At 42.7% G+C, this 72,089-nt stretch overlaps 1 protein-coding gene and 1 pseudogene across 1 annotated transcript in view; both read left to right on the top strand.

Annotated features, from left to right (window-relative positions):
* Positions 1–11,726: 11,726 nt before the first annotated feature.
* On the top strand, positions 11,727–65,240 carry LOC115102990 (phosphatase and actin regulator 1-like; annotated as a pseudogene).
* Positions 65,241–68,183: 2,943 nt separating this feature from the next.
* LOC115102989 (PH domain leucine-rich repeat protein phosphatase 1-like) overlaps positions 68,184–72,089 on the top strand; it is a 101,201-nt gene continuing 97,295 nt past the window's right edge. The window contains 1 exon segment of the mRNA XM_029623505.2: positions 68,184–70,069. Coding sequence (XP_029479365.2) covers positions 68,488–70,069 — 1,582 coding nt within the window. The 5' untranslated portion in view covers positions 68,184–68,487.

Raw genomic sequence — 72,089 nt, 5'->3', positions numbered from 1 at the left:
CACTTATCAAGAGAACATCCCCGGTCATTCCTACTGCTTTGATCTGGGAGACTCACTAAGCACATGTTTTGTTTGTAAATTATGATGGAGTGTGCCCTTGGTTACCCATAAACAAAAAATGATGTAATATAATGAATTTGAAATGATTTATACTTGTTTTTTACTTTCGATACTTATGTATATTTAAAACCAAATACTTTTAGACTTTTATTCAAGTAGTAGTTCATCCACCTCTGGCCTGCTCGCCTCCCTACCACTGAGGAAGTACAGTTATTTCAAAACTGTTCGCTGCTCTGGCCCCCAATGGTGGAACAAACTCCCTCACTTTCAATCACCACCTTCCGGAGACACCTGAAACCCCACCTCTTTAAGGAATACCTAGGATAGGATAAAGTAATCCCTCTCACCCCCCCTCCCCCTGAAAAGATTTAGATGCACTACTGTTCCACTGGAGGTCATAAGGTGAATGCACCAATTTGTAAGTCGCTCTGGATAAGAGCGTCTGCTAAATGACTTAAATGTAAATGTAAATGTAGTATTTTACTGGGTGACTTTCACTTTTACTTGAGTCATTTTCTATTTAAGGTATCTTTACTTTTACTCAAGTATGACAATTGGGTACTTTTTCCGCCATTGCACACACATGGTTACCATGTGTTTATTACCATTCCATTTATTCCATTCCAGAAGTCTATATGAACCGTCCTCCCTTCACCAGCCTTCTTTGGTACGTAGTATTATTGTTTAAAAGAAAGAAAAATACAAATGTATGATGTCCTGGGACAACAAATGGGTATGGTGTCCCTGGGACAGCATATATGGTGTACTAGACACAATGTAAAGGTATGAAATATATATTATGACACTCCTAAAACTGAATGAGTTGTGTGACGCGAGTTATGTGAATTGACTGACCACTAGATGGTAGCAGGAAGCCACACATGGAAATTCATCTTTACCACCTTTCCACTGTAGCACTTTCATATAATAGACACAAGGTGGAACACTTTCCAAATCACATCAAATCACATTTTATTGGTCACATACACATATTTAGCAGATGTTATTGCGGGTGTAGGGAAATGCTTGTGTTCCTAGCTTCAACAGTGCAGTAATTTCTAACACTACACAGAAATCTAAAAGTAAAATAATGGAATGAAGAAATAAATAGAAATGTTAGAATGAGCAATGTCGGAGTCCCGAGTATAAATATACAGTGCATTTGGAAAGTATTCAGACCTCTTGACTTTTTTCACATTTTGTTACGTTACAGCCTTATTCTAAAGTTCATTCAATATTTTTTTCCCCCTTATCAATATACACACAATACTCCATAATGACAAAGAAAAAATAGGTTTTTAGAAATGTTTGAAAATGTATTAAAAATGAAAGTATTACATTTACATTTACATTTAAGTCATTTAGCAGACGCTCTTATCCAGAGCGACTTACAAATTGGTGCATTCACCTTATGACCTCCAGTGGAACAGTAGTGCATCTATTACATTTACATAAGTATTCAGACCATTTACTCAGTACTTTGTTGACGACACCTTTGGCAGTGATTACAGCCTTGAGTCTTTTTGGGTATGACCCTACAAGCTTGGCACACCTGCATTTGGGGAGTTTCTCTTATTCCTCCCTGCAGATCCCCTCAAGCTCTGTCAGGTTGGATGGGGAGTGTTGCTATACAGCTATTTTCAGGTCTCTCCGGAGATGTTCAATCGGATTCAAGTCTGGGCTCTGGCTGGAACACTCAAGGACATTGTGACTTGTCCTGAAGCCACTCCTGCATTATCTTGGCTGTGTGCTTAGGGTCCGTCGCACCCAGTCTGAGTTCCTGACCGCTCTGGAGCTGCCCCCACCATGCTTCACCGTAAGGATGGTGCAAGGTTTCCTCCAGACGTGACGCTTGGCATTCAGGCCAAAGAGTTCAATCTTGGTTTCATCAGACCAAAGAATCTTGTTTGTCATGGTCTGAGATTCTTTAGGTGGCGTTTGGCAAACTCCAAGTGGGCTGTCGTGCATTTTACTTAGGAGTTTCTGCCGTCTGGCCACTCTACATAAAGACCTGATTGGTGGAGTGCTGCAGAGATGGTTGTCCTTCTAGAAGGTTCTCTCATCTCCACAGAAGAACTCTAGAGCTCTGTCAGAGTGACCATCGGGTTCTTGGTAACTTGACCAAGGCTCTTCTCCCCCAATTCTTAGTTTGTCCGGGTGGCCAGCTCCAGGATGAGTCTTGGTGGTTCCAAACTTCTTCCACTGTATTCTTAGGGATCTTCAATGCTGCAGACATTTTTTGGTACACTTCCCCAGATCTGTGCCTCGACTCAACCCTGTCTCAGCTCTGCAGACAATGCCTTTAACCTTATGGCTTGGTTTTTGCTCTGACATGCACTGTCAACTGTAGAACCTTAAACACAGGTATGTGCCTTTCCAAATCTCATCCAATCAATTGAATTTACCACAATACTCCAATCAAGTTGTGGAAATATCTCAGGGATGATCAATGGAAACAGGATGCACCTGAGCTAAATTTCTTGTCACTCAGCAAAGAGTCTTAATACTTACGTAAATTAAGTATTTCTGTTTTATTTTCAATACCTTTGCATACATTCTAAAAGCCTGGTTTTGCTATGTCATTATAGGGTATTGTGTGTAGATTGAGTATTTAATTCATTTTAGAATAAGGCTGTGACGTAACAAAATGTGTAAAAGGTCAAAGGGCCTGAATTCTTTCCAAACGCACTGTACAGTTTACACAGCACCAGTCCAAAGGTTGGACAAACCTGCTTATTCCAGTGTTTTTTCTTTATGTTTACTGTTTATACATTGTAGAATAATTGTGAAGACATCAGAACTATGAAATAAGACATGGGATCGCGTAGTAACCAAAAAAAGTTATATATTTTTTAATTAAATTATTAAATTATATATTTTATATAAAGAAGCCACCCTTTGCCTTGATGACATCTTTGCACAGTGTTGGCATTCTCTCAACCAACTTCACCTGGAATTATTTTCCAACAGTCTTGAAGGAGTTATGCTGAGCACTTATTGGCTGCTTTTCCTTCACTCTGCGGTCCAACTCATCCCAAACCATCTCAATTGGGTTGAGATCAGGTGATTGTAGAGGCAGGTCATCTGATGCCGCACTCCATCACTCTCCTTCTTGGTCAAATAGCCCTTAAACAGCCTCAAGATGTGTTGGGTCATTGTCCTGTTGAAAAAATGAATGATTGTGGTACTAAGTGCAAACCAGATGGGATGGCGTATTGCTGCAGAATGCTGTTGTAGCCGTGCTGATTAAGTGTGCCTTGAATTCGAAATAAATCCCTGACGGTGTCACCGTCAATATAAAATTTATATTTTGATTTGTTTAACACTTTTTTGGTTACTAGATGATCCCATATGTGTTATTTCATAGTTTTGATGTCTTCACCATTATTCTACAATGTAGAAAATAGTGAAAATAAAGAAAAACCCTTGAATGAGTAGGTGTGTCCAAACTTTTGGTTTGGGTTGAGTTGGACAGCAGAGTGAAGGATAAGCGTGTGTGTGTGTGTGTGTGTGTGTGTGTGTGTGTGGATGGGATTGGATGTACATACACTACATATTCTATCCATATACTGTCCATAATGTATCTGTAGAATATATAATGATAGAATAGTATATGTACAGCAATAGTTGAAAGGGGGGAAGGGGGATACCTAGTCAGTTGTACAACTGAAATGTGTTTTCGGCATTTAACCCAACCCCTCTGAATCAGAGAGGTGCGGGAGGCTGCCTTAATCGACATCCACATCTTTGGTGCCTGGGGTACAGTGGGTTAACTGCCTTGCTCAGGGGCAGAATGACAGATTATTACCTTGTCAGCTCTGGGATTTGATCCAGCAACCTTTCGGTTACTGGCCCAACGCTCTGACCACCTGCCGCCAAAAAAAAGGGAAGGGGTTGAATAGGATAGGCCTCGACTAGAATACAGTAGTATACATATGAAATGTGTAAAACAGTACATAAACATTTATTAAAGTGACCAGTATTCCATTATTAAAGTGGCCAGTGTTCCATGTCGATATACATAGGGCAGCAGCCTCTAAGGTGCAGGGTTGAGTAACCGGGTGGTAGCCAGCTAGTGACAGTGACTAAGTTCAGGGCAGGGTACTGGGTGGAGGCTGGCTAGCGACGGCTTTTTAACAGTCTGATGGGCTTGAGATAGAAGCTGTTTTTCAGTCTCTCGGTCCCAGCTTTGATGCACCCGTACTAGAGGTCAACCGATTATGATTTTTCAACGCAGATACCTATTCCGATTATTGGAGGACCTAAAAAAGCCGGTACCAAATAATCGGCCGATTTTTATATATATATATTTGTAATAATGACAATTACAGCAATACTGAATGAACAATGAACACTTTTTTGATTAACTTAATATAATACATAAATAAAATATATTTAGTCTCAAATAAATAATGAAACATGTTCAATTTGGTTTAAACAATGTAAAAACAGTGTTGGAGAAGTAAAAGTGTAATATGTGCTATGTAAAAAAAGCTAACGTTTAAGTTTCTTGCTCAGAACATGAGACCATATGAAAGCTGGTGGTTCAATATTCCCAGTTCTTCAATATTCCCAGTTTAAGAAGTTTTAGGTTGTAGCTATTATAGGAATTATGACACGTTGACTATTTTTCTCTATACCATTTGTATTACATATAACTTTGACTATTGGATGTTCTTATAGGCACTTTAGTATTGCCAGCCTAATCTCGGGAGTTGATAGGCTTGAAGTCATAAAAGGCACCTGTGTTTCAAGCACTGCTAACAGCTGCTGGCATACGCAGTAAAGTGCTGTTTGACTGAATGCTTACGAGCCTGCTGCTGCCTACCACCGCTCAGTTAGACTGCTCTATCAAATATCAAATCATAGACATAATTAGAATATAAAAAACACAGAAATACGAGCCTTTGGTCATTCATATGGTCAAATACAGAAAGTATCATTTTAAAAACAAAACGTTTATTCTTTCAGTGAAATACAGAACCGTTACATATATTATCGAACGGGTGGCAACCCTAAGTCTAAATATTGCTGTTACATTGCACAACCTTCAATGTTATGTCATAATTATGTAAAATTCTGGCATATTAGTTCACAGTTCGCAACGAGCCAGGCGGCCCAAACTGCTTGCACTGAACGCAAGAGAAGTGACACAATTTCCCTTGTTAATATTTCCTGCTAACATGAATTTATTTTAACTGAATAGGCATGTTTAAAAATATATACTTCTGTGTATTGATTTTAAGAAAGGCATTGATGTTTATGGTTAGGTACATTTGTGCAAAGATTGCGCTTTTTGTTAAATGAAGTAGGCTGTGATTAAATGATAAATTAACAGGCACCACATTGATTATATGCAACGCAGGACAAGCTAGTTAACTACACATGGTTGATATTACTAGGTTAACTAGTGATTATGTTAAGATTGATTGTTTTTATAAGATAAGTTTAATGCTAGCCAGCAACTTACCTTGGCTCCTTGCAGCTCCTTGCAGCCTCAAGGTCCTTTGGACACTGCCCTCGCGTAACAGGTGCTCAGCCTGCCACACAGTTTCCTCATGGATTGCAATGTAATCGGCCATAATCGGCGTCCAAAAAAAGCCAATTACCGATTGTTATGAAAACTTGAAATTGGCCCTAATTAATCGGCCATGCCGGTCGACCTCTAACCTGTACTGCCCTCGCCTTCTGGATGATAGCGGGGTGAACAGACCATGGCTCGGGTGGCTGAGGCCCTTGATGATCTTCTTGGCCTTTCTGTAGGTGTCCTAGAGGGCAGGCAGTGTGCCCCAGGTGATGCATTGGGCTGACCGGACCACCCTCTGGAGAGCCCTGCGGTTGCAGACGGTGCAGTTGCTGTACCAGGCGGTGATACAGCCAGACAGGATGCTCTCAATGGTGCATCTGTAAAACTTTGTGAGGGTCACAGTGGCCAACCCAAATGTCTTCAGGCTTCTGAGGTTGAAGAGGTACTGTTGCGCCTTGTTCAACACACTGTCTGTGTATGTGGACCATTTCAGATTGTCAGTGATGTGTATGCCGAGGAACTTTAAGCTTTTCAGCTTCTCCACTTCCCTGTTGATGTGGATGGGAGTGTGCTGCTTCTGCTGTCTCAATGTTCATACTGTATAATTTAAATGAAAGTTTACACCAGATGGATTAAATTATAAAATGTATTTCAGACATAGTAGTTAATTGTATGTGAGCAGTGTACTCTCCTGGAATATGGAATTGTGTCTCCGTTGGCTATCAATTATTTCATGTTTCTCTCTTGGGATGGGATTTATAGCTGCAATGTAGCCAAGGTGCTCCCCTACAGCACCAAACGGGTAGTTTGTTTCCATAGCTAGTGATGCAGTCTAATAGTTCTCTCCTGGAATGTGGCAGGTTACCTCTGTTGTGATGCTCTTTCAGTTCTCCCCTGTACTCTGACTCTGTGCTAATTGAATAACCACCTCACGCTGGCTACTTACTCTTCACACCCTGATTCCAATCCATAACACTGTGCAGGTACTATAGCTATAATTAGGTCTATTCTGAGACACTTTGCTGTCCCTGAAAATTTGGTGTGTGTGTGTGTGCCTTAAGTGGCCTCATTTACTGTTTTCTTTCATATTTTTCAGACTTTACATAAGCGATTACATTACGTTCTGTGTCTTGTCAAGTGGAAGATTGAGTTTAGTTTCAGGGTGGAGCCAATAACTGTGTAACTAAATGGAGGAAGATTAGGTTCCTCCCAGATTAGAATTGCATAACGATTCAACACTGCCATTGGGAAAGTGAAAGGAGAGACAAAAAAAAGCAACCCTGCTTTTATCATGTACTTTTAATTCCCTTTCAAGTTTATGGGGAGGGAATATAGTAGATGTGCGTGACCTTTGAGAGAGAGAGAGAGAGAGAGAGAGAGAGAGAGAGAGAGAGAGAGAGAGAGAGGACCTCCTCCTCTTTAGTGGTTCATGTGCTTCTCTGTCTGGATGAGTGACTTTCCAATCCACTGGGACAAACTGACTGTACAGAACACTAGGTTTTCTAATACCGTTTTTTTGGTGTAACGTGCTGACAGAAAAGATCGACAGTAATCGGTTTAGGGAAACTAAGGTGGCTGGCTAGACACTGCAGGGAGTGAATAAGCTTTGAAATTACATTTTAAAAATAATACAAATGATGTGAGGCATGTATGAAACAGGAACAATATGTGTAATACTCTACCATGCTGTACATGTTCAAATCTATCCAACAAGATAAATAATCAAACATAGACAAACATGATGAATACTGTACTTTTTGAACATAGGTTTAAATGCTGGTGGCTTACTGCTAGCTGAATGTGAACAAAGCCTGGAGCCGAGGATATAGAGGGAATGGGATTTATAGCTTCCCCTGTAGAGGGAATGAGTGACCAAATACATTTCCACTCTGGTGAAAGAAAGGTATGGCCTGTGTCTACAGCCTTTTACATCTAAAGTATAAAGTTAACTCACTTTTAAAAAATCACTTAAAAAATGTCCATCTAAAATATTTTTTTTCCCTTCAAGAAATGCTACTGTAGCTAAAAACAACTAACCTTGCTCGGAGCCTAAAATAAATAAAACATACTTGGCTTGTTTCCCCATGAATGAGCCCAAGTAATGTGCTTGGGCCCTATCCACAGCCTGTAGTTACATAAGAACGCTGCCACACATCACGTGAGCCAACAGCTAACACTGGAGCGGCACACACTGATAGGGTCTGGCATGCAGCTTTGAACATGTGCTGCTTAGAGGAGTCATCGAAGGGAGATGCCAGCCGTCGCATAGAGAGCTGAAGTACGCAAACACACAGGCCTACACACAATACATACAGTAGAAGGTAGTGAATCTGAGGTTTAAGATTGATCCCTTGTGAGCTAAATTAGCCCTGTCAGTTTATGGATGTCTTATGGACAATACCTTATCCTTACACACACACACACACAGCTGGAACTCCATCAATATGACCTGACAATAATTGTTTAAGTCTTCATTTATTACTGGTCAAGTGTGGGAGTGTAGATAACCTTACTGTCCATCTTCCGGGCAGTTGGTGTGAATAGCACATGGTCATATTCTGTAATCAAAAAAGTGGCCAAGGGCACCGACTCCACCGTATCGCACTGTGGCGGCAGTTGGAAAATCAGGCGCTTCTGTCCCTCATTTCGGATAGGGGCTTTGATGTCACTGGAATAAACCGCAGCTCATTGAAAGGAACATCAAAGGCACCACACATACACACGCACAAACCAAAAATATATTCTGTCTGAAACATGATTGAAAATACCATGGGGACCTTTTAGATTTCTTCCCTATGTTCCCGCAGCCTTATTACTGGCTCATTTAACTTCTGGAGTTGAACTTTGTGAGGATCGAGAGTCGGGGTGGCTTGCCGCTGGGTTAGTGGTTGGCCATTATGCACAATAGGCTGTACCCAACCTGCGTGTTGCCAGTCTAGATAGATCTGTTCCTTTGATTTATCAATCTTATCCTTCAATTAGGATTTGAAGCCCTGGTCGGTAGTTGGGCTGAAGACGCAGTAACTCAATCTGCCAGGCTCCAGACATGCAATTCTCCAAGTCCAAATGATAAAGATGCTACGGCCGCCGTCAGCATAAAACGGCATGACGCACTGATATAGAGCAGTTGTTATGATTGTTAACATGACTGCGCAACCTCCCCCCTTCCTTCCCTACCGTGACTATGCATCATGATTTCCATCCACATATTCACATATTTCTTTGGACAGCGAAGCTGAAACTTTCAATTTGGCTCTATACTCCAGCATTTTGGATTTGAGATCAAATGTTTCATGAGGCGACAGTACAGAATGTCACCTTTTATTTGAGGGTATTTTTTAAAAATACATATCTGTTTTACCGTTTAGGAATGAAAGCACTTTATGTATCTAGTCCCCACATTTCAAGGTGTTTTCAGTATTTGGCCAAATTCACTTTTAGTATATTAAAGAAGTCAAAAGTTTAGTATTTGGTTTCATATTTCTAGCATCCAACACGTTAGTAGAGTCACAATATTGTAGTCATTGCATGCTAGGAATATGAGACCAAATACTGAACTTATTAGTACTTTAATACACATATTACTGAATTTGTCCACATACTTATGACACCTTCAAATGACATTCTGTACCGTCCCCTCATATGAAATATTTGATCTCAAATCCAAAATGCTGGAATATAGAGCCAAATTAAAAGTTAGCTTCACTGTCCAAAAAAATACATGGCGAAGTATACTTATTTCACTTGGTCCTTTTGGACCCATTGCGGGCATAGAGCGTCCACCATTACTGTACACCTCACTTTCCTCTGAGGGCTTTTGCCTCTTGTCAGGAGCCTCATGATTGCATCCTGTACTTTACTAGAAAAGTACAAGAACAAGTACAAGAACATGTGTGATGGAGCCAAAACCCAGGAAAAGCAGTAGCTAGTGACTAGTTTATTGATAAAGAGGATGATCTATAGGCCTATTGAATATTCTGTTAGGCACAGTAGGGTTAATGACTCCCTTTATACACATTTGAAGGATAGTTGGTACAATGGCAGATACATTAATTAAAGTTAGCAGACTAATGATTGATTTTCCTCTAAAATGCCAAGATAATTTTGCTTCATGCACAAAAATGGTGTGTGTTTAGCAATAAAGGCTAGTTTTATTTTACCTTCCCTTGGGATTAATATTTCACACTATCATAACAAGAGCAGAAGTTAATTGCATTCAAAGTGTAATTCTTCAATTTTTTCAGTGAATTGGGTTCAATTGGTGTATAATTGCCTTTCTAATCAAGTAGGAACAAGCTCTCTATCCAAACTGCACTATATATACAGAAGTATATACCCCTTCAAATTAGAGGATTCAGCTATTTCAGCCATACCCGTTGCTGACAGGTCTATGCAATCTCCATAGACAAACATTAGCAGTAGAATGGCCTTACTGAAGAGCTCAGTGACTTTCAACGTGGCACCATCATAGGATCCAACAAGTCAGTGGAAACGTCTAGGAGCAACAACGGCTCAGCCGTGAAGTGGTAGGCCACCAGTGGTGGAAAAAGTATCCAATTGTGATACTTGAGCAAAAGTATAGTTACCTTAATAGAAAGTTTCTCAAGTAAAAGTTAGTCACCCAGTGAAATTCTTATTGAGTAAAAGTCTAAAAGTATTTGGTTCTAAATATACTTAAGTATCAAAAAGAAAAATGTAATTGCTAAAATATACTTAAGTATCCTTATATTAAACAAAGCAGACGTCAACATTTTCTTGTTTTTATGTATGGATAGCCAACGGCACACTCAGACATAATTTACAAATGATACATTTGTGTTTTTTGAGTCCACAAAATCCGAGGCAGTAGGGATGACAATGTGTTGTCTTGATAAGTGCATGAATTGGAACATTTACCTGTCCTGCTAAGCATTGAAAATGTAACAAGTACTTTTGGGTGTCAGGGAAAATGTATGTAATAAAAAGTACATTATTTTATATAGTAATGTAGTAAAGTCAAAGTTGTCAAAAAATGTATAGTAAAGTACAGATACCCCCCCAAAAGTACTTTAAAGTATTTCTACATACTTTACACCACTGTAGGCCACACAAGTTCACAGAACGGGACAGCAGAGTACTTTAGTGCGTAACGCATATATATCGCCTATCCTCGGTTGCAACACTCACTACCGAGTTCCAAACTGCCTCTAGAAACAACGTCAGCACAAGAACTGTTCGTCAGGTGCTTCATGAAAATGGGTTTCCATGGCCGAGCTGCTGCACACAAGCCTAAGATCACTATGCGCAATGCCAAGCGTTGGCTGGAGTGGTGTAAAGCTCGCCACCATTGGACACTGGAGCAGTGGAAACGCGTTCTCTGGAGTGATGAATCACACTTCACCATCTGGCAGTCCAATGGAAGAATCTGGGTTTGGCGGATGCCAGGAGAACGCTACCTGCCCCAATGCATAGTGCCAACTGTAACGTTTGGTGGATGAGGAATAATGGTCTGGGGCTGTTTTTCCATGGTTTCGGGCTAGGCCCCTTAGTTCCAGTGAAGGGACATCTTAACGCTACAGCATACAATGACATTCTAGATGATTCTGTGCAACCAACTTTGTGGCAACAGTTTGGGGAAGGCCTTTTCCTGTTTCATCATGACAATGCCCGCATGCACAAAGCGAGGTCCATACAGAAATGATTTGTAGAGATCGGTGTGGAAGAACTTGACTGGCCTGCACAGAGCCCTGATCTCAACTCCATTGAACACTTTTGGAATTAATTGGAACTCCGACTGTGAGCCAGGTCTAACATTAGTGCCCGATCTTGTGCTTGTGGCTGAATGGAAGCAAGTCCCTGCAGATGTTCTATCATTTAGTGGAAAGCCTTCCCAGAAGAGTGGATGGAGGCTGTTATATCAGCAAAGGAGGTACCAACTCCATATTAATTCCATTATTTTGGAATGAGATGTTCCGAGCAGGTGTCCACATACTTTCGGTCATATAGTGTATCATGTAGCTGGAGCCTATAATCATTCTTGTCATTATCAAGTCTTGGGATTTGATGTTAAACCTTTACTTTCTGTCTGTAGACTAATATAACTGCAGGAGTGAACACTGGGTAGCCAATTATGCTTGCCGTGAGCGGATTATTTTTGCAGACGAGGATGGGGACCGAGGGAGAGGCAGAGGCACTGCAATTCACACACTCGATATGTCTTCTAGCGGCACTGGTCCATCATCATAGTATAGTTGCATCCGTGGTTTTGACTTCTGCCCTTGGTATTGCGGAGGCAGGCGGGTGTGAGTGCACTAGATCGGAACCTCAGGTGCAGGTGTGGAAATTACAATATTCTATCTGACGTCGTTGATAGAAGAGAAAGGGGTTCTGCAAACGCGCGGAGCGAAACCCTCGTGATTGGTTGAAGGGGTGAGGTCAGGTAGGAGTCGAGGCGCCGTTTGTTTAAAAACCCCTCCCGGTATGCCGTGCATTTAGACGCGAATCAATTTTCGTGTCTTTATGTTCAATACGGCCAACTACCCGATGGCTGCGGATCCCGGGCCCACCATCATGCATGGGAGTTGGTTCAACAATACGGGCTTCAGGGAAAACAATACGCCTGTGGCGGTTGAAAACCGAAGAAGAAGGCATTTTACCTGGTCAGAATGATGTCTCTCAACAACAATAAGAAAGAGCAACAAACCAACCATCAGCATCACCAGAATAACAATATGCCCTTCATGATCCACTGTCACATCGGGAAAGAGATCAAGCACATTTGCAGCAACTGCAGCCGCGCGAACGATACCCAGGACGGTGAGTAGCCTAGCCTATAGCGGCATATGGATGCGTTGTGGTACGGTCTCCCTTCAGCTCTGCTGGCTATCAAACAGAGTGGTTTCATTGAACACGCTCAATAGGGGGGGTAACATGCGCAGTTCTTGTTTGCCCTTTACGCGATTATATATGTCCTAGAGTTATGAGATTAAAATTGCTTGATGTATTTAATCCTGGTAACCTTCATCATAGACACAATGTACTTTTCCAGCGGAGCCTTGACTCCATTGCTATGTGTAATCCTGTACTTGCTTTATGGTCATACTATTCTTTACACTGCCATTCTGTTGCATTCTGGGATAAATGTAACATCACTTAGTTTGACACAATGCGTAGTGGGCCACACATGTATCAAGACAAATTGGCAGCTATAATGCATTATTTCTAGGAAAGAGTGGCATGCAACAGCAGCTACAGTGTAGCTAAATGGCATTAGACTTGGAGAAATGAAATTATGAATTGTTGAACGGATATTTTTCTTTTTGAGCAGGTTACTGGTGTGGGTGTAAAATTGGCCTTATTCTAACACCACAAAGAGCCTGCTCCACAATATGCATTGTGGTTTACTACTCATAGACCTAATACTCAGACGGATCCTCTTGATGACCCCCTCCATCCCAGGCTCCACTACCCCCCTCCTCATCCTGATTAGCACCTAAAGTGGTCATTCTCAGTCCCCTACTGATTCTACTCCACCCCACCCAAACATGAAGGAGAATGTCACTCACTCAGCCAAGATGATTGAGGACCAAGATACATTTTGGTTCCTGGACTAGGCATAATCTGGTTCTGGGAAACTGGCCAGAGGAGTATAGATGTGTGTATCAGAGAATACATGCTTGTAAAGAAACACTAGGGCTGTGGTAGCCTACAGTCTAAAGCCTCTTTTAGTCTTTGTAGCATTCTCTTGAGTTTTTGTTGTGTTGCAAGAAGTGTGTAACTTTTGACTGCAAAGTACTTTTTATTTGTTGGCTGCTGCTCATATGACATGGTGGATGTCTTGAGGATGTTTGGTGTGGGCTACTATGGGAGTAGTTTTCACCAAACGCAGCCAGGAAAATAAACCATGTCGCTATCAATTTGCATCCCTGTCAACAAATCTAGGAAGTGTGTGGCTGGCTATCTTTTTGTTGTTGTCTGAAATGCATAGGTGACAAATGAACAATGTTTTTATGAATATTTCTGAGCTCAGGTCTTAACCCCCCTGATCTTTCTCTTTCTTTTTGGACTCCATTTGAAGCACCACTGGATTCAATTAGCATTGAGTCAATCTATTTATAGACATATGTGGCAGGATTCCTAAGATGGTTGGCTGTGAGGCTGAGGCCGTGAGCGGCATCAGGCACTGCATTTAGGTAATCGTCTGTTTCACTGCATTCATGTCCACCTTGGTTCACATGATTTATCATGCTATACCCCCGGTGGAGCGGCTGCCTTCCCTACCTGTGAAGTGACACTCCCATGTTGTCGCTTGTCACCCATCATGGTGATTTGATTTAATTATGTACGCTGTGGTCAGTGGCGGTGTCTGTCTGCACATGGCAGGGGTGGTGTGACACTGACACTGTCGCCCTGTCCCTGAGCTAGTGATGACTGAGGTGGCAGATTGCATGGCTGTCATCAGGGCAGACCTTGCCTATATTATTACTCAAGTATATAACTCACTATTGACTGTTATATGGCGACAACTCTCTCTCTGTCTGTGTCTGTGTCTGTGTCTGTGTCTGTGTCTGTGTCTGTGTCTGTGTCTGTGTGTCTGTGTGTGTGTGTGTGTGTGTGTGTGTGTGTGTGTGTGTGTGTGTGTGTGTGTGTGTGTGTGTGATACATCAAACTGTGAAAGAGGTTTTCTTACAAGCCAGAAATAAGTTCCATTTGAACTTACTCTACTGGTTGTCCATGCAGTTGGTCCTAATGTCCAAATAATATCCACAGGAAACTATTACTAAATAGACTTTGCAAAACCCTGGCACATGCGCAATACCATATAAAATGGGTATTATCAATGAGATTCAGCTGCTGGCATATTTTTATTTAAATATTCTCTTGAGTGGAAGGTCAGGTAACATAATCACAAATAATTTGTAGACTTAAAATGGACCACAAGAAGCCAAAAACGATATATTTGACAAAAATAATTTCAAACCTTGTGGTTACATTTGTATACGATCACATATCTCTATTATGCGTGGGACTACTTTGGATCATATTTCCAAAATCACTTGTAAATACTTTTGCTCAACTGTGGGAGGGGCAAATAAAATCACCCGCGGGTCAATTTTGGCCAGTTGGGGAACTCTGCTGTAAACCCTTCCAAGACGCCTTGTGTATATGCCTCAGGTGATGAACAAACCAATGTTGAGAGCCACACACACACCCTTGTTTTGAAGTCTGATCGATAATACGTTCCTGTGGATATTGTCAAGTAAGTACGAAATCAGCGAACGGGTAGAGTAGGTTTAAATTAAGTTTATTCAACATTCTGACTACTTATTCTGATGTATTTTGTTTTACTGGGGCTGGGAATTGCCAAGGACCTCACAATACGAAACGTAGGTGCCAATATGTTTTGCTATTTTGATATTCCAAAACCAGAAAGCGCACGTGTTTGGACAATGTATCAAATTGCGTGAGGATTATGTAGTTTGGAGAGTGTTGGTACACTGGGAAGATGTTGGTGAGACCTCGGACCGACATGAACGATGTAGAATCTAAATACATTTGAAAGACGTCTTGCCAATGCGTAAACGCGATCTACACGGCATCTTCCCGCTGTATCCTGTATTGGGGATGGGCCTTTGGCAATTTTTGCCTGTTCTAGTACTCGTACATTTTTATTTATAAAAAATAAAAATAAATTTAAAAAAATTCACTTGAATGAAGAAAACAACATTTTTATAACACAAGGCTCACACTGGAAAAATTGGTGCATTTATTTATATGGCAACAATGCCTAATTTATCATAACCATTACAGATAACAAATCCTAATTGCTAAATTGGCGCATATACACTATATTCAGTCAATTGTTAAAAGAAAGTGTCATTTTTAAGATTAGTATATTGAAACTGTAATATCAACTGGTTATATTTTGAAACACTGTCTTCAAAAAGACAGTTACCTCAGCAGGGGCGTTTGCTTGTAGAAGCACAGCCAGGTTTAGTAAAAAACATTTTTTTTCCTGTCAAGACACCTATTTTATATGAAATAAAAACATGATGTAATATAACAGAATAAAATCGAAAATAATATTTTTCAAAATGGGAAAAGTTGCTATTGTGAAGTGATGTGCATGGAATGGTTATTCTCATTTTTATTTTCAAATGGGCCTCACTTTGGAGACTGAAAAGATTTGGCATGGGTCCTCAGATCTTCAAAAGGTTTTACAGCTGCACCATCGAGAGCATCCTAACTGGTTGCATCACTGCCTGGTATGGCGACTGCTCGGCCTCTGACCTCAAGGCACTACAGAGGGTAGTGCGTATGGCCCAATACATCACTGGGGCCAAGCTGCCTGCCATCCAGGACCTCTATACGAGGTGGTGTCAGAGGAAGGCCCTAAAAATGATCAAAGACTCCAGCCACCCAAGTCATAGACTGTTCTCTCTGCTACCGCACGGCAAGCAGTACCGGAGCACCAGATCTAGGTCCTAGAGGCTTCTAAACAGCTTCTACCCCCAAGCCATGAGACTCCTGACCATCTAATCAAAGTGCTACCCAGACTATTTGCATTGCCCCCCTCTCTCTTTTATGCTGCTGCTACTCTGTTTATTATCTATGCGTAGTCACTTTAATAACTCTACCTGCATGTACATATTTCTTCGACTAACCGGTGCCCCTGCACATTGACTCTGTACAGGTACCCCCTGTATATAGCCTCACTATTGTTATTTTACTGCTGCTCTTTAATTATTTGTTACTTTTATTTATTTTCTGTATTTTTCTTAACTGTATTGTTGGCTAAGGGCTTGTAAGTAAGCATTTCACTGTACCTGTTGTATTCGCTGCATGTGACAAATACAAAAATGTTTTCAAATCAAAATTGTAAGTAAAAAAAAAAAAAAGAAGATAAATCCTTGAGTTCCAATTTGTATTTCACACTGTTGCTTGTAGGTGCACTTGATTTAGCAGCCCTAGCGCCAGGAATGTTTTTAATAATTTCATGTGTCTGAAGGTAGAACTCCGACCAACTCGGCAGGCCCAGAAAGCGAATCAAGTGCACCTAATAGGCCTACCGCTGGCCAATCATATGGTTCAGATCACTGCATCTGCACAGTTGCCTTGTGCCATAGACTGTAAAAAAGAAGCCTCGAACGCACAGCAAAGTTGATCATGTGAGATTTCCAAACATTTAAAACCATGCCTAGAGACTCAACGATACAGCAGAGATTATATATTTTTTTAACGAGTGAGTTCATGTTTAAGTTCTGATTCAGCATCAATGTTCTTCCTACTTCCACTCACACTACAACCAGCACTGCAGCTGCAACGAATGAGTACAGCAAAGTGTTTCAATAAGCTAACTTTCTTATTTGCGGCTGGTCTTTAAATTTTTTTTTTTTGAATATTTCCCATTCTTTGGTCATAAGAGTAACTATGAATTGGTGCATGAGGCAGAAATAATGCAGTCCCACTTAAGTTTCGCCATCAGCTGGAAGACTGTTCACATTCTTCAGCAAAGGGAGGGATGAGGGACAGTGAGTCGGGTGAGGGGCAGCCAGTAAAAAAATAAGCTAATATTGTTCACTCAGCTTTGCCTCACAAGTCATGCAACAAATGATCTATTACCAGTGTGATCATATACCTACATGGTCTGAGGAGAAGATTGGCAGGGCAATTCAAGCAATAGGGCAATAGGCTTCTACAAGCAAGCGCCTCTGCTGAGATTACTGCCTTCTTGATAACGTATTTGGGATATAGCTTACTGCACAAACCTCATTGCTACAGTTCTGTTTTTAATTGGCTAATGTTGCTTAGGCTTATGTTTTTTAAGTTGTTTAAAAAAGATATATATAATAATCTGAGGTAGTAGTTTTGGAATTGTTAGCTAGATTACTTGTTGGTTATTACTGCATTGTCGGAACTAGAAGCACAAGCATTTCGCTACACTCGCACTAACATCTGCTAACCATGTGTATGTGACAAATAAAATTTGATTTGATCGTTAGTTCTCAGCTTGCATTTTCACGCTGTGATCTCAACTCCGAAAAGGTTTCTGACCGCTGGCCTAGGCTTACCAATTCTATATGGCACTAGCAGCTAAGTAGCATAAGCGGAAAATCGATGGGACGTAATTATTACAAAACTGCAGCTCGTTGTTGGAACACACATATTTTCCTACTTTAATCAACCAGTCAATTTTGAATTTGTGACAACTGTCATTTGGCAAGGAATGTAGCTCGTGTATCCCATCAGTTAGATATGTTTTTATAGGCATTCCTTTTTTCAGGCCTAACGTGTGTGTGTGTGTGTGTGTGTGTGTGTGTGTAAGCATTTGAGTGAATAAGACTCAGAGGGGAAAGGGAATTTAGGGAGAAGGAACTGTGATGCTTAGTTTCTTTTTGGTTGTGCCCTGCAAATACACATGTACAAATGGAACACAAGAGTCCAAGCAAATTTAACATTCGGGCAGCCACAAAGCACATTCCACCAAATAGTTTTACAGTATATTAAAATAAATGGTACACTTAACTTGTTACAGACCAAGTGTGCTATGTTATCTCATGAGAAGCTAACAAATTGCAAGTTTTAAGCACAAGTTTTGTAAGTATAGACCGCCAGAGACTAGTCCTGTTCAGTGTAGAGGTGATGCGTATGTGGATTACGACTGTAGCATAGGCCAACGCACTGCTTTTATCAGGACAAGTCTGGGAGAGTCTGTCGTTTCAATATGGATGCCTTATCACTTATTCTGTTTCTATTAGCTTGAGCACGTTTTCTCTTCAATTACTCCTCTTGGTGATATCAAAAACTACATCAAAGGAGGACAAACGCTCTAGTGACTATAAGGAGCTAGTAGGCTAAACACGATTATTTCTCCCTGGTCTGTTTTTTTGGCAAGCTAGTGCGGACTAATCCGCAGCATGCAGCTTCCTGCTGTTCAGATTCTGAATATATCCTGCATTATGCTGTCTGATAATACACAGGTCTGTTTACTCTCGCCAGGTTCACTTATTATTCTCATATCAAGCAGTAGACTACTGCAACACCGTTTCCCCTGCCATAGCCCCTCACATTAGTACCACAAACTGCCATGAACAAATGTGCAATTTGGAGTACACAAGCATTATTTAATCTGCAATTATTATTCTTTCATTTATCCTGTAATGTATATATTTTTTTTAGCTAAGTATTATCATTCAAACTTTATGTAGGTACATCCCTGGCTGTCCGATAACCTGTCCTGGTGGTATTCAATCATCAAGATTGAAGACGACACAACAGTATTAGGCCTGATTACCAACAATGACGGGGACAGCCTACAGGGAGGAGGTGAGGGACCTGGCGGCGTGATGCCAGGGAAATAACTTCTCCCTCAACGTCAACAAAACTAAGGAGCTGACCGTGGACTTCAGGAAACAGCAGAGGGAGCACGACCCTATCCACATCAACGGGACCGCAGCTGAGAAGGTGGCAAGCTTCAAGTTGTTTGGTGTACACATCACGGACAATCTGAAATGGTCCGCCCACACAGATAGTGTGGCGAAGGTGCAACATCTTTTGAGAGCATCCTATTGGGCTGTATCACCGCCTGGTATGGTAAATGCACCACTCGCAGCCACAGGGCTCTCCAGTGGGTGGCGCAGTCTGCCCAACAGATCACGTGGTGCACATCGCCTGCCCTCCAGGACACCTACAGCACCCGATGTCACAGGAAGGCCAAAAAGATCATCAAGGACATAAACTACCCGAGCCACTGCCTGTTCATCCAGAAGGCAAGGTCCATACATGTTCATCAAAGCCTGACTGAAAGAGACTGAAAAAACGCTTCTATCTCAAGGCCATCCCTGTTAAATCACCATCACTAGCCAGCCTCCACCCAGTACCCTGCCCTGAACCTTAGTCATTGTCACTACCTGGCTACCACACAGTTATTCAACTGTGCACCTTAGAGGCTGCTGCCCTATTGTACATAGACATGGAACACTGGCCACTTTAATAATGGAACACTAGTCACTGCACCCGCAACTAGTCACTTTTATAGTGTTTACATACTGCTTTACTTATCTTATATGTATTTAACTCTATTTTAGTCAATGCCATTCTGACATTTCCATCCTAATATTTATATATTTCTTAACTCCATTCTTTTACTTTTAGTTTTGTGTATTGTTGTGAATTGTTAGATATTACTGCACTGTTGGTGCTAGGAACACAAGCATTTCACTACACCCGCAATAACATCTGCTAAATATGTGTGTGTGACCAATACAATTTTTGATTTACCAAGAGTGCACTGAGTAAATGTTTAAAAAAGATCTTGGTTCCTTTCTAAACATAGCAAGTGATTGCAAAGAGGACTTGGACCACAACAATCTTGAAATGAACTGGCAAGAGAGCCAAGTCCTCGTTTTAAAGCCAAGGGTAGTGTGAATCCAGAGAGAATGGAGTTCTTTGGATTTTTTTTTTTTTGCTTCACCCCAGAGTTCACTGAAATCTGTTCTTTTTAAAGAGGACTATAATGTGAAAACACCCTAATCAGCCCCTTTTCTCCTGTGTCCCTACAGCAGAGGAGGTCGAGAGGCTGGCCGCAATGCGCTCTGAGTCCCTGGTCCCTGGCACGCACACCCCACCCATCCGCCGCCGCAGCAAGTTTGCCACTCTGGGCCGTCTCCTCAAGCCCTGGAAGTGGAGGAAGAAGAAGAGTGAGAAGTTCAGGCAGACCTCTGCAGGTAAGGGCCCAAGATGTGAGCGCTTCTTAGCTATTCTGCACACGGCCTTGGTTTGCCGCTAGCCTTGGTGTGAACTCCCCTGACAATCTGACCTCTTCCCCTGTCAATTTTACTGCCCTCGCCTGACTATCCACTGGACATGAAAAGATTGCAAGATGTCTTGGTGTTCTGAATCAGCTCCCTCACTCAGACTTTCCATTAGGTCAGTGAGGTGGAGAGCTCAACTCCTCTATATTTGGGTTCTTGCTCCTCCAGGCGCTACTGAAGGTTTTGATGTTATCCCGCTTCTCTGTTCCCAAGAGTTTTCTTCCCTGAAGCTGTGCTGGGTAGAACTGGATTTAATGGTGCTTTCTTTAGTGTTCACATTTCCTATTCATGCAGTTGATCATTCATCAGTCAGTGATTTTATTGAGATTGGCAATGATGTGATATGCACTTCTTTTTTTTTCTTTTTTTTCGTTCACTTAAGGTGTTGAGGGCTTCTCTACTGTGACTGTCACCTTCTTGCTCTTAGCTTTGAGTCTGGTTCGTATTGCTGACCCAACACTTTACTCTAGACTCGGGAACTCTGAGAGTCCAATGGCTCTGAGTGAAAAGCTAACACCTTGACTTCACGACTCTTCGCTCTCTTTCAACTTTGTATGCATGGTGTCGACTGAATGTTTAAGCCCAGATTATTTTTTTTCTTTCTCCCTCTCCTGAGTGAAATGGAGCAGCAAACTTTAACACAATTTCTTGTTGTGTTAAATCAACGATAAAGCCCAATGAACAAGACTTCTCTCTCTATGTAGTATCTTTAAAAAAAAAAATTTTTTTAGTCTGTATAATCTAGTGGCCTTTATTTTTCCTACTGATTACACTACCAGCATATTGAGACCTACTAGCTTTTTCCATTGTACTGGCTCTTGTAAGAGCTTTTCACTTCAGGCCCTTTCTACACTGTCCGGATGTTTGTTTTCAAACACTGGAGAGGACGTTGTAGGTGGCTGTTTTTTAGACTCATTTGCAACAAACAATATTTATTTAATGCTAGGATGGAGCTCTGTTTGACAAATCCGAACCAGGGTAGGCTATATGGAGACTGCTGAGCTCGTGGTTTACAGCAGTGGTCTCTGTTGTCCACTGACATTGACCACGTTTACATGCCAACCAACATCCTGTTCATTATTTGGGATACTCGAGTGTTGTGTTTTTGAGTTGACTCTTATAAACCGTCATATCCCGTTTTTACAATAACCCAACTCTGCTCCTATCCCGGTTATGAGTAACCTGAATAAGATACCTGGGATATGCTGATCTTAGACTGGATACTGTGGCATGTAAACATCTTATACCATTTATTGTTGTTTTTCCATGTCTGTGCAGACTCAGTTTTGCATAGTATCACCGTATAAAGTTCAGATGGGACCATAATAGTTGGAAGCATTTAATTTACAGTTTCAAGGAAAAGTATGTAAACCCTTTTGGAATTACCTGGATTTCTGCATAAATTGGTCAAAAAACGTGTTCTAATCTTCCTCAAATCACAACAATATACAAACAGTGCGCTTAAACTAATAACGCACACATTATTGTATTTTTCTTGTCTCTATTGAATACATAATTTAAACATTTGCAGTGTAGGTTGGAAAAAGTATGTGAACCCCTAGGCTAATGGCTTCTCCAAAAGCTCATTGGCGTCAGGACTCCGCTAACCTGGAGTCCGATCAATGAGATGAGATGTTTGTTAGAGCTGCCCTGCAATATAAAAAAAACACTCAAAAATGTGAGTTTGCTATTCACATGAACAATTGCCTGAAGTGGACCATGCCTCGAACAAAAGATCTCAGAAGACCTAAGATTTGCATAAAGCTGGAAAGGGTTACAAATTATCTCTAAAAGCCTTGATGTTCATCAGTCCACGGTAAGACAAATTGTCTATAAATGGAGAAAGTTCAGCACTGTTACTCTCCCTAGGAGTGGCCGTCCTGCAAAGATGACTGCAAGAGCAGAATGCGCAGCGCAGAATGCTCAATGAGGTTAAGAAGAATCCTAGAGTGTCAGCTAAAGACTAACAGGAATCTCTGGAACATGCTAACATCTGAGTCTACGATACGTAAAACACTAAAAAAGAATGATGTTCTTGGGAGGACACCACGGAAGAAGTCACTGTCCAAAAAAACATTGCTGCACGTCTGAAGTTCGCACGAGCACCTGGATGTTCCACAGCGCTACTGGCAAAATATTCAGTGGACAAATTAAACAAATGTTGTTTGGAAGAAACACACAACATTATGTGTGGAGAGAAAAAGGTACCGCACACCATCAACCTCATCCCAACTGTAAAGTATGGTGGAGGGAGCGTCATGGTTTTGGACTGCTTTGCTGCCTCAGGGCCCGGACAGCTTGCTATCATCAACAGAAAAATGAGTTTTATCAAGACATTTTGCAGGAGAATTTAAGGCTATCTGTCCACCAATTGAAGCTCAACAGAAGTTTGGTGACGCAACAGGACAACGACCCAAAACACAGGAGTAAATCAACAACATAATGGCTTCAACAGAAGAAAATACGCCTTCTGGAGTGGCCCAGTCAGTCCTGACCTCAACCTGATTTGAGATGCTGTGGCATGACCTCGAGTGGTTCACACCAGACATCCCAAGAATATTGCTGAACTGACAGTTTTGTAAAGTGGAATGGTTCAAAATTCCTCCTGAACGTTGTGCATGTCTATTCCGCAGCTACAGAAAACGTTTGGTTGAGGTTATTACTGCCAAAGGAAGGTCAACCAGTTAAATTAAATCCAAGGGTTCACATACTTTTTCCAACATACACGGTGTGTTCAATAAAGACATGAAAGGTATAATTTATTTTTGATTAGATTAAGCAGATTGTTAGATTAAGCAGACTGTAGCCTATTATATTAACTCCTGCAGAATGAAGTGTTTCATGCAGTAAAATTACATTTTCACTTTTCAACCACATTAAATATGCATCAAGACTAACTGAAATACTTTAAATAACATGCTGGATAATTTTCACAGCTTTTACATTTCCAACAACAAACTGCATTTGGAAAGTTTGTGTGGTAAATCTCCCCGGTCCCTAAACCTCCTCACTCTGGCAGAAATGAAAGGACTTTTCTGATGTCAACTAGATTGTTGATGATGCCTTCATTCTATTGATTTATGATTTTCGGGTGAGCACGGCTTTGAGTATTCTAGAGCATTAAAGTGGCAATATGTAACTTTTTGTGTGACCTGACAAAATTCACATGGAAATGTGAGTTTGAGCTCGATCATTCTACTTGGAAAGCAAGTCTAAGAAGTGGTAGAACTTTCTATGTATGCTATTTTTATGCTTCCTGTTAAGTTAAAAAAAAAAAAAAAAAAATTAAATCCTTTCGGTTTTGTACACCAGTTGAAACAATATTTTTGGTTATGGGAAATATTTCAGAGGTTTAGATGGTATAATGATTCTCTACACTATACTAGCTTATTTTTTTTCACAAACTGAAATTAGGCAAACTATTCAAGTTTTTCAGCAACCAGGAAATGGCAGCGCGATTACTGCATAGTGCAACTATAAGGAATGAAATAAGAGAAGCCACGTGTATCAACAGTAATTATAGCCTGCCAAATGTTGGACATTATAAGTAATGTTTTTGTTATTTAATCGCACCTCATTAAAAAAAAAAACTTCTGTTTATTCATGGTTACAGAGATACTCGTGAGCAGGATATCAAAGGTGTATGTAAATGGATGATCCTGAATTAGACCTTAATAACCGGGATTTGAGCGATTTTTATTTATTTATTTATTTTATTTTATTATTATTTTTTTATATATATCTTTTTAAAAATATTTTTTATATATCTTTTTTTAAAATCTGGAATACTATGTGCATGTAAATGTGGTCGTTGATTGTGCAGAAGTTTTAAACTGAAATATTGAGCTAAGCTTAGGTTTGCTCATTGGTCAAGGGTTATCCTTGCTGAACATGACTCCTTGTTTGGCTTGGCTGTTTTTTTTCTCTTCTGGTGATTTTGTTTCATGATGTTTATCATTGGGACTCTGACTACAGGCAGGAAGCAGACCAGCTGCTGGGCGTGCAGATGTTCCAGCCAGGTAATTGGATAATGTGAATGTGCACAAGAGGATTATGTATTCTAGTCAGGCAGGGGGGGCTTTACTCATGACTCCAGGAGTGCACTAGCAACAGTACTCTGAATACTGAGAGAACTGACAGCTGTGCCTCCTGCCCTATTCCCTGTCTGTCAGGTAGTCTAGTGATCTTATGGAACGGCACTAGAGGTTAATGGATCAGGCTTCATTCCCTGGGTGGGCGGGGCACTAATCTGACCACTCCTAGGTTTGTATTTAATGTAGCCCATTCAAAAAAAAAAAATATATATATATATATATTTTAAAGATTCCTTTTATTTTGAATGCCATTGAAAATGCAGATTATTTTGGATTCCTTTTGTTTTTCATGTTATGTAGCTAGACCTGCTGTATGCTCCATGATGGTTGTTGGGTTTAGGCTCCATGCTGGTTGTTGGGTTTAGGCTCAGGGTGGGCAGCGGTCCTCAAGATGCATTTTAATAAATCATTAGAATAATTCATAGCTGCCTGTTCTAAAAAAAAAGAAAAGGGTAACGAAAGGTAATGCCACCAGATGCCATAACAGCCACACTGCTTTGTCACTTGTGTACAAAAACCCTCTCTAGCTTTCCCTAAACAGATGCTTGACTCCAGATGTAAGCACCACAACATCTCTGACACGGGCATGGAAGTTTTTCAGTGGTTTTGTGAGGCTAACTGGTGAGTGAATTGCCTCTCTAAAAGCCTCCCATTGCATATCCCATGCCTGGGGCTTGGTGCTGTAGAGAATGTTCTGCCTCTCCTCTATCTGGGTCAATTCACAGCAGAATAGATTTCTCTCTAAAACTAAGTGTAGCATTTGCAAGTCGATGCCAGTTTCATTTAATATGCTCCGAGACGAGTCCCTCCAATGACTTCGTAATCTGCTCATCTCGGTGCAGATCATGGGTAGTTAGTTTAGCCATGATGCCAAGGTTTACTGTGAACGGACCGTGGAAAGAATAACTCTTGACTTCACATTGTCACTTTTTCAAGCTCTGGGTCTGAGCCAACTCGCACACTATTACTGTGGAATATCAGTTTTTAATACGATTTCTGGAACCGAGCGACAAGTGGTGATTTTGTAGTTTTCTGTGAACACTGAATAGTTTATTTCTAAGTGTACAGTAATATTCTTTCTGTTCCCGTTTTCTAGAACCACATGTTTTGTGACAAACCTGAAGACATAGCTGTCTGAGGTTTTTTTTCAGAATCAGAGGAATTATTGCATAACTGCGCATATCCCATCATCGCTACGCAAGCCGTTATGTCATAAACCTTGTGGTAATTACTTCCCCCCCCCGATCACATTTAAATGTAATCTCAGAATGCGTTTTGACATTCACACACACAACCCGATTTACCTTCAATATTCAGCAGCTTGGAATCATGGGAAATATTTTGTGAAGCCTGTTTGCTCCTTGTTTGTTCTGATTTTATAAACTCAAATCATGCTAATCAGAGTAGAAATGTATCTGTTTTAAATGTAGCGGTTTGATAGAATTTAGATGCGGCTTAATGTGAATTTTCTGTGACAAACTAAGATATATATTTAGGTTTGAGGCCTAACTAAAAAGAGAACATCATGGTGACCACCAGTCTCTTCCAATAATCCAATAGCCTCACAGTAGTGCGGCAATACCTCTGTGATTTTCATTCCTGGCTGTTACAAATGTGATCTCGTGATTTGCCACAGCTGCCATTACAGAATCATTATCATTTGATTGGCCAGCTTGTGACCGACGTTGTGAGTTAGACAGAGGGACGTGATTGGTGCTTTATTGAATGAGGCCATTTTAGACCCAAACGGCCTGCTCCTCCCTCAGCCATATCCTTCACACACCAGGAAAGTGGAGGTATTGATCTACTCCACACACTCCCATCATTGAAACTGGCTGACTTCCTCTTGGTATAGGGTGGGAGGAAGTTTCTTTTTTTTTTTTTCTAACAGTGCTTTCCTACTCCTCTGCCTGACTGCTGTACTAGTATGTAGGTGGAGATCCTTCTCATGGCATTTACATTTTTGTACAGCAGTCCATTTCTGCAAAATGGCATATTTTTGCACACTACCTAAATTCCATTTCTCCTGAGGCTCCCGTAGAGGTGACTCTTTCTGGACGGTGTAGGGATGTTTTGATCCTGTCTACTTGCCAAACCATCTCTGCGGCAGCCAACCCGTGGCTTCCAGACCATCCCCAACGGGTTTCGCTGGGTAGCCTTTGAAGTTTGGATGGTGTATTAAATATCTGGGTGTCCTGGAGGAGCTCATAATGAAACATAAGGTTACGATAACTTTATTCAATGTGACATTTTAGAAAACCTGGGTTCACTCCGACTGGCTGCACTAGAGGCTCACAACAGTTTTCTGACATTTTAAAATCATTCTCATGTGTGCCTTCCCTTTTGAGTTTAAGCCATTAGTTATAATCCACACAGTGTATTGACTGAGCGGGGGGCTGTGGAGGGGATTGAGGGACCAAGATGTTTTGGGTTCTAATAATTTTGGTGAACGTCCATTAGCATTGGCCCTGGCCCCTACTGTCAAGTGTTGCAGGCGGCTCCTTAGTCCACTCACATGTGCACACCACATTTGCATGCACACATACTATACGTTTGACTACACACACACACACGCACACAGAGTAATCTCACTTGAACAAGAGCTGGTGGTCTGCAGGGAGAATGTTGCGCAGTGTGCTGCTCAAGTGTTCTTGCTGATCCTCATTTCACATTCTTAATTGGTTCCTTTGCAGGGGTAGATTTTTAAGTGACAACCGTGATGCTGAACTGCCTCGGTTCAGCCCAGCTCTAGATAATGTCCCTCAACTACTGAGATCTAAATATAGAAGGGTTAGCTTTGGGATATGCCTGCTTGACATGCTCATACATAATGCATTACTTTGGGAGGTGTTGCATTGCTCTTATATTATTCTCTTTCATTATTACAAATGAGTTTAAGATCTTCATGCCTTTGAAGAAATACCTTGAGTTGATACGTTGCTTTCCAACTGAATTATGTTAGACATGAGTATTTCAACAGGCTTCACTTTTTTAAAACAAAATTCTTCTGCTTGATTTTGATGGGCAGTTGGGCATCGATTCATAATATTTTAGACTAGGTGAAGGCTATGTGAAACTGAGTGTGTTCGCATTTTTGCACCCATCCCTCGTCACCCGTGTCACTGGTGAATGCATGACCTCTTGGGAACATAGTGTGACGCACTGTACCCGTGATGACCAGAGTGCCAGTGACGTGTGTGTGCTCAGTCCCAAGTGTGCAGATCAGTGTTGGGAGCCAAGTGAACACATTATGGAAATGACCAGGGGGGAAAATTGCCAATATTAACTAATTGATGATGTGGGTGATCCAACATAATCCTCATGCTTGTTTCTCTAATCGTATGATTAGCTCTACAACAGGGATCACCAACTAGATTTAGCCACAGGACCATTTTTATTTAACTCAAATAAAATGCATTTAAAAAGTGGATGGTCAGGAGGCCGGAACATAATTACAAATCATTTTGTAGACTGCAAATTGAGCTCAAGAAGGCCAAACTGATATTTTTGACTAAAACCATGCTTAATATGTGTGTATGATCATATACAGTGTCTTCAGAAAGCAGTCATACCACTTGACTTACTCCACATTTTGTTACAGACTGGATTCAAAATGGATTCAAGTGATTTTTTTTTTTCTCTCGCCCGTCTACACACTTTTGCAAATGTATTAAATGAAATAGAGATCTAATTTACATAATTATTCACACCCCTGAATCACCTTTGGTAGCCACTACAGCTGTCTTTCTTGGTAAGTTTAAGTGCTTTGCACACCTGGACTGTACAATATTTGCCCTTTTTTTAATGTATTTTTTAAAATCTTTAATTCTTCAAGCTCTGTCATAGGTTGTTGACCATTGCTAGACAGCCATTTACAAGTCTTAGCATAGATTTTCATGCAGATTTAAGTCAAAACTGTAACTCTGGAACATTCACTGTCTTCTTGGTAAACAACTCCAATTTAAGTTTGGCCTTGTTTTAAGTTATTGTCCTGCAGAAAGTGAATTCACCTCCCAGTGTCTGGTGGAAGGCAGACTGAACCAGGTTATTGTCCTGCAGAAAGTGAATTCATCTCCCAGTGTCTGGTGGAAGGCAGACTGAACCAGGTTATTGTCCTGCTGAAAGTGAATTCATCTCCCAGTGTCTGGTGGAAGGCAGACTGAACCAGGTTATTGTCCTGCAGAAAGTGAATTCATCTCCCAGTGTCTGGTGGAAGGCAGACTGAACCAGGTTATTGTCCTGCAGAAAGTGAAATCATCTCCCAGTGTCTGGTGGAAGGCAGACTGAACCAGGTTATTGTCCTGCAGAAAGTGAATTCATCTCCCAGTGTCTGGTGGAAGGCAGACTGAACCAGGTTATTGTCCTGCAGAAAGTGAAATCATCTCCCAGTGTCTGGTGGAAGGCAGACTGAACCAGGTTATTGTCCTGCAGAAAGTGAATTCATCTCCCAGTGTCTGGTGGAAGGCAGACTGAACCAGGTTATTGTCCTTGTCATCTCCCGTCTGGATTACTGCAACTCGCTGTTGGCTGGGCTCCCTGCCTGTGCCATTAAACCCCTACAACTCATCCAGAACGCCGCAGCCCGTCTGGTGTTCAACCTTCCCAAGTTCTCTCACGTCACCCCGCTCCTCCGCTCTCTCCACTGGCTTCCAGTTGACCAGCTCCCCCAGGGCTCTGTTCTATCCGCTACAAGACCATGGTGCTTGCCAATTAATCTTCTCCTTTCCCCCTTCGGACCAGCTGTGATGGGGAACGATGACACCTCAGTACCTCCAGGCTCTGATCAGGCCCTACACCCAAACAAGGGCACTACGTTCATCCACCTCTGGCCTGCTCGCCTCCCTACCACTGAGGAAGTACAGTTCCCGCTCCTCCGCTCTCTCCAGCCCAGTCAAAACTGTTCGCTGCTCTGGCCCTACACCCAAACCCCCAATGGTGGAACAAACTCCCTCACGACGCCAGGACAGCGGAGTCAATCACCACCTTCCGGAGACACCTGAAACCCCACCTCTTTCAGGAATACCTAGGATAGGATAAAGTAATCCTTCTCACCCCCCTTAAAAGATTTAGATGCACTATTGTAAAGTGGCTGTTCCACTGGATGTCTTAAGGTGAACGCACCAATTTGTAAGTCGCTCTGGATAAGAGCGTCTGCTAAATGACTTAAATGTAAATGTAAATGACAAATGTAATCAATTATTACATTCAGGCTGGAACACAACAAAATGTAGAAGTCATCGAGGGGTGTGAATACTTTCTGAAGGCACTGTACCTGTATTTTGGAACAGATTTCCTAAATAAAAATCACTTGGTGCTGATTTGCATTTATTTTATTTAAAAAAATATATATATTTTAAATAAAAATAATAAAAAATTGCTCAGAACTTGGAGGGGGCCAAATAGTTGGAACACCGCTTTACAACAACCTCAATCAAGGGTTACCGTGTAGGTTTGAGTGATGTTTTTCCATATACGAATGCTCCTGCACACACAACTGCATCTGCATTATTGATATAATTTATGTTTACATCATTTAACAATCCTCATGCTTTCTCCCATGTTTTTCCTTCAGTGCTGGAGAGGAAGATGTCGGTAAGGCAAAGCAGAGAGGAGCTGATTAAGAGAGGCGTGCTGAAGGAGATCTTTGAGAAAGGTGAGACGCTTTCCTCCCTATCAAAAATGTAAAAGGATCAAATTAATTTAATCCTGTGCCCCTAAAATGTTTTGCTTATCAATGTTTCGTCATCCTTCAGTGAATTAGTGTGTGTGTGATTTTATTGCATGTTCTGCTCAGCTAAATGCCAAATTGCATTACTTTCAGAAAGTCATTCAGCCACTTTCTAGTTTAAGGCTTTTCTTCTTGACTCCTAAAGTGCATTGGAATCATTTAGTGATTTGTGTGTGTGTGTGTGGCCACCAGTTAGATCTCTCACTCACTCTTTGTAAAAAAAAAAAAAAAATCTTATGTTGCACCGACCCAAACATTTTTTATGATTCTTCTTACTATGTTACGAAATGTATCCAGAGTTTTTTTTGGGTGGGGGACAAATGCTGTGAAAAGTGCATTAAACATAGAATTATATCAGTCATTCATCCATGATCCATTCATTTGAATCCTTAAGGGTGCATCAATCTAAGTAACATTATAAAAATACATTAAAAAAATGGTCCCAGAAATTTGTCTTCTCAAAAACATCTGTAGCTTCCTAATGGTTTGGCCTACAAACTAGTATGACCACTCTGGAAAGATGCTACCCTGATTACGGATAGTCCTGAATGAATCGTGAATAATGATGAGTAAGAAAGACGTTGTTACGAATCCCTTTTGGCCCGACAGTCTAGGGGGGATGGTAATGAGACCCGTAACATAACTCATGCAAATTATTATTGTGACAAAGTAAAAGTGTGAACGAAATAACCACGACAACAGAAATCTACCGTCAAACTCCAGGTTTATTTATAAACACACGGTAATGGGGGGAGCAGGAAAAGGGGCTGAGCTGGACCCAAGGAAAGAAACAATAAGTATTCAAAAACACCCCTAAGCTAGACTAGCCTACTTTAACAACAGCTAACTAACTAACCAAAAATACAGTGGGTGGTCCGCCCAGTTCTAACTAGTGTGTTTAACAAAGTTCACCTACGGGTAGTGTATGCCCATGGGCGACTTGTCTTGGTTTCCCCCTTTTCCCACCAGCAACAAACAAACACCATAACCAAAAACAATACTCACAGGTGATGACAAAGTGCTATGAGGTGCTTAAACAAAAGAGAGGTTAAGACACAAAGCGAGAGTGAAACACAGAGACCTACAGACATGGCATTTACAGAGAGATTGAGCTAGAGATTGAGCTAGAGATTGCTCCAGAGCAAACAAATGATGGGGTTTTTAAACCATGGGGAAGGAACTGTGATAGGGTAGGAAATAGGAGGTGTGTCTTCTGATTGATGATTGATTGTTGACTGATTGGGGAGTGATGGTTTTCACCTGTGAGGGGAGAAGGAGAGAAAAGAAACACACACAGGATACACACACACAGGATAACTGTATCTGTAACAGACGTGTAAACATCATACCCCCAAATAAAAATGCTAACCTCGCCTGATTTTGTAATGGCCCGCAGGTCTTTTTATTTTGGCCCACCAAGTTCTGAGCAATTAAAAAAAAAAAAATGTTTTACATAAGACTAAACAAGCTCCAAGGATGTTAATTTTGGAAAACATTTCCAAAATACTCCCACACATAATAGAGACAGTGCCTTCAATGTATTCAAACCCCTTTGCTTTTTCCACATTTTGTTGTTAGTGTGAATTTAAAGGAATTACGATAACTGGAGGTAGCATTTTTTGGGGGGTATGATATTTGTGCGTGGGGCTGTTTTGGTAACTATATTACGCCACACCACCAGTCTCAATGTCAACAGTGAAGAGGTGACTCCGGGATGCTGACCTTCTAGGCAGAGCTCCTCTGTCCAGTGTCTGTTCTTTTGCCCAGCTTAATTTTTTATTTTTATTGGCCAGTCTGAGATATGGCTTTTCTTTACAACTCTGCCTCTAGAAGGCCAGCATCCCAGAGTTGCCTCTTCACTGTTGACGTTGAGACTGGTGTTTTGCAGGTACTATTTAATGAAGCTGCCAATTGAGGACTTTGTTTCTCAAACTAGACACTACTGTATTTGTCCTTTTTGCTCAGTTGTGCATCGGGGCCTTCCACTCCTCTTTCTATTCTGGTTAGGGCCAGTTTGTGCTGTTCTGTGAAGGGAGTAGTACACAGTTGTACGAGATCTTCAGTGTCTTAGCAATTTCTCGCATGGAATAGCCTTCATTTCTCAGAACAAGAACAGACTGACAAGTTTCAGAAGAAAGGTCTTTGTTTCTGGCCATTTTGAGCCTGTAATCAAACCCACAAATGCTGATGCTCCAGATTCTCAACTAGTCTTAAGAAGGCCAGTTTTATTGCTTCTTTAATCAGAACAACCGTTTTCAGCTGAAATAGTCATTAACAATGAATACACTGTATTTTTGATCAATTTGATGTTATTTTAATAGATCTAAAATTATCTTTCAAAAAACAAGGACATTTCAAAGTGTCCTTAACTTTTGAACGGTAGTGTACATAAAGGTAATTTCTTCAAACTTGAGGCTTTTCAGTCTCCATGCTCATTAGTTATTTTCTGCTACTTCCCTCAGTCGTGTTTTTTAAATGTCTCCCAACTTAACTGTTTTATGTTCCCTGAGACCAACCAGAAATGTTTCCTTGGCCACGTATTCCCTGATTTTCATAAAACCGCCACACTTGTGGTCTCCTTTTGCATCAAATGTTGTGATCGGAAAAAGAATAGGCTAGGTGCAGCTGGTGCGCGTCAATTAACTCATTCAGTGCAGGGGTGTAGTGCTGCCAGAGCGCACCGGAGACTCTCTGCCACTTCTCACATGGTGGTGCACATTAAGGTCAAAGCTGAATCCATCTTTCCTCTCTTGGAAGATCAAATAATGATTAATTCATTTTCTATATAATGGTACTGTTACAAACACCAACTTTTTTATGATATTTAGATGACTAGTCCAACAACAAAAAATCTCATGAGGCCAAAACTCAACAGCGTGCGAATGTCTGCTACTAGGCTGAATATTTTTTGGATTGAAACAATATAGAGGAAGGCTATATAGTGTCTTAATAATTATCCTCTTACGGATCGTACCCTTTAAAACATTTTTAAAAAATCACCTAAAATTACATACCCAAATCTAACTCTCTGTAGCTCAGGACCTGAAGCAATTTTTGATACCATTTGAAAGGAAACGCTTTTGAACTTTGTGGAAATGTGACATTAATGTAGGAGAATATAACACATTAGATCTGGTAAAAGGGGATACAAAAAAAAAAATCATGTTTTCTATTTTCTTTTTGTTCCACATTTTTGAAATGCAAGAGAAAGGCCATAATGTAGTGTTGCAGTTTAGGCTCAATTTAGATTTTGCAAGGTGTGTCCAAAGTTTCAGATTGATCCAGTGAAGTATTGCAATACTGCACAATATGTTGGATCAAGTGTGCCCAAATGTGCCAAATTGGTCAATTGATACGTTTTCAGGTACATAACTATAGAGAACATGTTGTATTAAACATATCATTTCTGTAAGTTTACACACTCCCAGGAATGTCCTACACGATGGATCATTAGCTTATACACTAACTTTAACACATCTAGATGGCAGGGTGGGTGTGGAGCCAGAGACAGCAGGGGTTCAAACTGTAGAGACTAGTTCCTTCATTTGAATATAAACGTTTATTTTTATCAAACCAACTATGCTACATTTTATCTCTGGGACCCTCAAGATGACGAATCAGAGCAAGATTACTGAATGTAAGTACATTATTTACCTTCAGAGGTGAACGTATCAAGCCAGCCCATATAAGACATGTCTGTCCAGAAAAGATGGCTGCTAATCACATTGGTGCACGTTAGCTCTACCGTCCCGGTATAGGGACACCAATCGCGTAGAGGTTTTTAACTACAGCTGCTCTAATTTTCTCACTAAAACAGTTATTCAATTGCAAGAAGATCTAAATGCATATTCCAGGGTGTCCCGCAAAATCATCCTCTTGTCCTGTATTTGGGTATTTTAAAATGTGGTCACCCTACCAGCATGAGCGAGGGGATAAGAAATAACCTGCGGGAAAGTGGCCTGCATCAGCTATTCCAGTGCATCTGCTGACATGTATTTTTGCCCCTGCTCCTGCAGATTTTGATAATGGGCCATTCTAAATCCAAGCTAATTTGACATAAAGGCAATATTAAATTGAGAATAGTCTGATGGGTGAAAATACGATTACTTGATGAGAGAACAGTGTGTGCGCGAGCTTTTCTTTGCGACTTTCTCAAAGTCCTATAGTCTCATCATGCAGGCCATAAGCTATATGTTTTGATTTCTAAGGTTTGCATCATTCATAACTAAAGTTGCCAAATAACTCTAAATCTAGTGTATAGGACCCGTTTCAACTGATCACTTTTCCTCAACAGCCACTTCAAATGTGTTCGCATTTGCTCTGGAATGGGGAAAAATAATATTTATATTTTATTCAGCTAGGTTCAATTATTATTTTTTTGCTATAAAATAATGTCACAGGACTTTTACACATCTTGTCTGCAAAACGAACGGGCCTATGGGATGGCGCGTAGCCAGATAGCATACAGTAGGCCAACTCATATTCTCCCTATCATGATGTTTCATTAGACCTGCCTAAAATAAATCATGGCTTTATTGTGATGGTGTATATTAAATAGATTTTATTAGACTTTTTAAAATTTTATGTAGATGTTCCAAAGGCTTGCATCAGTGCCTTGTATGTGTGGAGGACTGAAGATCCTAAAAGGTGTTTATGTTAAAGGTCAATGACCATGAGACCGCCGGTCTTTTGCATGACAATAACCGACTAACACATTTTCATTACCACCACAGCCCTCTTTGTGCATCTTAACTTTCCCACTCATTATGATTCATTCAGGACTATCCATAATCATGGTAACATCTTTCCACAGAGGGGTCATATTAGTTTGTAGTCTAAACCTTTCGGACGCCACAGACCTTTTCAATAAAATAAGTTAGTTGGCACAAGGATGGATGGGCAACTCAGTCCTTGGGAGCCAGAGTGGTGTCACACCTTTTCCCCCATCCCTAGCAAACACAGCTGCTTAAACCAATTGCATTCTAAACTGAAGATCATGATTTTAGTTGATCATTGGAGTCCGGTGTGTTAGCTAGGGCAGAAGTGTGACCCCAATGAGGCTCCCTGGGACTGGAGTTGCCCATCCCTGGGTTAGAATGTCTTGGGGGTATGCTATTTGTGCATCTAACTTTCTCACTCGTCATTATTCAGGACTGTCCATAATCATGGTAGAATCCACATTAATGTAGAAGGGTTTAGATGCATTCTCATTTAAAATAAACTTGACTCAAATGACACAAAATTAATTACAATTTCTATTGGGCACGAAATAATCTGAAACATAACAAATATATGAATGATTTAAAAAATAAAAATGTATAGCCTACTGTTTTCAAACTCACCCTTCCTTTGTGTTGATGGCATTTGGGAAATGGAATAAGCGAAACGGATAGTCTGATCCCTCTCAAACCTTGTCCTTTTTATTGTAGCGATGGTTCCTCAAGTCTGATTTTGCTCACGTGCTGTAGTAGGCTGACTCATTTGCATTCCTGCCTTTGTGCTCCTTTTAGGAACAACTATCTTACCTGACAATGTGCATGAAGAAAAGTATTCTGAAACGGTCAACCAAGGAAAGTTTTTACTACTGCTATCAAGTTATGGTTTCAAAGGGGTATTTTCTCATCTGAGGTCCCAGATGAGGCCCCATGTGTCAGACGTCAGTCTCTCTCTCTCTCTCTCTCTCTCTCTCTCTCTCTCTACGGCTTTTCCCAGCTACACGTCCGTGGACCTCATGCTGCCAGCCTGCCACAATCGTCATTATGCAACCGTTAAATAACTTTATTTTTTGTTGACATGGTGATGAATTGGTCCTTGGGAAGCTGTCAGACTCCACTGTTTGAACATCTCTGAGTATCTTCACTTAACAATGAGTCATTCTTTCCTCGCCGTCGTTGCTAGCGGGAGGCGACCTCTTGATGCGAAAGGAACAAGGAGCTGTGGTGCATTTTGAGTTTCACAGCAGGATCTGATGGGCGCAAAACACGCCTGTCTAGGAGGATTGATTTGTGTGTGTGTGTGTATATACACGGTGCATTTGGAAAGTATTCAGACCCCTTAACTTTTTCCACATTTTGTTATGTTACAGCCTTATTCTAAAATGGATCAAATTTGTTTTTTAAATCCATACACAATACCCCATAATGACAAGGCAAAAACGGGGTTTTAGAAATTTTTGCACATTTATAAAAATACAAAAACCTGATCACATTACAGAAGGATTCAGACCATTTAATCAGTACATTGTTGACACACCTTTGGCAGAGATTACAGCCTTTTCTTCTTGGGTATGACGCTACAAGCTTGGCACATCCTCCTCTGCACATCCTCTCAAGCTCTCAGGTTGGATGGGGAGCGTCACTGCACAGCTATTTTCAGGTCTCACCAGAGATGTTCGATCGGGTTCAGGTCCGGGCTCTGGCTGGGCACTCGGACATTCAGAGACTTGTCCCGAAGCCACTCCTGCATTGACTTGGCTGTGTGCTTAGGGTCGTTGCCCTGTTGGAAGGTGAACCTTCGCCCCTGTCTGAGGTCCTGAGTGCTCTGGAGCAGGTTTTCATCAAGGTTCTCTCTGTACTTTCCCCCGTTCATCTTTGCTTCGATCCTGACTAGTCTCCCAGTCCCTGCCGCTGAAAAAGCGTCACACAACATGATGCTGCCACCACCATGCTTTACCGTGGGATGGTGCCAGGTTTCCTCCAGATGTGACGCTTGACATTCAGACCTAAAGAGTTCAATCTTCCAACTCCAAGCGGGCTGTTGTGCCTTTTACTGAGGAGTGTCTTCAATCTGGCCATTCTACCGTAAAGGCCTGATTTGGTGGAGTGCTGCAGAGATGGTTGTCCGGAAGGTTCTCCCATCTCCAGAGGAACTCTGTCAGAGTTACCATCGGGTTCTTGGTCACCTCCCTGATCAAATTCCACGATTGCTTGTCTGGGTGGGTCCAAACTTCTTCCATTTTAAGAATGATTGAGGCCACCGTGTCCTTGGGGACCTTCAATGCTGCAGAAATGTTTTTGTACCTTTCACCAGATCTGTGCCTCGACACAATCCTGTCTCGGAGCTCTACGGACAATTCCTTCAACCTCATGGCTTGGTTTTTGTTCGGACATGCACTGTCAACTGTGGGACCTTATACAGACAGCTGTGTGCCTTTTTCCAAATCATGTCCAATCAATTGAATTCACCACAGGTGAACTCAAGTTGTAGAAACATCTCAAGGATGCTCATGGAAACAGGATGCACCTGAGCTCAATTTCGAGTCTCATAGCAAAAGGTCTGAATGTTTATGTAAATGTATTTGTTTAATTATTATTATTATTTTTTAAATATTTGCAAACATTTCAAAAGTGTTTTGCTTGGTCATTATGGCGTATTATGTGTAGATTGAGGAAAAAAATATTTGATCCATTTTAGATTTAGGCTGTAACGTTACAAAATGTGGAAAAAGTGAAGGGGTCTGAGTACTTTCTGTCTGCACTGTGTGTGTGTTTGTATTGCGCAACCATATCCTTCTCTTGAATGATGCAGCACCTAATTTCTCTTGTAGACCTTAATTTCCATTTCATCTGTACATTATGTTCATGATTTGTGTTTGTTTCTCCAGCAACCGTGGAATTCCGATCCTCGATGGAGGGCGGAGTCTGTACTCAGGAGCCCTCTAGTATGAAGTCGTCTATGGTCCTTCCTTCAAAGAAATCTGTTGGTTTCCTCTGCAACGTTCAGGACAACGCCGCCAAGCCCCCCATGTACCACAAACAGCCCCCTGCGCTCCCCCCCAGACCTTTCAACAGGATTCCCAACTACAGCACAGGTAAGCGTACATACACCAGCGCCCCTGCCACTGATGCCCCTTGTTTCAGACAAACGCACTTAATGTGCCAAAAACGTAGAGCTGGGCGACATGGACAAAAATCCATATGGCTATTTAAATGATTTGATGCGAGAACAATACCTTAATGAAAGTGCACTAGTTTGTTTTATACATTTTTTTTTATTGCCCTTTAAACTACTACTAGTCTGATTTATTGTAGCCATCAATTCTCCGATTAGCAATCGCCCATATAGCAAACGTATTTAATTTCAAACGTCACATTTCTGTCCTACAGGCTATTTATTGCAATGAACGATATTAGCAAAATGCCTACGATAAGTGGTCGGTGTAGATTTTACTTTCAAAGACAACCCCACAAAAATATTTGCTCATCCTCTTCAACAAAGAGAAAGTGGACTGGACCGATTCACACGCGCTTCTTGTAATGGTCTCTCCCCTGAGGGTGTTGAAGGACGACCACATGTCTCCATCTAAGGCCCAGACCTGTCAGCAACGGGGACATTGGGACAAGTGTTTTTATATACAGTATGATCATGTTTGGCACTCCGCACATTGAATACCAAGATTAAAGATTGACTGAACTGGCAAAGGGTTTATGATATAGAGCTCCGAGACGGAGATGCATTGAACGTTTTGTTTGGGCAGTTACGTAGTTGAATAATCCTAAACATATTGCCGGTGGACACGTGCACATGCACGCACACGGTGTCTCTGTGCAGATGGCGGATGGAGAGATTAGTGTCATTAAGTCCCAGTGTAGCCAGGTCAGCTGTACTCAGGCCCTGACAATCTGCCAGTCAGCTAGAAGTGGCAATAGCCTAATCTAATTCTCCCTGCTCAAGTCCGGGCCTTCTACTGTACATGGTCACGTCTGTCCACTATCGGACTGCTGCCTGAGTCTTACAATATGGCCAAGTGCAGGTCACGTGTCCAGAACTCATGCATGGCCCTAATTATACTCAACAATTAGCGGCTTTGAAGAAGTAACATGTCAAATCATATTTAGTGAAGTCAAAGTCCCTGCACTAATTCAGAGAAAAGTGACCTTGACGTTTACCTGTTTCAGTCTTTTCTTTCTCTACCCATCTCTCTCTTTTCAGAATCTTGCCAGCAGATGAAGCTGTCCTGTATGCCAGCCCAGGGAGGGAAGCTCTCTCCTCCGCTACCTCCCAAGAAGGTTATGATCTGTGTGCCTCAAGGGGGAATGGACAGCTCCTCCCCCTCCCCCCTCAGCACTTTCTCCCAGCAGAAGTGCCCCCCTCCACAGGGCCACCCCCAGGGCCACCCCCCCCACCATGGCCCTCTGCTGCCCTCGCAGCTCACAGCCCTGGCCAACCTCCACCAGGGCCTCCTGGGGGGTGGGAACCACCATAACCACGGGCACACCCACAACCATGGCCACAGCCACCCGCTCCAGCTGCAGTACGGATCCATGCAAGGCCACACCCCCAGCCGCATTATCGAGGAGCTCAACAAGACGCTGGCCTTCAACCTGCAGAGGCTGGAGAAGTGAGTTGTATACACCGTATTAAATACAACTGTAATTTATGTGTCTCTATGGTTGTATAGCAGGTAGAAATGAATAGTTTTGAGATGACACAACTTTATATAATGGGAGTTGAGTAACATCAGTTCTATTTCAAAATGAAATATGAATACTTTTTGTCCAATGCATGTTCAGTGTAGCAGGTCCAGCTGGTTTGTAGTTCAGGTCACCCCTGCCTTGTGATATTGGGGTCAGGCTGCCACCATGTGGCTCTGCTGTAGATGTCTGACCCAACTCGCCCTGTCCTACTGCTACAGTGTGGCCCACTTTGACAGCAGTCTGTGTGTGCACCATGGCACCGGGATCTCTTCCAAAGGCCAACCTGGCACAGCATGTCCTGTTCTCTACCCTACCAAACATTGGAAAAAGGAATACAGAGAAATGTATTGGTAACTTGAGCATGTAATTTCTCTATAGCTTATGTAACATTTGGTTGCCGAAATCTAAAAATGGGACAAAAAAAACCTCCACAAGAATCAATCTGTCAGCCATTCTTCATCGCCCCGATCTTTCAATTGAGATGAATTGAAACGGGACAGGGACAGAGCCAGTATTATCATATTGCATATGTAGAAGGGTAGAATAGAAGCGCTAGGTACCCTTAATTATTCAGGTAGACTATGCATGCATGAGTACAATACAGCCTCACAACAGGGGGTCCTCCTATCTATCTATACATCCACACGTTTGTTTTACTATCCTTGTGGGGACCAAACAATTGATTCCCATTCAAAATCCTTTTTTCCCTAAACTTAAATGTAAACTGAACCTCTGAGCCTAAAATTGCCCTTTTCCTTGTGGGGACTGGCGAAATGTCCCCACTTGTCCTAATTTCCCTTGTTTTACTATCCTTTTGAGGACTTCTGGTCCCTACAAGGATAGTAAAAAACCCAAAACATACACACCCTTCCTCCCTGGTCCTTTGATTACTTGCTTTGCGTGTCTTGTGGTGAGCTGAACGGCCCTCAGTGGGCGCTCACAGCAGGGGCTTGTGGGTAGTCTGTGATATCCGTTTATGATATGTTGATTAAAACCCCACTGCAGTATGCAGCCAGTTCCTCGCACCGACCGTTTAATTGACCACTTTGTTTAATTTGACCTGAATGGTCTGTGACATGAAGGATGTTATAAATTAGTTCATGGTATGTAGACTGTGTGGCTGTCAAACAGACTGAACTCCCATCTAGGAACCTGTGGCTCAGATAACCAGAAATGTGTGACTGTCTTACTAGCTCAATGGTTGCAAGTCAAGATGGACAATTTTGTGCTAATGACCATGATCGAGAAATGGCTAGCTCATAGCCTCCGTCTCACACCGAGGTGCGTCAAGGTAATTCCAGCAAGACTTCAATTTCTCAGATGACTTCCACAGGAGATGGGAATGAGTCAACCACTTGTAGAGTCATGGTCATAATGACTCTATAGCGCATTGCATTTCTATAGCAACCATTAGATTCCCACGGGAACATGGGAAAGTGGTAGATGGGCGAGATTACTATGAAGAAGATAATATCCATCATTATGACTCTTCTCCCTGCAGCAATGCAATGCATTCTGGTCAGTGTAGTCTGCTGGACAGAAGCCAGGTGCCCTCTGTGGTCATCGACGAGGACAACAAGGAGAACATGCCCAACGAGTCCGACTACGAGGACCTACCCAGCATGTACAAAGATGAGGATGAATATGATGACGAGGATGATGATGATTCACTCTTTACAAGTAAGGGGTTCATACACACACACACACACACACACACACACAGATACAATTGTCCCCTAAGCCACAGATGTTTTGTATTTTCTTTTAACTAGCGGCGTCTCTGCACTATAGGTACCCTGCTCTGGTCATTTCTTTGTTTAATTCCTGTTGTCTTTGTGTAGGTACCCTGGCTCTGAAGGTGTTGAGGAAGGACTCTCTGGCCGTCAAGCTGAGTAATCGTCCATCTAAGAGTGAGCTGGAGGAGAAGAACATCCTGCCAATGCAGACTGACGAGGAGAGGCTGGAGTCCAGGCAGCAGATAGGCACCAAGCTCACACGGTGAGGGAGCGAGGGCACACAGACTGCCCAGGCACAACTCTCATAACGAGATGGACCAGAGTCTTCTCAGTAGTGCAATTGTCAGCCACAGACGGTTAGTGACTAAAACACACTCGATTGTGTTTCTGTAAATAGAGAGCCTTGCCCGCTTTATATGTTAAATATCTTCATCACCCTTAATGTAGCGCTAGACTAAGTATGCCTCTTGTCTGCTGCAGTGAAGACGGGCAGCTCTGTGTTTTGAAAGGCGTGTCCATTTCTACTCTATAAGAGCTGTCAGGAAACTGTTTAACAATAAATATGGCACTTTGGCCCACTGGGAAAATGGTCTGACATCCCTTCTAACATAACTTGCTATGACTCATCTCAAACATTTTTTTTTAAATTCTTCTTCAGTCTGTTTAAAAAAAAAAAAAAAAATGTAAGATAAAAACCTGCCGTCTCATTTAGAGGGGCGCTGAGAAATGAGCTGACGTCATTTCAGCAATGCATAATCTCGGTCTCTCTGTTCGCTCTCCCTCTTTTCTTCCCACGGCCTGCCATCCTCCCTCGCTCACTGAATCACCACTGATATGTGTCAAGCCATTACCACCCCACTCCTCCACACTCTCTCTGTGCCGAGACGGAACACGGTGGTTACACACACACACACACACACACACACACACACACACACACACACACACACACAATGCAGCAGTAACACCCTCCCTCGCTTCATCTTTCATTTGAAACATGGCAATAATACAGATGGATTCTTTTTAATCCAAGGAGAAAATAACATGGCCGTGCCAGCAGACAGAGGCTGTCTTAAGGCCCACTGTTATCATTAGGGCTTCCCTAATGATTTTATGGTTTTTGAATCTACCATCACTGAACAGGATGCTGGACCGAACTGTTCGGTTTGGACCGAACCGAACCTGCGAGTGGGGAGACAATGAGATGGTAGTGAATAAAAGGCTGGACCGAATGGAAAGGGGGGGTAGAAGAGCGAAGAATGTGAGGAGAAGAGAGGGAACATTATGGTTTGATGTGAAAGAGAAGAGGCCGTACTCTGCTACTAATCCCTGCTGTGATTGGCACACGGTGTGGTGTTCGCAGAAGGCCTTGTTGTTATGTGGCAAGCGGAGAAGGAAAACGGAGTAAACTCTAAAAATGGACGTTTCACTGAGAGTGGAATGGATCTCTTGCAATATGGATATTGCACATGTCATTACATAACGACGTGAATTCCACTGAATTGTGCAGCCCTAGCGCTAGCTTTGAGCAGGGGTCTCTCTCCCCCCACCCTCTTTTTATTTTACCAAGTAGGACAGTTGAGAACAAGTTCTCATTTACAACTGCGACCTGGTCAAGATAAAGCAAAGCAGTGCGACAACCACACAGAGTTACACATAAACAAACCTACAGTCAATAACACAATAGAAAAACTATGTACAGTGTGTGCAAATGTAGAAGAGTAGGGAGGTAAATGGGCCATGGAGGCAAAATAATACAAATCTAGCAAAAACACTGGAGTGATAGATGTGCAGATGATGATGTGCAAGTAGAGATACTGGGGTGCAAAATAGCAACAGGATAAATGACAATATGGGGATGAGGTTGTCGGGTGTGCTATTTACAGATCGGCTGTGTACTGTACATATGGGTACAGTGATCGGTAAGCTGCTCTGGTAGCTGATGCTTAATCATGGCTCTGGTCAAAAGTAGTGCACTATATAAGGAATAGGGTGCCATTTGGGACGCACAGAGCATCAACTCCCAATTTCATGCTATTTTCCACATGCATTGTGCTCCTCTGTAGCAGGTCTCTTTGCGGCAGGCCAGTATAAATGGATGGTTCTAATCCTGGAGGAGGTCTTTATGACCTTAACCATCTCTTCTCTCATATTTTCTCCTTATTCTGACGGAGATGAGGGAAGATGTGGTAGACGGCATTATATAGGGTTGTTGATATTTCTTATTTCATAAATACTGAAATATCCTACTCCAGTAGATGTACTGCTAGTTGAATGATATTTTATACAAGTATAAGTAAAACTACTGGTGTGTGAAATTATTTGAGTAATAATTAGTCAGTTAAAGTAATTTGGTTAATAAAAATGAAAATGTACCTTATAGCTAATTTCGCTACGGCAACACATGATCTTTTCCATGCAATACATTGAAAAAGGAAGCAGAAATGAATGTACAGTATGAATTAAGTACATTTATTGTTTGAGTTGCAGCAAGGCACTTGCTGCATCTGTATATTTAAAAAAAGAAGAGATTTGTCCATGCTAATTGAAAATAAATGAAACATTGCAAAGCAATTAAAATGTGTTGATGAATTTAAGAAATACATTATTTAGAATTTAAAATAAATCACCCATTCACTCTATTTTCCTTCCCTCGCTCTCAAATTCACAACAGTCCAAATGGAGTAGTGCCAGGGCACACTGGACATACTTAAAGAATTTGATGTCAAATTAGCTCTGAATGCAACAATGGAACATCATAGAAATACTCATTTGTGAGCCAACCTCCCTGAAATACAGAAGGGGCTATAGATGTTGCATTAGATCAATCAATTATATACAGGCTACATGTAGAGAGGAGAGTTCGTCTCGGCTCCCAAAAATTTGACCCCGGACCTGACTTCATATTTAAAGAGGGGGACCCGAACCCAAGAACAATAAGACCTGAACTCTACCGGACCCGATGACACTCGGACCTGACCCCTATTCTAACAAGTCCCTGTCTAGACTCGACCCAAAATTGATTATCAGCTCTTCTGAGTAACAAACAGGTCTTTATATGTTGGCTAGGCTTTCATTTAACTTAAAATAAATATGCTATAGACTATGCAGAACCGTGGTTAGGTCCACTCTATCAGCTGTAGTTACATAGACCCGATGACAATCAAATATGACCAGACTCGGACCAAAGGAAAAGTGATTTTTATTTTGGACCTGGTTGGGTCTCGGGGGTTCGGGTGGACACGTGAAGAGCACTAGGTACAGAGTACATTCGGTTATGTAGTGTTCCTTGAGCAACAAGGCGTTACAGTATGTCCTAAAGCCTTCATTTCTCTCTGAACTTGCTATTCAGTTTCAGCAGGAGCTGATTGTCAAACTGAATCGAGTCTATCCTGGTTCACTTTGCAGTGAAGACCAGTTCAACATAGCTAAAAAGACACTCACAGATGGTAGAGGCAGGCAGAGCTGTGTTCAGTTTGAGGGACAACTTCTTTTATATATGGAAAGGAATGCAGCAAGTCCATCCTGTCTGAAACACAGGCAAAGTACCCATCCAGCTCCCCTGTACCTTGTGACCTTTTTGGCATTGGTGATGAGAAGAAATCCTCTTCATCAGATGAATGCGGCCTCTCTTGCTCTTTCGTCTACTGTTATTGTGTCAAGATTATGCTTCAGGTAGACCACAAGATCTTCAGTTCTTTGGCAATTTCTCGCATGGAATAGCCTTCATTTCTCAGAACAAGAGTAGACTGATGTGTTTCAGAAGAAAGGTCTTTATTTCTGGACATTTTGATTCTGTAATCGAACCCACAAATGCTCCAGATACTCAACTAGTCTAAAGAAAGACAGTTTTATTGCTTCTTTAATTAGCACAACCGTTTTCAGCTGTGCTAACATAATTGCAAAGGGTTTTCTAATGATCAATTAGCTTTTTGAAATGATAAACTTGGATTAGCTAACAAAGTGCCATTGGAACACAGGAGTGATAGTTGCTGATAATGGGCCTCTGTACATCTATGTAGATATTTAATTAAAAAATCTGCCGTTTCCAGCTACAATAGTCATTTACAACATTAACAATGTCTACACTGTATTTCTGATAAATTTGATGTTTTAATGGACAAGAATTTAGCTTTTCTTTTAAAAATAAGGACATTTCTAAGTGACCCCCCCCCCCCCCCCAACTTTTGAACGGTAGTGTAAGGTCCACTGAACACTGATTCAACCACAAAGACTAGGGGGTCTTTCCAATGTCTTGTAAATAAGTGCAACTGTAGGTAAATGGGGGGGAAAAAATAATAAAGCAGATATTAAATATCCTTTTGAGCATGGTGAAGTTATTAATGACACTTTGGAAGGTGTATCAATACACCCAGTCCCTACACAGATGAAGGTGCCCTTCCTAATTCAGTTTCTGGAAGAGGAAGGTAACCGCTCGGGGATTTCACCATGAGGCCAAATAACTTTTAAAAACCATTTTATAAATGAATGCCTGTGATTGGAGGAAACTGAGGATTACATTACTCCACAATCTGACAGAATTGACAGAGTGAAAAAATGAAGCCTGTGCCCAATAAAAATGTTCTGACATGTATCCTGTTTGCAACAAGACACTGACGTAATACTGCAAAAAAAATGTTTTGTCCTGAATACAAAGTGTTATGTTTCAGGCAAATACATTACATTACTGAGCACCACTCTCCATATTTTCAAGCATAGTGGTGGCTGCGTCATGGTATAGGTGTGCTTGTAATCGTAAAGGACTGGGGAGATTTTCAGGATAAAATAGAAACTGAATGGAGCTACTGTAAGCACAGCCAAAATTCTTGCAGAAAATGTGGTTGTCTGCTTTCCACCAGACACTGGCAGATGACTTCACCTTTCAGCCGGACTATAACCTAAAATAAAAAGCCAAATCTACACAAGTGTCTTACCAAGAAGACTGTGAATGTTCCTGAGTGGTGAGTTAGTTTAGACTTAAGTAGATTTAACTCTTATTGCAAGACCTGAAAAAGGTTGTCTAGCAATGATCAACAACCAATTAGACAGAGCTTGAAGAATTTTGAAAAGAGTAATGGGCAAATGTTCCACAATCCAGGTGTGGAAAGCTCTTAGAGACTTACCCAGAAAGACTCACAGCTGTAATCGCTGCAAAATGTGCATCTACAAAGTATTGACGCGGGTGTGAATAATTGCATTATGTAAATGGAGTACATTTGCAAAAACATGTTTTCACTGTCATTATGAGATAGTGTTTGGCTCAATTGAATCCATTTTGAGTTCAGGCTGTAAAACAACAAAATGTGGAATAAGTCAAGGGTTATGATAACTTTCTGAAGGCACCATCTTACCTCTACAATGTTTCCTCAGGTTTGAAGCAGAGTTGAAATATATATATATATATATTTTGTGTGTGTGAAGCTGCCACGTTTCATCATCCTGAGTTGCATTTCATCACCTCTCCTGTGCTTGAAGTAGAACTGGTCAGGCTCCATTGTTTCCACACACACCGCTTTGATAAAAACCGTTCCTTTCTTTCTCTATAAGTCTTGAAATAAACCAAGTTATTTTTCAAAATATTCTGTCATTGTTCAGTTTGTATACACAGCTCGATTTGATTGGCCTGTATTGGCATGATGGGGGGGGGGCTCCGAGGGGCTCAAACTTTCCATGCCCTTTATGATCTACTTTAATGGATGGCCTACAAAATTCTACATATATTACATGACAAACGATGTGGTCATCTGCTCGTCTAACAACTCATTCCAAAATCGTGGGCATTAATATGGAGTTGGTCGACCCCCTCCCCCCCACTAGATATTGGAACATTGCTTCTTGCTTCTATTCAGCCGCAAGAGCATTAGTGAGGTCGGGCACTGATGTTGATGATTAGGCATGGCTCGCAGTTGGTGTTCCAATTCATCCCAAAGGTGTTCGATAAAGTTGAGGTCATGGTTCTGTGCAAGCCAGTCAAGTTCTTCCACACCAATCTTGATACATATTTCTGTATGGACCTTGTTTTGTGCATGGGGGCATTGTCATACAGAAACAGGAAAGGGCCATCTCCAAATTGTTGCCACAAAGTGGAAGCACAGAATCATCTAGAATGTCATTGTATGCTGTAGCATTAAGATTTCCCTTCCCTGGAACTAAGGGGCCTAGCCCGAACTATGAAAAAACAGCCCCAGATCATTATTTGTCCTCCACCAAACATCACAGTGGGCACTATGCATTTGGGTAAGTAGCATTCTCCTGGCATCCGCCAAACCCAGATTTGTCCGTCAGACTGCTTGAGGGTGAAGATAACAACAACTTGTTTCTACTGCTTCAGAGTCCAATTTTAGTGAGATTAACACCACTCCATCTGATGCTTGGCATTGCACATGGTGATCTTAGGCTTCTCAGCCATGGGAACCCATTTCATGAAGCTCCCAACAAAGTTATTGTGCTGACATTGCTCCTAGGGGCAGTTTGGAACTCTGTAGTGAGTTTTGCAACCGAGGACAGACTATTTTTATGCGCTTCAGCACTCTGCAGTCCTGTTCTGTGAGCTTGTGTGGCCTACCACTTTACGACTGAGCCGTTGTTGTTCCTAGATGTTTCCACTTAAGTGATGATGCCAGAGAAGCAGAGGTTTTGGAGGATATATTTGCACGGTTTGCCGACCCTTGACTTAATTCGGGCCTAACACCAGTGCCAATATATCCTCCAAACCCTGGCTTTGAGGGCATTACCAACATATTCAGATAATGTTTTACATTCATTAATGTTTTTTTGATCAATTTATTCATACTATTTCATCCTTCCACACGATATAGTCCCGACACAAATCTAGGGTTGCTACCTAAGCCAGCTGGTCGTTCGTTCTATTGGTTCGGTTGCCAGAGACGTGACCCAGTCGTCTTTTTTGTTCTGTGTCTATGGACGCGTTCGTTCAAAAATGTGCCAGCCAATATGGCAATAAATGTTCCTTTCCCTTGTTTGCTAGCTAGCCAACTACGGCTAACTTAGTCACGTCACAGAGTGCAGCTAGAATAATAACAAAGTAGCTGCATTTGCATTTGTTTAAGCAGTTTTCAAGTGAAATTGATTTGGATACATCCAAAACAATGAGCTAATGATGTGCGTTTTCAACTGGCATAGAAAATGGGCTCTCTTGTCAGGACACTAGTGTTCAGAGGAGCTAGCCAACAACACCGCTAACACAATCACTACAAACTGAAACTGGAAAGACTGCAAACTAGCTGCACTTAGTTTCATTTGACCTGTTTTTCTATATAGTTATTTAGTATACAGTGCATTCGGAAAGTATTCAGACCCATTGACTTTTCCCACATTTTGTTCCAGCCTTATTCTAAAATAGATTAAATTGTTTCCCCCTCCACATCAATCTACACACAATACCCCAGAATAACAAAGCAAAAACAGGTTTTTAGAATTTGACATTTTTTATAATATATATTTTTTAAATATTACATTAACATAAATATTCAAACCCTTTACTCAGTAGTTTGTTGAAGCACTGTTTGCAGAGATTACAGCCTCGTCTTCTTGGTTATGACGCTACAAGCTTGGCACACCTGTATTTGGGGAGTTTCTCTTCTTGCAGATCCCCTCAAGCTCTGTCAGGTTGGATGGGGAGCATCGTTGCTCAGCTCTTTTCAGGTCTCCCCAGAGATGTTAGAATCGGGCTCTGGCTGGGCCAGTCAAGGACATTCAGAGACTTGTCCCGAAGCCACTCCTGCGTTGTCTTTGCTGTGTGCTTAGGGTCGTTGTCCTATTGGAAGGTGACCCATTTCCCCAGTCTTAGGTCCTGAGTGCATTGGAGCAGGTTTTCATCAAGGATATCTCTGTACTTTCCTCCGTTCATCTTTCCCTCGATCCTGACTAGTCTCCCAGTCCCTGCCACTGAAAAACATCCCCACAGTATGATGCTACCACCGCCATGCTTCACCGTAGGGATGGTGCCAGGTTTCCTCCAGACGTGACGCGTGGCATTCAGGCCAAGAGTTTAATCTTGTTGTCTTCAGACCAGAGAATCTGTTTTATTATGGTCAGTCCTTTTGGTGAACTCCAATCGGGCTGTCATGTGCCTTTTTACTGAGGAGTGGCTTCCGTCAGGCCACTCTACCATAAAGGCCTGATTGTTGGAGTGCTGCAGAGATGGTTGTCCTTCTGGAAGGTTCTCCCATCTCGACAGAAGCTCTGTCAGTGACCATCAGGTTCTTGGTCACCTCCCTTACCAAGGCCCTTCTCCCCCAATTGCTGAGTTTGGCAGTGCGGCCAGCTCTAGGAAGAGTCTTGGTGGTTCCAAACTTCTTCCGTTTTCTGTGCCTTGACACAATCCTGTCTCGGAGCTCTTTGGACAATTCCTTTGACCTCATGGCTTGGTTTTTGCTCCGACATGCACTGTCAACTGTGGGACCTTGTAGACAGGTTTGTGCCTTTCCAAATCATGTCCATTCGATTGGTGTCCACCTGTGGTAAACTCAATTTAGTTGTAGAAACATCTCGATGATCAATGGAAACAGGATGCATCTGAGCTCAATTTCGTGTCCCATAGTAAAGCGTCTAAATTCTTATCTAAATAAGGTATTTCTGTTTTTTTATTTTGACATGATTGGGTATTTATAGATTGAGGGGGAATTTAAAAAAAGAAGCCATTTTAGAAGAAGGCTGTGAAGTAGCAATGTGGAAAAAGGGAAGGAGTCTAAATACACTACGAATGCACTGTGTGGGTGTGTAAGTAAAATTGACTTTGAAAAATAATACTGAAGGTACAAGTGTTCGGAATACCTTCTCAATAACATGAACTATTGTATTTGTAATTCGTCACTTCCTCCCCTGCCTATAGTTATTCCTTATGTAATATCATTGATTATGGCTATGCACTGCATTGTATAACAATGAGGATGATGACGAAGACTAATATTGATGTTTTGGGACAAGCGCAGAGGTCATTGTCTGAGGTTGGGTTGAGGTCAGCGCGTGTGTGGATCAGCAGAATGCTGACGCTGGGAGCACAATGCTAAGAAGTGGAGACGTCCGGCAGTCGCTAGCTTACGTACGTTCTGAAATAGTAGGCAATTTGGGTATGCGAAAATAGTTGTGAAGACCAGGATGTTATACTATACTGAACAGAAACATAAACACAACATGTGAAGTGTGTTTCATGAGCTGAAATAAAATATCCCAGAAATGTTCCATATGCACAAAAATAATATTTCTCTCAAATGCTGTGTACCAAATGTTTTTTAACATCCATGTTAGTTAGCAATTCTCCTTTGCCAAGATAATCCATCCACCTGACAGGTGTGGTATATCATTAAGCTGATTAAACAGCATGACCATTAGACAGGTGCACCTTGTCCTGGGGACAATAAAAGGCCACTTTAAAATGTGCAGTTTTGTCACACAACACAATGCTACAGAAGTTGAGGGAACGTGCAATTGACATGCTGATTGCAGGAATGTCCCCCAGAGCTGTTGCCAGAGAATTGAATGTTAATTTCTCTACCATAAGCCACCTCCACGTCATTTTAGAGAATTTGCCTGTACATCGATCCGGCTTCATAACCACAGACCACGTGTAATCACGCCAGCCCAGGACCTTCACATCTGGCTTCTTCACCGAAGGGATCTTCGGAGATCAGCCACCCGAACAGCTTATGAAACTGGGTTTGCACAAACTGTGTGCTCGGTGTCCTCGCCTGGGTCTTTTATTTTTTATTAGTTTAAAAAAAGGTTTTTACCCCTTTTTCGTGGTGTCCAATTGTTGTAGTAGCTACTATCTTGTCTCATCGCTACAAGTCCCGTACGGGCTCGGGAGAGACTAAGGTTGAAATTCATGCGTCCTCCGATACACAACCCAACCAAGCCGCACTGCTTCTTAACACAGCGCGCATCCAACCCGGAAGCCAGTCGCACCAATGTGTCGGAGGAAACACTGTGCACCTGGCAACCTTGGTTAGCGCGCACTGCGCCCAGCCTGCCACAGGAGTCGCTGGTGCGCGATGAGACAAGGACATCCCTACCGACCAAGACCTCCCTAACCCGGACGACGCTAGGCCAATTGTGCGTCGCCCCACGGACCTCCCGGTCGCGGCCGGTTACGACAGAGCCTGGGCGCGAACCCAGAGTCTCTGATGGCACAGCTGGCGCTGCAGTACAGCGCCCTTAACCACTGTGCCACCCCGGGAGGCCCTCGCCTGGATCTTGACCGGACTGCCATTTGACTTCATAACCAACTTCAGTGGGCAAATTCTCACCTTCGATTGCCACTGGCACTCTGGAGAAGTGTGCTCTTGACGGATGACAACCGGCTTCAACTGTACCGGGCAGACTGCGTGTAGGGCGTTGTGTGGGTGAGCACTTTGCTGTGAACAGATTGGCTCATTGTGGAGGTGGGGTTATGGTATGGGTAGGCATAAGCTACGTACAATGAACGCAATTGCAATGTATCGATTTACAATTTGAATACACAGAGATACCGTGACGAGATCCCGAGGTCCATTGTCGAGCCATTCATCTGCCGCTGTCACCTAATGTTATAACATGATAATGCGTGGCCCCATGTCAGGAGACTCTATACACACTTCCTGGAAGATGAACATGTCCAAGTTCTTCAATGGCCTGCATACTCACCAGACATGTCACCCATTGAGCATGTTTGGAATGCTGTGGATCGACGTGTCCAACCGTGTGTTCCAGTTCCCGCCAATGTCCAGCAACTTCAGCCAGCCATTGAAGAGGGGTGAAACAACATTCCACAGGCCACAATAAACTCCATGCAAAGGAGATGTGTTGCGCTGCATGAGGCAAATGGTCACACCAAATACTGACTGGTTTTATGATCCAAGCCCCTACCCTTTAAAAAAAAAATATATATATATATATGTATATATACTTTGTATATTTTTTTATATGAATCTGTTGGTCACAGATACCTATCATGTGAAATCCATAGATTAGGGGATAATTAATTTACTACTGACTGACTTATGAACTGTAACTCATTAAAATCTTTGAAATTTGTTGCATGTTGCGTTTTTTATTTTTTGTTCAGTGTAATTGTGACGTTTGATCTGGTAGAATTCGCTGCACACTAGAGGAATGGAATTGTCTTTTCAGACCTTTCAGTGCTTTTGACAATGGCTGATAATCAGAAATTGAGGCACTGTACCAAAATAGATGAATGGCGAGCGTCACATTCTGAGTCATTCATACACATGGAGTGTGGATGAACCTAGTGTGTTGGTAGTTGCTTACTACTGCATTTTTACTAAACCGTACGTTCACAATAGTATGTAGTACGATTAGTACACAGTAAGTAGTAGGCAAGACAGATTTTGGAGACGGGCACTGTCTTGTTTCTCCAGGATGTGTGTGGCCGAGTGAAACGAGACGAACCAATCCATCTCGCTGTATCTCGGGGTCCTCGACATTGTAGCAGCAGATGCCCATCTACCTCTTAGCTATTTCCTGCAATCAAATGGCCTTATAGGTGGAATGTTATTATAAAAAGAAAAACGCCAAAAATCCAGTGTTTCTATGTCAAACAGTTTTGTTATTTCGTGTGTGTGAAGGGTAATATTGGGATTCGAATTCATTTCAACTCTATATCTGACATGGTACAGGAGTTCTTTAAAAAAAATTTTTTACAGCCCATAACCATGTATGAGGTGTGTACTTTTTGTTTCAAAGTAGATTTAAGACTACCAAGAAACACTCTGTACCCTTGATTCAGCCCACTGCAGTAAAAGGAGCTCTAGCTAGCCATCATCTATTCAGTCCGAATAACTACTTCTGCTGTGTTCAGAACTTATTCAAAGTGTGTTAAAAAAAAAAAATTTAAAGGGTCGCCGGTATCAAATCCATTGCTTACTGTTGTACTCTTGAGCAAGGCACCTAACCCCTCATTACAGTGCCCAGTGTGGCATCCCCTCGCACCTCAAACCTGTATGCGTGGCTTTCGGAAGGGTTGGGTTAAAAGCAGAAATCAAATTTCGGTTGGATCTTGTGCAATTGATCAATCAAGTGATCTCTATCTAAAAGCATTTTCAACCACCTTGTTATTTACTGCAAGTATTTTTTTTAAATCCCATGTGGAACTCTGTTTTTGTCACACTGCTTTGCTTTATCTTGGACAGGTCGCAGTTGTAAATGAGAACTTGTTCTCAACTGGCCTACCTGGTCAAATAAAGGTAAAGTAATACATTTAAAAAATGTCATACTGTATTCAGCCAGTCATGTCAAGCACTTGATGCTAAAGATCAAATTTTATTTGTCACATACACAGGGTTAACAGATGTTAATGCGAGTGTAGCGAAATGCTAGTGCTTCTAGTTCCTACAATGCAGTAATAACCAACAAGTAATCTAACCTAACAATTCCACAACTACCTTATATACACACAAGTGTAAAGGGATGAAGAATATGTACATAAAAATATATGAATGAGTGATGGTACAGAACGGCATAGGCAAGATGCGGTAGATGGTATAGAGTACAGTATATACATATGAGATGAGTAATGGAAACCTATTAAGTGGCATTGTTTTAAAGTGGCTAGTGATACATTTTTACATCAATTTCTCCATTATTAAAGTGGCTGGAGTTGAGTCCGTATGTTAGCAGCAGCCACTCAATGTTAGTGGTGGCTGTTTAACAGTGTGATGGCTTTGCGATAGAAGCTGTTTTTCAGTCTCTCGCCTTCTGGATGATAGCGGGGTGAACAGGCAGTGGCTCAGGTGGTTGTTGTCCTTGATGATCTTTATGGCCTTCCTGTGACATCGTGTGGTGTAGGTGTCCTGGAGGGCAGGTAGTTTGTCCCCGGTGATGCGTTGTGCAGATCTCACTACCCTCTGGAGAGCCTTACGGTTGTGGGCGGAGCAGTTGCCCTACCAGGCGGTGATACAGCCCGACAGGATGCTCTCGATTGCGCATCTGTAAAAGTTTGAGTGCTTTTGGTGACGAGCCAAATTTCTTCAGCCTCCTGAGGTTTGAGGCGCTGCTGCACCTTCTTCACCATGCTGTCTGTGTGGGTGGACCAATTTAGTTTATCCGTGATGTGTACGCTGAGGAACTTAAGTTACTACCCTCTCCACTACTGTCCCTATGAGGATAGGGTGGTGCTCCCTCTGCTGTTTCCTGAAGTCCACGATCATCTCCTTTGTTTTGTTGACGTTGAGTGTGAGGGTTATTTTCCTGACACCACACTCCGAGGGCCCTCATCTCCTCCCTGTAGGTCGTCTCGTCGTTGTTGGTAATCAAGCCTACCACTGTGGTGTCGTCTGCAAACTTGATGATTGAGTTGGAGGCTTGCATGGCCACGCAGTTGTGGGTGAACAGGGAGTACAGGAGAGGGCTCAGAACGCACCCTTGTGGGGCCCCGGTGTTGAGGATCAGCGGGGTGGATATGTTACCCACCCTCACCACCTGGGGGCGGCCCGTCAGGAAGTCCAGTACACATTTGCACAGGGTGGGTTCGAGACCCAGGGTCGCACAGCTTGATGATAAGTTTGGAGGGTACTATGGTGTTAAATGCTGAGCTGTAGTCGCTTAAACAGCATTCTCACATAGGTATTCCTCTTGTCCAGATGGGTTAGGGCAGTGTGGTTGCGATTGCGTCGTCTGTGGACCTATTGGGGCGGTAAGCAAATTGGAGTGGGTCTAGGGTGTCAGCTAGGGTGGAGGTGATATGGTCCTTGACTAGTCTCTCAAAGCACTTCATGATGACAAAAGTGAGTGGGTAGTTGTTTAGTTCAGTTACCTTAGCTTTCTTGGGAACGGGAACAATGGTGGCCCTCTTGAAGCATGTGGGAACAGCAGACTGGGATAAGGATTGATTAAATACGTCCGTAAACACACCAGCCAGCTGGTCTGTGCATGCTCTGAGGACACAGCTGGGGATGCCGTCTGGGCCTGCAGCCTTGCGAGGGTTAACACGTTTTAAATGTTTTACTCAAGTAGGCTGCAGTGAAGGAGAGTCCACAAGTTTTGGTAGTGGACTGTGGCACTGTATTGTCCTCAAAGCGGGCAAAGAAGTTGTTTAGTCTGTCTGGGAGCAAGACATCCTGGTCCGCGACGGGGCTGGTTTTCTTTTTGTAATCTGTGATTGACTCTAGACCCTGCCACCTCTTGTGTCTGAGCCATTGAATTGCGACTCTACTTTGTCTCTATACTGACGCTTAGCTAGTTTGATTGAATAGCTACACTGTTTGTATTCGGTCATGTTGCTGGTCACCTTGCCCTGGTTAAAAGCAGTGTTTCGCACTTTCAGTTTCGCGCGAATGCTGCCATCAATCCACGTTTTCTGGTTTGGGAATGTTTTAATAGTTGCTGTGGGTATGATATCGCTGATGCACTTGCTAATGCACTTGCTAATGAACTCGCTCACTAAATCAGCGTATTCGTCAATGTTATTTGACGCAGTGCGGAACATATCCCAATCCACGTGATCAACGCAATCTTGAAGCGTGGAATCAGATTGGTCGGACCAGCGTTAAACAGACCTGAGCGTGGGAGCGTCCTGTTTTAGTCTCCGTCTATAGGCTGGGAGCAATAAAATAGAGTCGTGGTCAGCTTTTCCAAAAGGAGGGTGGGGGAGGGCCTTATATGCGTCGCGGAAGTTAGAATAACAATGAGCTAGGGTTTTACCAGCCCTGGTAGCACAATCAATATGCTGATAGAATTTAGGGAGTCTTGTTTTCAGATTAGCCTTGTTAAAATCCCCAGCTACAATGAATGCAGCCTCAGGATATGTGTCTTACATAGAGTCAAATAAAGTTTGTTCAGGGCCATCTGTCTGCTTGGGGGGGAATATATGCAGCTGTGATTTATAATCGAAGAGTTCTCTTGGTAGATAATGCGGTCGACATTTTGATTGTGAGGAATTCTAAGTCAGGTGAACAGAAGGACTTGAGTTCCTGTATGTTGTTATGATCACACCACGTCTCGTTAATCATAAGGCATACCCCCCCGCCCCTCTTCTTACCAGAAAGATGCTTGTTTCTGTTGGCGCAATGCATGAAGAAACCAGCTGGCTGTACCAACTCCGATAGCGTGTCTCGAGTGAGCCATGTTTCCGTGAAGCAAAGAACGTTAGTCTCTTATGTCTCTCTGGAATGCTACCTTTGCTCGTTTTTCATCAACCTTGTTGTCAAGAGACTGGACATGTGGTATACTCGGGAGCGGTGCGCGATGTGCCCGTCTCCGGAGCCTAACCAGAAGACTATTTTGTCTGCCCCTTTTACGGTGACGTTGTTTTGGTTCGCCGGCTGGGATCCGATTCATTGTCCTGGGTGGTGGGCAAAACACAGGATCCGCTTCGGGAAAGTCGTATTCCTGGTCGTAATGATGGTGAGTTGACGTTGCTCTTATATCCAGTAGTTCCTCCCGACTGTATGTAAGGAAACCTAAGATTACCTGGGGTACCAATGTAAGAAATAACACGTAAAAAAACAAAATACTGCATAGTTTCCTAGGAATGTGAAGCAGCCATCTCTGTCGGCTCCGGAAGTATTCGTTGTTTTGGTTCGTTGTGGAGATTTGATACGAGAGATCTCTCTCGTAGACCTTGCAGGCATAATAAAAGATGAGGGTAAAATCAAATTAGGAATGGCATCGTTTCAATGCATTTACTGTCTTTTCTTAACTCTTGCATTCTCCCTACTTTTTTTCTTTCTGCCGAGATCCTTCTTCCCTTCTCTCCTGTGCTCTCGCTTACTCTCCCTCAATGTGACTTCCCTAGATAAAGTAACTAGGAGGGAGAATAGAGGTGTGTGTGTGTGTGTGTGTGTGTACCAGATGTTGTAAAGAGGGTAATCCATCTGGAAGTACATTAGGATCTCAATGAAGGAAAGGAGTCTTATATGCACATGATGATCTTGAGAATACTGGTGCTGGCCTATAACAAATATACGGAGATGAAGGAAAGGAGTCTTATATGCACATGATGATCTTGAGAATACTGGTGCTGGCCTATAACAAATATACGGAGATGAAGGAAAGGAGTCTTCTATGCACATGATGATCTTGAGAATACTGGTGCTGGCCTATAACAAATATACGGAGATGAAGGAAAGAGACCTGCTCACTGCCTTGAATTCAGTCAGTTTCTATTCATGTCTGGCAGATAATGGGTGTAGATTTCTGTCCTGACTGAGAAGCCACCAGTCCTGGCGTGCCAACTCGGCCATAGTTGACACCGGTGCTGCCTGGCACTCGAGCTGTCACTCAAACGGTCACTTAGATTACACTGGCAGGATGGAGTCCGTTAAAGGAGAAGTGACAGCAGGGGAGTGACTAACTGGCTAGACGTGTAGGAAGAGAAACTGACAATTTCCCTCGTGATTTGGCTCGTGGTCTTAGGACTTGTCCTGAAACGACACGCACCGAAGTAGTGAGCTGCTAAATTGAGGGGGAATTTATTCATGTTTGCATGTGTTTCTTTAGAATGGTAATTTGACTTGATTCTTATGGTTGTCTGTGGAGATTGGGCTAGTTGCCAAAGTTTGCTTTTGTTACTCAGGGGTTTATCTTGTTGGTTGGAGGTTGCCTTGGACCGTGTTTGCTGTGCGGTTGATTTTGACCATGTGCGTTTTTGGTTTTGTTTTGGTGCAGGCGGTTGAGTCAGAGGCCCAGTGCTGAGGAGCTGGAACAGCGGAATATCCTGAAACGTGAGTATTGTATGTACCTCTACTCCTTATCATTATAACATACCATCATTATATATAAACAGGACAGCAGCCATTTCCTGATCATCGTCACCACTCTATTAAAAGCCACACTAATGTCCCCCCGTTTACTACTATTCCCAGTGACGACTTGACTAGCCCGATTTGTACCATATTATTCGTAGAGAAGAGGGAGACACAGGTTGCAACTGTAAGACTCCAGGAACGAAAGTCTCCCCCGCAACACTGCCTAGGTTAGAGAAATGGGGCACGTCTTTGAACGTTCTGTTGGGACTGGCACTCCAAATCAAGAGAGCAGTGGCATCGATACGTATTTAACACGGAACTCTGGTGTGCTTTTAGATTCGCTAGGCTAGTATGTGTTTGGTCCTCTGCCTCCTTTTTGCTTTTTACCTCTTTCTCTCTAAGGCTGGGGAGTTCTTGTCTGGTAGTTTGGAGAGCATCCGTGGAACAGGCGAAGGGGAATCTCTAGTGGGAGTATTTCTTTCTTCTGAGCAAAACTGGATGTGACTTTTGGTCTGAATTAGTCCCGACGTTCCCTAGAAGCGAGCGTTTTGTTATTTGAATGTAACTTTTAAACGAGCCGACCAACTCCATGTTAATGAACGTGGAAGAACTAGCCATGTGGGAATGCTGGATAGGGAGACTGCTTTTCCCTCCCCCCGTTTCTGCCATCCAAATAGTCCCGACATTAAAAAGAGGCAACGATAAACAATTTAAGGCTTTGAGAAATTCAGCGACGTTGAATATTAAGAAGCTGCTGCATTTTTAATCAGCTACATTATGCAAATGAGGTGTTTATTCTCCTTCCAGTAGTGTTGAAATGTTGTCCAAGCACCTCAGCCCACTCTGCACCATTTTGTGCCCTGAGACAGTCTAACCTCTGCTCCCTTGCGTTTTCCACAGCGCGCAACGAGCAGGAGGAGTTGGAGGAGAAGCGGGAGATAAAACGCCGACTAACGCGAAAGGTAAGGAAGGAAAGGAGTGTCCAAAAACCGGTTCAACTGCCAATTCTATCTAAATAGCTTTAGAAAAAATGCTGCATAACCCCCGTGCGCAAACAGCGTGCCAACTGCCAAACGCTCCCTGTTGTTCTCTAAGGTGTTGGATGTGACAGAACATTCACACAGCAAAGCAAAAAGCACAAAAATGACTCGCTCGGGGTGAGAGGAGAGAAAGGTGTCACAGCACTATAATACCCAAGGTCACCCCAGTAGACGATCGCATCTTCAGTGCCCTTGGCCTATCAGTGACCCAAGCCAGATTATCTCTGCCCCACAGTGAGGTGTTGGGCATGTTCCTATCACCTTGAATTGCATAGCAGCACTGTCTCCTGCACCTGCTGTCTCTACAAACACCTTGCTGTCGTCCCAGGGATTCGCTGGAGCAGCTGTACAGTTCTGTACTTGCTGCCGCTTCGTGAGCATACCGCAATGATCGGGAGCTCATGCACAACTACGAGTCTTTCATTCTCGTAGTAAAAAAAGAAGCCCTTTATCCCACTACCAGATGTAGTAATTTAGCCCCAGGGGCTAGTATTTAGTCAAATTCACTAGTCTGATCAGTCGGTATAACTTGGTGGTTTTAGAAACCAAGCTCTATTGATGTTTAGGTTACCTTCAGTTCAGTAGCGTTCAGGCCTGATTTGCCGCCTCCTGGTCAAAGGTTGACGTAGTGTTCTTTGCTCTGTACAGGCTATACTCCCAACGCACTACTCTATCATGTGGAGTACAGTATAACGAGGTCGTTTCAGAAACCAAGCTGTATCGAAGCTGGGAAGACACTCAACCTAGTAGCTTTTAGAGTCCTGACCAAGGATCGGTTTATATAGTATAGGAACAGGTGGGACCTGATCCTAGATCAGGGTTCCTACTCTGAAATGTCCGTTGCATACGGTCCCAGATAGTTACTGATCCTCTGTTTTGTTCCAGCTGAGTCAGAGGCCCACGGTGGAGGAGCTGAGACAGGCGAAGATCCTGATCCGCTTCAGTGACTACGTAGAGGTGTCTGACGCCCCGGAACATGACCGGCGGGCAGACAAACCTTGGACACGCCTCACAGCAGCCGACAAGGCAAGTAGTGGTGGGGATGGATGGATGGGTGGGTGGGTTAAGAGATATTTACTCAGTGCTTTGTTAGGCATTGTCATTTAGCATCAAATGTCCTTTGAGGTTGTGTGTGTATATATAGGTTATTCAAAGTCGGTAGATGCTGCAGAGAGAACCATGTATGCCTACAGTACACATGCACAGCCCTCGGGAGCATATTAACATTTTCAGCCTCACAATGTGGATCTTCCCATCTCTTCCTCTATATCTATTATTTAGGTCCAAACAAAGGTTCAAAGCCTGTTGTTGTACTTCCCCTCTGCTGTTATAGCCTCTCTCTCAGCAGACTGCCCTGGATCAATCCCTCTCCGTTCTTCAGTTCAGAGCTCAAAGCATAATGCAGAAGTTCAATGCTAGGAGATCTGTGCTCGTCTCCTCACAGCACTTCCAGTGCTGCTGTTTATTCGTTCAGATGTCTTCGTTGTTGTCTCCCCCTTACCACTCCGAGTCAACACCCCCGAGCAATCCGCCGTACGCCAGCTGTCAGAACATGGTTCTGACTTTTTAATGAGCTCTGTCGTTCTGAGAAGAGTGAGCCGTTCTCTCCCTCTGTGACGTGAGCAGCAGCGCTGGGATCCGAGCATACGGGGTCAACACCTGAGGACCATTTTGGGCGGGAAAAAAGCGAAGTTCGCTAATTCTGCCTTCCGTTACACAATGTTCTCCGGCGTTACGTAAGACTGTAACGGGGGAGAAGGACAGACACTGCCGCAGGACCTCTCGCCCTTAACTGCACACGCTCCGTTGACATTAGATCGCTTTCCTGGCGTCTTAAGTTACCAGAGGTCAGGGCTTTTATGTCTTCCTGTTTTCAGTTCAGTAGCATCCTACACTGCTCAGGGGATGAGATGACGAGATGTTCCCCTGTGTCATCCTGTTAATTAGACTTGTCCGTGACATCGCCGGCCTGTGTCGGAACATGCCAGGGGGATTATCCAAAAGTCCCGACTGAGTCACCTATGTCGTTCCTGGAAGATTGAGTCATCCTTTTTGGGACAAGATCATTTTAGGGATTTATAGCATCTAATCAGAGACAAAGTGCTGGTTGCACAGTGCAAAACTTAAAGGAGGTGCCTCCGGTGTTATCTCAATAGATTAAAAGCAAGGGGAAGATGACGAGAATGATTTGAGCCATTTTGTAAGATGCCATTATTCACCCTTGTAAATGTTGAAATCTCATCCGCCTGATGCAGCAACTTGCGCTAACCAGCCACAGAGTAGGAGGGGTGATGATGCTGCGACACAGCTGGGAATGGCAGGATGGGGAGGGGTGTAAGACGGGTCACGATGCGAGCACACCGGTTGCAGACTTCAGGATGACAAGCTAATGAAGACAGTTTGCTTAACAAGTTCTCCCACGATGTGAAGATTCACCATCTAAAATATGCCTAGCTGGCACTTTCCTGTTGCTCCATTTCTCTATCCAGTGGGAGGGGAAGGGGTGGAGAAATGAGAGAGAGAAGAGTGTTTAGTAGGGAGAATTAAGTTTTATCACTCTTGACCTTAAGAAGCGAGTAAATTATGTATAAAGTGTCTCTTAAAGGACACGGCGCAAGACTGCGTGACTTTCTTTTCGTCTTGGCACTAACCCTTTGTTTCCCCCTCTGTTTGTCCCTTACAGGCAGCCATACGGAAGGAACTCAACGATTTCAAGAGCAACGAGATGGAAGTGCATGAGTCAAGTCGCCATTTAACCAGGTAAAGAGCTGTGCGTTGGCGTGTTTTAATGCTATGCATTTGTAAGCATGAACACCCCTGAATGTCATGGTGGAAAGCAATGGCTGTACAAACCTGTGAATACTTGATATATGTTTATAGCATACCTATAATAATGGAGTTGCAATATTTGACCTTTGGAATCTGTACAAATGGCAGTATTTTCTGCTCCTTTCTCCCTCAGGTTTCACAGACCATAGACCATCACTGTCTAATTGGAACGCTGGACAGACTGGCTGTTTTCCACTGAGAACCATAAGTGCTGGACAGTAAATGGTGCCCATTTCTACAATAAGGCAATGTCTTCTGATCTGAAATGCCTTTCAATACCCTGCACCTGAGTTGGTCGGTAGCTTCCCTCCAGAGACAAACAGTAGATGGACACCTGATTTAGTAGCACATAATCTACCCCCCCCCCCCCCCCCCTCCCACCCATCTTAACATCTTTTCTTTCTGTGTAACTGACTAGCTGGTCCCACACCCTAGTGCTGAACGCTCAGGAAAGCACCTCCGTGCTTTGGGGATGATGGTAGTGGGATAGCCTGGTTGGGATTGGACACCTGCCATCTCCATCATTGACTGGCTGTGATGACACCTGTGCCCCTCCCTCACGGTGTCATTCTTGGCTGTGATTGATCTGTTGCTCTTGGTGGGAGGAGCCTCCACTTCCTCACTCTCTCTTCATCAAAAAGGACAGTTTTAACCCGTCTACCCATGGACCTTGGGAGAGATGGACTTCAACCACTTGGAGAACGTTATCCTGGCTTGGTTAAGATGAACCTAGTGTTGTTTGTAGAGTCACCTGTAGTGTTTGAATGGTGAAAAAGAAGTGGGGGATCCATACGACACTCCAGAATTGTGTGCAATATTTTTCCTCTGCTCTTCTTGGGTTATAGCGCCCTCTGGGGCTCACCCGGTGTCATTATGTAATCTCACCTCTACTTCTCCCCAACATGGGCAGTTCAATTCCCACTGTTACTGACCATGTTGTCTATTGCTAACTGTGAATTTGAGAGTGCAGACAATATTTTTGTTTTGTTTCCACTCTCCAAATATACATTGTGTTTATACAGACATGAAAGTAACAAGAGAATCACACTTCAATATTGTCCATTTCATGTTGGGATCTTAAAAGGGTCAATTCAATGAACAATGCAGCTGGCAGATAATGCACTAACTGTATATATGTGTTAAGGTTGAACAGCTTTTTAAATCATTTTAGTTTAGTTTTTAAAAGTGGTGCTTTGATTTTTAAACTGAGTTGTGGCTTCAGGGGATGTCACAGGCCTCTGACGTTTGAATATAGACTTTCTCCGGGAAGAGAGGATCTGCTTCCCAAATGGCACCCTATTTCCTATAAAGTGCACTACCTTTGTCCAGAGCCATATGGGTCCTGGTCAAAAGTAGCGCACTAAATGGGGAATAGGGTGCCATTTAGAACAGAACCCTTGGTTTGCCATCCAGGAATACTTTATGGTTTTTATTATTTATTGTTGAGGATCAAGCTTTTCTCTCGTTTTTGCATTCTTATGTTTAATGAACTCTGTTCATGTGAGTACCCTGCACTTGGTTCTGTTTTTTGGGGGGGGATTTGTCTTTTTTTTCTTCTTCCTGTGTCTATTTAAGAACAAGCAATATTCTTTCTGCCTCTTGGCAAACTGTATGAAAAACCTGTTTTTTAGTTTGTTCTCGTTTTCTTACTGTGGATATTTAAATCAGAGTATTCTTTTTTTTTTTTACTCTTCTTGTAAATGGTCCTCTCTTTTATTTCAGTTTTTTTGTTGTGATTTTACAAAAGGCCCCGGTGGTCATATCGGGATTGGATTCTTATTGGCCACTGTTTTGAGTTGTTTTTAAATGGTACCCAATATGCTTTACTCTTAAAATTGCCATATGAAAACGTTTGCTTGTCATAAGACATAGATTAGTTATGGTGAAGGGCCAGACAGGTCCATGGACCTGCATAGGAAAATGTATGAACAAAAAGACATGCTCTGTCATTTTGAACATCGTTGTAGTTCTGTGAGAAGATGCCCCAATGAAATTTACAAAAACATTCTGGAACATAGAAGGTATTGCACATTTGGTTATCAGCGACTGGGTCATTCATTATATGTTATATTAGTTTGACGCATTTATGTTCAACATGTTGCTTAATTTATTACACAGGTTATTCCTCATTTACAATATTATCCCGACGTGTTTATCTAATTTTCTTTGGGGTACCTTAAGGAAGTAAAACCTTACGTTTTCTGCTCAAACCAGCTACCTTTTTGATTCCAGCATCATGCCACCCACATGTTTTCCCCCCCAACATGTTTTGGGCATTTTTGTAGAATCTTAAAGATTTTGATCATTACCTTGAGGAGGCCCTTCTCCATTTGTCTATTGACAAATTGCCGCATAGCATGAGGATGGTGTCATGTTGGAATTGAGGAATATAAATTCCGCAATAAACTGTTTTTCTGTTACGTGTACGCGGAGAGAATTAAGTCATTTGAAAATTAGCATTATTCTTCTCCTATTTGGAAATATAGATTCCTTTCCACTTGCCATGTGAATGACCACCATGTCTCTATTAAACATCATTATGTATGTTGCAGTCTTTGTACGATCATTTGTTTGACGTATATTATCTCAAAGCATGGCAATATTACCATCAGAGGCTATTGGGTCTATGGCTGCCCAGGAATTGTAGCTAATGTGATTTGAGTAAAATACTTACGTAGCCTTACTACTTTGGCTCTCATTCCATCCCCTTTCATCTCAAAGCATATTTTGTGTCGGTATCTCATTTATGCTATTGGATCTTTACATTGATTACAACCTCTTCAGTCTCTCTCATTTGAAGAGGTTATCCCACAGAGATCGTATAAATCACTATGTAATTCTATGGGTTATCCTCTCGTTTTATGGGTTAGGGAAGCTCCTGATCCCGAATAGTCTGGATGTGCCACTTGTTGTTTTTGAGTTTCATATTTAGATTTGAATATTTCATTTCAAACCATTCAAACTGTTTTCGTCAAACTGAAAAGTCCATTTTTTTGACATGGTATAACAATCACATGGTTATAATGGCCCTGGCCACCCCGTTGACAATTGTCTTTTTAATACTTCCATGACATGCAAGTATTCACGCTGACTTGTTTAAACATCTCAGAAATAAGTTTTGAGTATACTTAAAGGTCCCTTGTTACACCAGTAGAGTAATGTATAATTAATCCTATGTACAGAACTACAGGAGTCTCCCATACCCTACCCTCTGTCATGCTTTACTTTGCACAGGTGGACAATGCATGTAACAGGTAGACCTGATTTTGTGTCTGTCCAATAAATCTTTTACTAAAAGGATTTTCCCAGCCATCACCTTTTTGACTGGTGTCAATTTATTTCAGCGTTTCAGTCGTACTCCAGGACTCAAAACAGTTGGCGAGACGTTCAGGCATAGATCAGCGAGAGCAGCACTGGTGTGACCTGGGAAAAACATGACCCGATAAGAGTGATGGAAGATGTTATTCCACGGCCTCTGCGCCTTATAGGAGCCAAGAGTTTAAATCAAGAAAGTCAAACTGTTGTACTACTCAGCCTAGTTGTTACACTGTGGGTATAGGTTAATAAAAAAAGCTCAAATGTCAGCATATACGTATTTTGGTCTGGATGTGTCAGTGAGCATGCATAACACGTGAGCAGAATTACTGTTTTACTTCAATTTGCTATGAAATCCCTAGTTTCAAAGCAACTGTTTTTCTGGAAGCTGTGCTGTGCCATATTCCCTACATTTTCCCCAATGTAGGCCAGGCCCCTAGCAATTCGAGTTCTAGCCAGTGAGCTTCAGCCCCTGGCCCTGTTGAGTGACTGCTAGCAAGATGCGCACACACAGCAGAGTGAGAGCGAGCGCGATGACGTGATGCACATACGTGACGTAATAGGCAAAATTCAGGGGCCACTTTAGGCTTGCGAGCGCTACTTTTAGAACGATTGCCAAAAAAGTATACAAATGTACCAAATAATCTCTTTAAGGGTCTGGGGTAGCATTCGGAACAGTGTACAGTCAAGCGTACTAAATGATTAATTGAATGACTTCATTAGAATAAGGAAAGAGTGTACTGAGCTTCAGCAAATGCCTGCACACCCTGTGGGTCCCCAGACCAGGATTATTGTCGTTATACTGAGAGGAAGCGTCACTAGGTGGCAGAAGAGGACAATGGAATATCCTTGAGGACAGCAAGTTGGCCAGTAGTTGTGGCCTTGTGAAATGGCGTCCTGATGAGATGGTGCTCAACTGAAGTTGATGGTCATCACTGGTCAAGAAGACTGTTATTTTCCCATGGTATTTGATGCAAGCACAAATCCCCCCCCAAAAAACTTCTGCTAGATATTGAATATATTTGTATTAGTGTTGGGAAATACATGTTCCGTCTCCTATTGTAACATTTTGATATAGGCTTTAGAATGGTTTTATGCTTGATGCACTTGACAAGTTTATTTTCCAGGTACAGTAACTTAATTTCCTACGTAGTCAGAAGGTTGAATCCGAGGTATCAAACAATTCCACCAGAGGGATATTCACTAAGGACATGGGCAGTACATAAGGTTGTTGCACATAGTGTCTTCAGATGGTATTCACAACCCTTGACTTTTTCCACATTTTGTTGTTTACAGCCTGCATTTAAAATTGATTAAATTGAGAGAAAAAATATAACTGGCCTACACATAATGTTAAAGTGGAATAGTTTAAACTTAATTTTTTTTAAATTGATTTGTAAAAAATAATGTCTTGAGTCAATAAGTATTCAATCCCTTATGGGCAAGCCTAAATTAGCTTAGGTGTAAAAATGTGTAATAATAGTGTTTAACATGATTTTTGAATGACTACCTCATCTCTGTACCCCACACATACAATTATCTGTACCGTCCCTCAGTCAAGCAGTGCATTTGAAACTGTTTCAACCACAAAGACTGGGAGGTTTTCCAATGCCTCGCAAAGAAGGGCAACTATCGGAAGATTGGTCAAAATAAAATAAAAAAACAGACATTGAATATCCCTTTGAGCATGGTGAAGTTATTAGTTACACTTTGGATGGTATATCAATACACACAGTCACTGCAAAAGTTACAGGTGTCCTTCCTAACTCATTTGCCGGAGAGGAAGGAAACCACTCAGGGAGTTCACTGAGGGCAATGGTGAATTTAAAACAGTTAGAGTTCAATGACTATGATAGGAGAAAACTGAGGATGGGATCAATAACATTGTAGTCTGTACAGAATAGAAAAGTTCCAAAACATGCCTCCTGTTTGCAACAAGACACTTAAGTAATAATGCAAAACATGTGGCAAAGAAATTGACTTTTTGTCCTGAATACAGAGTGTTATGTTTGGGGAAAATCCAATACAACACATTACTGAGTACCACTCTCCATATTTTCAAACAGAGTGGTGGCTATATCATGTTATGGGTCTGCTTGTAATTGTTAAGGACTAGGGAGATTTTCAGGATGAAAAAGAAATGGAATGGAGCTAAGCACAGTCAAAATCCTAGTGGAAACCTGGTTCAGTCCACTTCCCACTAGACACTGGGAGATTAATTCACCTTTCAGCAGGACAATAACCTAAAACACAAGGCCAAATCTACACTGGAGTTGATTACCAAGATGACAGTGAGATGTTCCTGAGTGGCTGAGACACAGTTTTAACTTAAATCTACTTGAAAAGCAAGACCTGAACAGAGTTGTCTAGCATTGATCAACCAATTTGACAGCACTGAAGAAGTTTGAAAAGAATAACAGGCAAATGTTGAACAATCTAGGTTTGGAAAGCTCTTAGAGACTCAGGGGTGTGAATAATTATGTCAATTAGATTTCTGTATTTCTTTCTCAATAAATTTGCAAACATTCTAAAAACATGTTTTCAATTTGTCTTTATGGGGTATTGTGTGTAGATCGGTAAAAATATATAGAAATATCATTTTTTTAAATTCAGTCTAACACAAAATGTGGAATAAGTCAAGGGGTATGATTAATACGCTCTGAAGGCACGGCAGAAATGTTGCCCTTTGCTTAAAAATGATAAGGCTCTACCAAACAGGAGCCGTATTTCTGTGTATTACATATCTATTTACACCATTCTGAACATTGTCTGCTGTGGGCATTCACTTCATTTGGGAAATGTAGTTTTTACTTCGGTATTCCAACATGAAATCCTTACATTAAAATACATTTCCCAGAAGGCAATACCGTATTGCGCCCCATTTGTCACATCATGAATATATATCGTTCTGTATTTGCGTAAGCGGTCTCCGGACGTTCATTTCATATTCTACCATAGTATTCAGTGTAAATGAGACACACAGTCACGTCTCCGCCCTTGTACCGATCTCAAACTTCGAGTCCAGACTCTTTTAGCGGATTTCCTTGGTAAAAATGTTTTCGGGTACAGCAGGGGAGATTCCAACTGGAGCACGAAGGCAAATAAGTGAATGAAGAGCGGGATAAGTACACCGCCCAACCGGCGGATATTTACTGTATTGTGCTCATATTGACGCGCTTTTTTAATGTAGAAGGCTGATGTTAAGCGAAGTACGCACGGAGATTTAGTGTACTTTTCATTTGCCAAAATGGAAAGTGCGCGGACTGTCGTCGTTATAGGCTCGGCAGATGTAAGTGCGAATAAGTTTAAGAAGCCTAGTGGACTGTCTGTCGCTCAGGGGACGCCTGTGGATGATGGCGGTGGAAATGTGGCAGCCTCTCGTCTAGATATTAGAAATTCCCATGATGCGTTGGGGTCTAGTGCTTCGAATAAAAGTAATGGAAGCACATCTACGAATGGTCGGAGTTTATCCAGTAACTCCAACTCGCTCCTGTTGAGACGGAGGAGGCTGAAGAGGAACCTCTCTGCAACCACTGCCACCTCAGCTGTCACTGCCGCCTTCGGCGCCAAGATGAACTCGGCCATCTCCTCTGCGTCTCTGCATACTCGGAGTCTGGATAGGAAGACGTTGTTGAGGCATCGGCAAAACATGCAACTACAGCCTTCAGATAGAGAGTGGGTGCGAGGGGATCTTCACAGGGGATCCATACACGTCCACGATAAACTCACGTCGCCTTCATATCCTAGGCCGGTGGTGTGCACGATGGATACTACAGCCGGCGAGATGGCGCTCCGTATGAGCAAACTCTGCAGTAAGTCGAGCACTGTATTGCGTATATTTTGTAAAGACAACTTAAAGACTGATCAAAACGGCAACTGTAATGTGAAGTATACATATAATGACGCCCAGTCTAAGCTAAAGGAAGATGGAAGTATCAAGTGCAACCATTCGGGACCCCCAGAACTCAGTGGCGGCCTATCGGACCAGCCAAGTGACAGGCTGAGACTACTGCTTATGGAGAACGGCGATGAGAGGCAACAAGATGCAAAACTTTTTACTCCAGACTCAGAGTCGCAAGATAATATAACTAACTCGTCGGATCTGAATTCTAACCTGGATCCTCCTAACGGTTATGATTCAGAACAGAGGCTGAACGGACTGGACAGCTACGGGCTCAATTCTGGTTCAGACGTGGAGAGCAGCAGTGCATTCGATGACCTCAGCAGCTCAGGGGTCCGGCTCAGTGAGCACCGGGACTCCCTCAGTGACGACATGATCCTGGGCACAGACGCATCCATCCTGAGCCCTACTTTTGATCGAGCCATGGAGGGCCACGAAACCTATGGAAGCTCCTCAGACGAACTGGAGCTCGACTGTCCTACCACAAACGTTGACCCCATTCTCCCCAATGGCAACACTGTCGCTGCCAACTACAAGTTTAGCAACGGTGGGGTGGCAAACGATATGGGGGCAGGTGACAGACTCAAACTTCTCAGCCTGGGCAGCCTGCCATCCAGCAGTAGCAGTCGCTCATTGTCCCGGGCCTTTATGAGAGTTAACACGCCCAACATCCAAGAACCTGACAATCGGCAAGGAGGTTTGAAAACAGGGTCGGGGGCGACCGATCAGGATAGGGACGCAGCAGGAGACACCAGTCCCACACTTTACGTTCAGCTCCACGGTGAAGCTGTCAGGAGGCTTGGGCAAGACGAAAGGCCTCTCCAGATCCAGAATGACTTTCTCTTCAAACTGGGATTTAAGGACCCGTGGCGCGTGCAGGAGGAAGGGATGAACACCGAGCTTGGCTCTCTGTTGCGGTTTTACGCAGGTAAAAAGCCACTTGCTCAATGATTGTTTATGAGGCGCTGTTGAGGTGTGAAAGATGTGTGGATGTTATTACACCAGGCCTTATGTTGACACATGGTCAGAGAATCAGTGGCCCCTGATTTAATAGGCGGCTCTTGAAGTTGGTAAGAGGGGAAAAGCCATGGACCTGGTCTTCGTCATTGTGCACAATTCACTTTCTTGTGCATTTTGTGCCATTTTTGGTGATGGAGTTCAAGGAAGGAACTGTTGCACCTAATGTACACTTGTGCATTGGTGCACACCTCCCTGCATGTCATTCCAAAGCCTACAATGTCTATTTGTATTAGAGAATGGCATTAGCCTACATGGTGCAGCTTAATGCCATGTTATACCATTGTAACTTTGATCTCGGTCTACCCTGCAGGTGCTCAAAGTCAACCCTTCAGCACCTCGCCTCTCCTTATCCCCCGTGTAGGAACAGACTATTGTCCTCTGTTATAATGCCCTGCAGATGGTATAGGGCGGGCTCATTCTTCCCTGTTGTCATTAACTGTGCACTTTGACAGGCGAGGTGAGCGTAACAGTCCATATTCCATGCAGGACGATAATGATAGGCAGATATAAGGCTCTGGGAACAAGTGTTGTCAAGGTAAGTAGGAAGTGAAGCTCACCACACAATAACTGCTTATCCAGTATCACCATAGTGTGTGTTTAGCTCACACACATTTTGAACACCCGTCACCTAACGTGTTCAGGCTTGCCGACCAGGCCTGACTGTGTGTATATACTGGCATGAGGTGTTTTAAGATTAACAGGGAAGCTATGCTTTGGGCAAAGTTGCCCTGCTGAAGGCAGTAGGGACAGTCTCTTTAAAAAAAAAAAAAACATTTTTAGTGTGGTTGTTTTTTCCCTCCTCTCCCTCAGTCTTTGTTGAACCGTGGCAGCACACTCCGCTCCCATCGACACGCATGATATGGCCACAAAGCCAGCGCTGCAACTTATGGCCCTCAGACATGGGCCCTGTTACAGCTTTGGCCCATTATCATTGCAATGAAAGGCATGAATGCCTGTGTGGGCGGATGGATGGATGGGGAGAGGGATAGAGGAGTGGATGGGTAGAGAGAGAGGGATGTAAGGGGGGCTTGGGGGACCATAAAACCCCAGCTCTTAAATGTATTCAGTAAATTGTGGTCATTTAAATGCTGCACGGGCCCTGTCCTCCAGACACCCTGCATCCTGGACTGTCACAGTAACTGCCTGCCTGCCAAGCTGGGTTTGCATGCCCCAGCCTCAGCCCCAGCCCTAGCCTCAGTCCCATCCTCAGCACTAGCCCCAGTCCCAGCCACAGCCTCAGCCCAGTCCCATCCTCAGCACTAGCCCCAGTCCCATCCTCAGCACTAGCCCCAGTCCCATCCTCAGCACTAGCCCCAGTCCCATCCTCAGCACTAGCCCCAGTACCATCCTCAGCACTAGCCCCAGTCCCAGCCACAGCCTCAGCCCAGTCCCATCCTCAGCACTAGCCCCAGTCCCATCCTCAGCACTAGCCCCAGTCTCATCCTCAGCCCAGTCCCAGCCACAGCACTAGCCCCAGTCCCATCCTCAGCACTAGCCCCAGTCCCATCCTCAGCACTAGCTCCAGTCCCAGCCACAGCCTCAGCCCAGTCCCATCCTCAGCACTAGCTCCAGTCCCAGCCACAGCCTCAGCCCAGTCCCATCCTCAGCACTAGCCCCAGTCCCAGCCACAGCCCAGTCCCATCCTCAACACTAGCTCCAGTCCCAGCCACAGCCTCAGCCCAGTCCCATCCTCAGCACTAGCTCCAGTCCCAGCCACAGCCTCAGCCCAGTCCCATCCTCAGCACTAGCCCCAGTCCCATCCTCAGCACTAGCCACAGCCCAGTCCCATCCTCAGCACTAGCCACAGCCTCAGCCCAGTCCCATCCTCAGCACTAGCCCCAGTCCCAGCCACAGCCTCAGCCCAGTCCCATCCTCAGCACTAGCCCCAGTCCCAGCCACAGCCTCAGCCCAGTCCCATCCTCAGCACT

Source organism: Oncorhynchus nerka, linkage group LG20, assembly GCF_034236695.1.
Source record: "Oncorhynchus nerka isolate Pitt River linkage group LG20, Oner_Uvic_2.0, whole genome shotgun sequence".
NCBI classification, from domain to species: Eukaryota; Metazoa; Chordata; class Actinopteri; order Salmoniformes; family Salmonidae; genus Oncorhynchus; species Oncorhynchus nerka.
The sequence above is the reverse complement of the archived record's forward strand: the minus strand, read 5'-3'. Positions and strand labels throughout refer to the sequence as shown.